Below are 72,089 nucleotides of genomic sequence, written 5' to 3'. Positions count from 1 at the left end.
AAATAAGAATCTAGTCGATGTAAAATTCGTCAAATAAAAAACTAGCCATAGTGACAATAAAGAGATGAAAAACTATCTGAAGAGAAAATGAACTTAAAAATAGTTGACTCGACGAGCTAAAAATTTAAAAATGGTTTAAGTGTATACGTACCCACTCCCCCCCCTTTTTTGGAGGGGGGATAGCTTAATCCGTCCAAGGACGAGCTGCCTATGTACCCTTTGCAGGGATCAAGCCGTCCCGTAGTTCATGTTGGTGGTGATGTATCTGATAGTATATCTTCAGGTGCATGGCGTTCCACGATATCGGAATCGCTTCGTCAGCCATCGTCGCGAGTTCATAAACTCCTTGACGAACCAATTTCATGATCTTGTAGGGGCCTTCCCAATTTGCTCCGAGCTTCTCTCGGCAGTGTTTTGGAATACCTTTCTAAGGACGATCTCCCGTTCTTCAAATCTTCAGCTTCAGATATTTTTTGTTGTAGTATCTCGCCGTTGCTTGTTGGTAGTTCTGAACCTGGATTAAGGCTTGGACGCGCCTTTCGTTGATTAGATAAGCTCATCCAACATCATCAGGTGATTCAAACCTTCTTGTCCTTGCAAAAGTTTTTGTCGAATTCTGGGGAAATCCACCTCGGGGGATCACATATTCTGTTCTGTAGACGAGGGCGAATGGAGTTTCTCCGGTAGCTCGGCATGGAGTTGTTTGATGCGACCAAATGACTCCTTCCAGTTCATCTGCCCATCGTCCTTTCTTAGCATCGAGTCTCTTTTTTAACCCGTCCAAGATTGTTTTGTTAGCTTCTTCTCTTGTCCGTTCCTTTGGGGATATCTTGGCGTGGATTTACTTAGGTGAATCTTCCACTTCTCGCAGAAAGCTTTAAAGTGAGTTGAGATGAATTGAGATCCGTTGTCTATTACTATCTCGTACGGTACCACGTGTCGATAAATGATATTTTTCCAGATGAAGTGTTCAACCTGGGCGTCATTTATGCTTGCGTAGGAGTCGACCTTGACCCATTTGGAGAAGTGGTCTGTAAGGACGAGCAGAAAACGATTCTGCTTTGACGAGTCTTTAAGGACAAATCTCACCCTCCCTATGCACTCATAGGATTCACCTAGAAGAGGAATCTATGTCATCCATTGAGCACCAAAGGCGTCTCAATCCTAACTTAAAAAAGGTAGTGAAGAAAGAGATTCTCAAACTCCTAGAAGCTGGGATAATTTATCCAATCTCAGACTCTAGATGGGTTTCACCAGTACATGCGGTGCCCAAGAAGGGGGAAATGACAGTGACAAAGAATGAGAGGGATGACCTTATTGCTACAAGGACTATAACTGGACACAGGATGTGTATAGATATAGAAAGCTCAATGCAGCCTCTAGGAAATACCATTTTCCTTTGTCCTTTATTGACCAAATGCTAGAGACGCTTGCAAACCATCCCTTCTTTTGTTTTCTAGATGGTTACTCTGGATTCTTTCAAATCCCCATAGATCCAAGAGACCAAGAGAAGACCACATTCACCTGTCCCTATGGGAAATTTGCTTATAGGCGCATGTCATTTAGGCTATGCAATGATCCTGCTACTTTCCAGCGTTGTATGATGTATATTTTTCAGATCTGATTGAGGAGAAAGTAGAAGTCTTCATGGATGACTTCTCAGTCTATGGACACTCTTTCTCCTCTTGTTTCTATAATCTGTCTTATGTCCTGGAAAAATGTGAGGAGCACAAGGTCTCAGAAGCTGGAATAGAAGTGGACAGAGCAAAGGTGGAAGTGATGGTGAATCTGCAAGCTCCAAATTCAGTCAAGGGGATAAGAAGCTTTCTTGGGTATGCAGGGTTCTACAAGAGGTTCATCAAAGACTTCTCAAGAATAGCTAGGCCTTTGACTAGGATGTTGTGCAAAGAGGTTGAATTTGTCTTTGATGCTCGGTGTGAAGAAGCTTTCAAGAAGATCAAGGAGGCATTGATCAGTGCACCAATTGTCCAGGCCCCTGATTGGAAATTGCCCTTTGAGGTGATGACAGATTCTTCAGACTATGCAGTTGGAGCTGTGCTTGGCCAGAGGAATGACAGAAAACTTCATGTGATCTACTATGCCAGTAGGACCCTTGATTCTGCTCAAGAAGAGTATGCAACCACAGAAAAGGAAATGCTGGCAATAGTTTTTGCATTTGATAAATTCAGAAACTACCTAGTGGGATCAAAAGTCATTGTGTACACTGATCTTGCAGCCCTCATATATCTCATGACTAAGAAGGACGCCAAGCCTAGACTCTTGAGGTGAGTTCCTCTCCTGCAAGAATTTGATATGGAAGTGCAGGACAAGAAGGGCATTGAAAATGGAGCTGCAGACTGAGAGTGGAATCAGATGTCCCCTTAGATGACTCACTTCCTGAAGAGCATCTAATGATTGTTAAAACCTACTTAGAGGTGGAATAGGCTAATGCTATAAGAGAGAGGACTTTACCGTGGTTTGCAGACATTGTTAACTATCTCTCTTGTGGTGTAGAGCCACCTGAACTAGATGCCTACAAGAGAAAGAGATTCTTCAAAGAGGTGCAAAGGAGTCATTGGGATGAACCGTATCTGTATGTGGTGAACAAAGACCACCTGTATAGGAGATGCTTAGCTGAGGAAGAGACGCAACAAGTGCTACAGGAATGTAATGGCTCAGCTTATGGAGGCCATTTAGGAGCTTTCAAGACAGTGGCCAAGGTGTTACAGTCAGGGTTCTGGTGGCCTACAATGTTCAGAGATGCTCAGGTGGTTGTATCAAGCTGTGATCAGTGCCAAAGACAAGGCAACATCTCCAAGAGAAGTGAAATGCCCCAATATCCCATTTTGGAAGTGGAACTTTTTGATTGCTGGGGTATTGACTTCATGGTTCCTTTTGTGAGCTCATATGGGAATCAGTACATACTTGTTGCTGTTGATTATGTGTCCAAATGGGTTGAGGCTGTTGCTTCCCCAACCAATGACTCTAGAGTGGTGGTAAAGCTCTTTAAAAGCACCATCTTCCCAAGGTTTGGGGTTCCTAGAGTGGTGATAAGTGATGGAGGTTCTCATTTTGTGAACAAGACTCTAGCGGGGCTGCTAAGAAAGCATGGTGTCTAGCACAAGATAGCTAGTCCATATCACCCTCAGACCAGTGGCCAAGTAGAGGTTTCAAACAGAGAGATAAATGCCATCTTAGAAAGGACAGTGAGCAACTCTAGGAAAGACTAGAGCAAAAAGTTGGATGATGCTCTCTGGGCCTATAGGACTGCTTACAAGACTCCCATTGGAACATCACTTTTCAATCTGTTGTATGGGAAGAGCTGTCATCTACCAGTGGAGCTTGAGTACAAGGCTCTTTGGGCTATTAAAATGTTGAACTTTGACATTAAGACAGCACAAGAGAAGAGGCTACTCCAGTTGCATGAACTTGAAGAGATCAGACTCAATGCCTTTGAGAGTGCAAGGATATACAAGGAGAAGACCAAGATCTTGTATGAACAGAAAATTCTCAAGAGGGAGTTTAAGGTGGGAGATCTGGTTCTTTTGTAACTCAAGTCTCAAGCTCTTTCCTGGTAAATTGAGGTCAAGATGGTCAGGACCATTCAGGGTTTTAGAGGTTAAAAGCTATGGAGCATTGGTCTTGGAGGGAAAAGATGGAAAGGGTTTTGTTGTGAATGGACAAAGGGTCAAGCATTGCCTTGTTTCTGAGAAGAGAGAAGAGGCTTCTACAGTTCCTCTTGATGACCCACCAACCTGTTAAACAGGTATTCAAAGTAAAACTTAGTGACATTAAACAAAGTGCTCTTGGGAGACACTCCAAGCTTATCCTTTGTAAATATGTTATAGATCTTTTCTTTTTATGGTTTTGGATGCTTTTGATGGGTTTGTTGAGTGTTTCCAGGTCATCGGTTTGATATTTAGGAGTTTGACCTCATGAAAAAGTTGCATGATGCAAGGAAATGAAAAGAGAAGCAAAAGGCTAAGGTTCGGATTTTGCCATGGTGGCCAGCAATGGTCAGAAATCAGGTGTGGCATGTTGATTAGATTGAGGCACGAGGGGAAGTCACCATTCAAAACCCGACTGTGGCAAGATTACGCAACCTTATGGGTTTTGCCACGGTCAGGAGACGCGGGTCGCAGGGCGGCCGTGTATTAAGTAGGTTTTCACCAAAGGGGAAAGAAGACTAAAAGTAGATTAAGTGTCTTCTACAAATTAGGTCTAAAAACCTTATAAAGGAGGCTTGGGCGAACCGGGTCAACCCGGAACAAACCGGGTACTGACCCGGCCTTGATGGGTAAGTGTAGGTTTGCCACGGTCTGGTGTGCTCTTGGAGTGACCGTGGCAATCCTGACCGTGTCAAAGTCTTTACTTGTGTTCTTGGTTCCTTTTGATGCCACGGTCTGATCAAGCTTCATCTGGAACTCGTGGCAAGTTACCGTGTCAAACGCCGAAGATGTGTAAAGGTTGCCACGGTCAAGCCCCCAGACCGTGGCATTCTGACCGTGCCAAAACCCGCATGCATGTGAAATCCTTCCCAGCCAAGTCTATGCTTGCCACGGCCAAGTCTCAGGCCGTGGCATTGAAATCGTGTCAAAAGCCGAAGCTGTGTAGAAGTTGTCTCCAGCCACTTGTTCATTTGCCACGGTCAAGTCCCAGACCGTGGCATTCAGCTCGTGCCAATCGCCGAAGGTTGCAAGAGGTTGCCACGGTCAAGCCTCAGACCGTGGCATTTAGGCCGTGTCAATCGCCGAAGGTTGCAAGAAGTTCCTCTCAGCCAAGTCTGTGTTTGCCACGGTCAAGTGTAGACCGTGGCATGAAGATCGTTTCATTTGCTGAGGGTGCACAAAAGTTGCCACGGCCAAGTGTGGACCGTGGCATTCCATCGCGGCATGCTTAACTTAGTCGCTCTGGGCTGTCTGGACCATCTCGCATTCCGGAGAGTGTAACTTCCTGGAGACTTGTCCGAATTCAGTGATTCCGGTTTCAGAAGACAGAGGACTCATTTATCTCCAACTTTGATGAAGGAAGTTTCAGTGCTTGGGAAGTTTAAGGTTTCCTGGAGGGCACATATTTGAAGTGCATTTACACGACCAGAGAAAGGCGTCTAGACATGTGTTCATTCCGGAGACCGTATCTTTCTGCTCAAAGCTCCGAATTGACTGATATTGGATGTTCTGGAAAGAAGACTCAAATGTCTCTGTTTCTCATGAAGGCCCCTGAAACTGAATCGGCCTGGAAGTGCACCGTCCTTCGCATCCTTCAGAAATGATCTGCTCGGTCCGGAATACCTGCGAGACAGGGGTTCCTTCCGACGAGCTTATCTCTCTGCTCACGCGTCCGAATTTCACGATTCTACTTGCTATGAGACCGTGCTCCAATTCTCTCCAACTTCTATGAAGCACCCGCCGTCTGAATCGGACCGGAAGGCTCCCCGGACAGGCGATTTCTGAGGCACGTTCACACCCGGAGATTTTGGCCGATACACTTCATTCGCGGTACTTGAAAATGGCCGGTAAAGCTTCCCGCGGTACATGAAAATGGCCGGTAAAACCTTCCTGGCCAGCGAGAATGGCCGATAATCTCCTAAGACCCAATTTTTCCACTTTTTCAAGCTTTGCTCACCATTCCACCTCCTGGATTCATCTTTTCAGCTCCATATTCACCTGATAGACACTCAAAACATGCAAAGACTCATTGGGACCTAATGCATCTCCTAAGTTCTAAAACAAACCCTAAGGACCTAAAATGCATGAAATAAAACATGATTTGGAATGATTTATGCAACCTAAATGATGCAAATTATGAACATATCAACTCCCCCACACTTGTCCTTTGCTTGTCCTCAAGCAAAAAGAGCAAATGAGAGAAAGAGGTTGTATGCAATGGGAGTTCACATTTTATTTTTGAGAGAAGTGATCACAATGAGAACTCAAGTTCATGCTCAATTATGCAATGCAAAGCCATACTCAGATATATGTCAACTCAGCAAGGAATCTCCACAAGTTCTTCTCTCTCTCAACTCTTTCACATTTATTAAGCTTTTATCAGGTGAACCTCATGATGCAATGTTTAAACAAGCTGGCTTGGCTAGGGAGAGGCTATGAGATTAAAATGATCTCATCAGTGCTCAAGTGGGTTAAATACAGCAAAGGGATCTCTCTATGAATGATCAAACTTTGGCAGAATGCTAAAGGTAAAAAGCAACCTATGCATACAAGGGCAAAGACTCATCACACCCCACCCTCAACTCAAAGCTTCCTCACTTGCTCAAAAATCCTCACTTTTCACTCTCATTTTCCTCTCACTAGGGGATTTACTTTTCACTGGTCATCTCAAGTCTTGGAACTCAAACTTTACACAGCTCTTTTTCTTTTACAACTTCTAGCCTCTTCTTTCTTTCTTAACAAAACATTTGAGCCTTTTGGCTTCTTTTCTCCCTTTTTTTTTTTTTTTTTTTTTTTTTTTACTTAGAGGCTAGACTCTTTCTTTTCAACAAACCAGAGCTCACTTTCTCAAAACACCAAGACTGATTTCTTTTTTCTTTCTTTCCCCTAGCTATTTTCACTCTCTCTTTCCCACTCATCTCACCTTTTTCCACTCACCACAAAGTCTTTTCCCCCACACTTATTCCTCGCCAAAAGTCTCAGTTCCTTGATGTTGGAACACAGCACTCAATGAGACCTGCCCTTGTCGCTCTAAACCTAACACTTTCTGCTAAGTTTGATCCTAGGTGGCCTTTCAATTCACACACAAACATTGGCTTAAAAGAAGGATGGGTTCAAGGTATGGGAACTGATCCATGATGTGGATTCAGCTACTTGAGCTAAGGAAAAGAGTGGTAAAAACAGTGGTTCTAGCTCAAGTATGTATATTGGTATCCACAAGCTTTTTTCAAACAATGCATCACAAGATATTTTTCAAGTCAAGTTCAAGGTTCCCACTTAATTAGAGTTGAGTTCAATTCAAACTTGCTTCTCAGATTCAAATCATTTCAGACTTTGCAAGCACAGAAAAAGATTCACAAGCATATTCAGTTCAAGTTCTCAAAGTGATGTACTCTCTAGAAAACCTATCATTACTCCCTGCAAGATGCAACCTACATGCAAATGCAATCTAGACTCAATCCTAAAAATGAGAATGCAACTACATGATCATTTTTTTGTGTAAATTTTTTCAGATTTTTCCATTTTTTTGGTTTTTATATGCACTTAGATGAATATGCAACTAGAATATGACTCAAGACTCAAAGTGTAAAATAAGAAAATAGAAAACATGATTAGTAAAGGATAAAACTCCTCCCCCACACTTAAATAACACAGTCCCTTGTGTTATAAAAGTATGAGAAAGAAGTGAAACCAAAGCAAACAGGCAAAATGCAAAAGAAAAAGAAAGTCTACATGCTATTTACAAGGTTTTGAGTGTTTACCTCAATCGCTGAGGTCTGATCCCAAGTAATGGGATGGATTGGAGGTTGAACATGATGGGGTGGAATATCTGGGTGGGCTGCTCTCAGGTGAGTCTGGTTGGAACGCTGTCGCCGGATTCACCCAATCTTCTTTTCCTGGTGGTAGCACAAGGTCATTGGCAGCTGAGCTTTCTCCCACTTCTTCTCTTGTATCTCGTTTGGGTGAGGTGGCTGGAGCTGTGAGCTTTTTAACCTTCTTCTTAAGCTGCCTAACACAGTCAACCAGCTTGTTGATCGTTTTGTCTTGCCATTTGCACCATTTCTGAAGGGTGTTAACTCTGGAATACAGCTTCCTTGTGTGATAGTCAGGCTCACCCCAAAAGTAAGGATCAAAGTGATACCTTCCTGCTCCCATCCTTCTTTCAAAATCTCTTGGCTCCTCAGTCTCAAAACCAGCGGTCCTAGTTATGTCCTCCTATTCAACTGGCTCTTTACCCTTAGAACTAATTGGCCTCTTACATTTGGGAATTGGAGGGTGAATGGCTGAGTTGTAGAGCTGATCTTTTAGGACAATAAAGGAGACATTGTGCCTTTCTGTGAGAGTGGTGATGGCTGGGTTTGGCAACAGAACATGAACTTTTTCATCTTGCAAGAGCTTGAAGGTGTACAAGAAGTGTTCACCATTGCTTTCTTTTAGAAACCCAACCTTGGTGAGGGTAACTTCATCAATCAACTCAGGTCTGACTGCAACATTATCAAAGACAAAACCTCTTGCTTTCAGAATCCTTGTCACTAGCCATCCATTGTGTAACTTAGTGAGCTTCTTTCTTTTACCCTCACTCCAAGCAATGTCCTTGTAAATCAGCATTTGGCGTGCCAAGAATGCACCACTAGAAGGGATGTAATGTGGAAGGCGAAACTCTCTCTTGCTCTTCAAGTGACTGATGAGAGGATGAAGACCCATGCCCAGTAGCTCCATGTCAGCTAGATGCACCACTCCATCATTGTTCTTGGTAAAGAACATTTGGCAAAGCACCTTGTGAGCATAGCGGATTGCTGGGTTTCTTATCCATGAACTCTTGCATCTTCCTCCTCTGAAGCTCCCAAAAGCAATTGTATCCCACAAGTCAGTGATCATGTGATCAGGGTATGTGAACTTCACTGTCTCTTCTTGTGCAGGTCTTGTAAAAGCAAAGATCTCATCAAGTTCTTTGAAGCTTACATGGTGTTGTGCACCATCTATTATGAACTCTATGTGCCCAAGACCATTGCCCTCTTTGATTCTTGCATCTCGTGGGCCATATCCACAAACTTGAAGGGATGCAAGAAACTCTTGTGTAACACCATCATGAGCCACATCTCTCATCTCAAAGAATCCACCAAACCCCATGTTGTTGAAAATGAGCTGAACCTCTTCAAGAATACCCATCTTCCTCAGCAGCTCCATATCAGGGAACTTGGTTTGCTGCACTTTTGCACCCCTGAACATGTCAAAGTAGTCATCAAAAGTTGGCTCTCTTTCCTCAGAACCTGACTTTGCTTTCTTAGCCCGCTTCAATGCTATTTAAGGGTCACTCTCTGTTCCTTCTTCATCCTCAGCCACAGCCACCTCTTTTCCTGCCCTGTGAACGACCTCAACCAATGCCAACTCGTTACCAGGAGTCTTTGAAGTGGAGCCCTTTGTTTTCTTTGGTGCAGCAACCTTCTTTGCTTTCTTTTCAGCTGGGTCCTTTGGCTTTCTCCGCCTTTTCTGTTTGTTGAAAACTTTGTGCCCAAAAGGCAGAATCTTATACTCTGAAGCTCCAGCTTTCTCTTTTCTGGCTTTGTCCACGGCTGCTTGTCTTTTTGTTCCTGCCATCCTGCATTTTCTCAAACCATTGTAAGCACCAAAGCAAGAGAACAACATAAGTTTTTCAAAAATTCACCAAGTTCATGAGCAGCACTAATCGATTTCTCTTTAAAAGAAGGTATTTCAAGCTGATTAAAAAATCATTAAACTCAAGGCAATGGCAAGAAGCAATGCACACAAAGAGTTCAGCTTGAAACACAATTTCTAAAAAAAATCGATTCACATGGTGATTTTCAAGAAAATTTCTCAAAAATTCCAAGAACAGGTCATTCTCAAGCAAGATTCATGAAATCCCTATCCATTCTACTTGCACAATACTCACAAAATGATTCCAAGGTATCAAGAGGCCCATTAAAATCGATTCCATTTGTTTTTCTCTGTTCATGAACAGTACTCTAAAGCATGGAAAAGGTGAGTTTTAACAGATTAAATACCTTGGAATCTTCAAGTTTCGAGTGTAAAACGGATGTGCAACAAGAAACTAGACAGGATTACGAGTTCAATGCAGTTGGAATCACTCAATTTGATGCAGCAACGAGAGAGATATGAAAGTTTAGAGTTCAAGAGTGGAGAAGAAAAAGCAAACTCGCGATGAAGAAGAAGGAGTGGTGGGGAACAGCTGGCCTGGCGCGTCTGTTGACCGGTCAACGTCCGTACGGTCAACTGGAATTCAAATTTTGGATCGCGCCTCTTTGACCGTGTCACATGCCCGTGTCTACAACTCGAGAATGCTGCCTCTTTGCCGCGGTCTTGACTTGGCCGTGTCTTCAGGCCGTGGCAAACCCCGAGCATTGTCCTTCTTCTTTTCTCTTGCCACGGTCTGATTGTTTCCCCGTGGCAAACTCCTCGTGGCCGTGCTCATTCCTCGGTCAAACTCTCCAAATCTTTGCCAGGTCAAGCCTTTAGCCCGTGTCTTGTGGACCGTGGCAAACACCGAACGACGGCCATCTTGTCTCTCTTCGCCACGGTCTTGGTTTCTCACCGTGGCAATCCTCTCGTGTCAAAGCCCGATCACTGCACATTGCATCTTCATTTTGGCACGGCCTTGGCTTCTTCCCATGGCGACCAAACCGCGGCATTGTCCGAATGTTGCCTGTTCCACTTTTGTTCTTGCCTCGGCCTTGTTCCATCTCGCGTCATTCCCACCGTGGCATTCTTCGAACCTTTGGGATTTCTGTGTACTTTGCCACGGTCTGGCTCCTTCCCATGGCAACCCCAACCGTGGCAAACTCCGAGCCTCATCCATTCTTCTTTTTCTTTTGCCACGGCCAGGCCTTTAGACCGTGATTATCTCCCCGTGGCAGCACAAAGAGACTTGCCACGCCTTGTTTTTGACCGTGGCCGGTCCCCATGTCAGAGGCCGAGCACAAGCTTGTCTCCATTCCTTCATCTCTTTTCATTCTGCATTCACTTTCCAAAGGTTCAGACTCACACCTAACACCTGTAAACACTCAACAGACCCATCAAAACATCCTAAAACATAAAAAGAAAAGAATCAAAAGATCAAAAGCATATTTACAAAGGGTAAGCTTGGGGTGTCTCCCAAGAGCACTTTGTTTAATGTCTCTAAGTTTGACTTTGGGAACCTGATTAACAGGCTGGTGGATCAAGAAGGGGAACTGATGTAGCTTCCTCCTTCCCTTGTGAAACTAAGTAATGCTTTATTCTTTGTCCATTCACCACAAATTCCTGACCATTCTTCCCTTCTAAGACAATGGCACCATAAGGCCTCACTTCAAGAACTTTGAAAGGTCCAGACCACCTAGACTTAAGCTTTCCTGGAAACAACTTAAGTCTGGAGTTGAAAAGCAAGACCAAATCACCATACTTGAACTCTCTCTTCAGAATCTTTTGATCATGCAGAAACTTGGTCTTCTCCTTATAGATCTTTGAGCTTTCAAAAGCCTCAAGCCTAATCTCCTCAAGTTCATGGAGTTGCATGATCCTTTTCTCCTGAGCTGTCTTGATATCAAAGTTCAACAACTTCACAGCCCACATAGCCTTGTATTCCAGCTCAACAGGAAGGTGGCAGCTCTTCCCATATAGTAGACTGAATGGTGATGTCCCAATTGGAGTTTTAAAGGCAGTCCTATAAGCCCACAATGCATCATCTAGCCTTTTGCTCCAATCTTTTCTGCTTGAGCTAACAGTCCTCTCAAGAATGGCCTTGATCTGTCTATTGGATACTTCAACCTGGCCACTAGTTTGAGGATGATATGGAGTAGCTATCTTGTGTTTAACTCCATGCTTTCTCAATAAACCTTCCAGAGTCTTGTTCACAAAATGGGATCCTCCATCAGAGATGACAACCCTTGGAACTCCAAACCTTGGGAAGATGATGCTCTTGAACAGCTTCACTACAACCTTGGAATCATTGGTAGGGGAAGCAATGGCCTCAACCCATTTGGACACATAGTCCACAGCAACAAGTATGTACTGATTTCCATAGGATGAAATGAAAGGTCCCATAAACTCAACCCCCCAGCAATCAAAGATCTCAACTTCTAGAATGGGGTTTTGAGGCATCTCACTTCTCTTAGATATGTTCCCATGCCTCTGACAGGCATCACATGCTGAAACCACCAACTGGGCATCTTTGAACATTGTAGGCCACCAAAACCCACTTTGAAGAACCTTTGCCACAGTTTTGAATGCCCCCATGTGACCTCCAAAAGCAGAACCATGACATCCTTGCAACACAGGTTGCATCTCCTCTTCAGCAAGACACCTTCTGTACAGCTGATCCTTGTTCAGAACATAGAGGTAGGGCTCATCCCAATGGTATCTCTGGACATCTCTGAAGAACTTTTTCCTCTTGTAAGCATCTAATTCAGGAGGCTCCACCCCACATGCAAGATAGTTCACTATGTCTGCAAACCAAGGCATCCTCCTTTCTTGAATGCTCTCTACTTCCTCAAACTCCAAGTAGGAATGGAGCACCATCAGAGACTCTTCAGGCAAAGCATCATCTATGGGGACTTTTTCTTCAATCCTCAGCCTTGAGAGATGGTCTGCAGCCCCATTCTCAATGCCCTTTTTATCAAGCACCTCCATATCAAACTCTTGGAGTAATAAAACCCATCTCAACAGCCTTGGCTTGGCATCTTTCTTGGTCATCAAGTACCTGAGGGCTGCATGATCAGTATACACAATGACCTTTGATCCCACCAGGTAGCTTCTGAACTTATCAAAGGCAAAAACTATTGCCAGCATTTCCTTTTCAGTTGTAGCATACTTCTCTTGGGCAGAGTCAAGTGTTCTACTGGCATAGTAGATCACATGCAGCTTCTTGTCTTTCTTTTGTCCAAGTACTGCTCCAACAGCAAAGTCAGAAGCATCTGTCATGACCTCAAAAGGAAGGGACCAGTCTGGTGCCTGAACTATTGGTGCACTAACCAATGCTTCCTTGATCAACTTAAAGGCTTCTTCACATTCAGCATCAAAGATGAAATCCACTTCCTTACACAACAGTCTTGTTAAGGGCCTGGCAATCCTTTAGAAGTCCTTAATGAATCTTCTATAAAACCCTGCATGACCAAGGAAGCTCCTTATCCCTTTAACTGAAGTGGGGGTTTGCAGGTTCACCATTACTTCCACCTTTGCCTTATCAACCTCAATACCCTTTTCATAGATCTTGTGCCCAAGAACTATTCCTTCTTGCACCATGAAATGACACTTCTCCCAGTTCAGCACCAAGTTGTGCTGCTCACATCTCTCCAACACCTGTGTCAAATTAGAGAGACAATCCGAGAAGGAGGAGCCATAGACACTAAAGTCATCCATGAACACCTCAACTTTCTCTTCAATAATGTCAGAGAAAATGTGCATCATACATCTTTGAAAAGTGGCTGGTGCATTACATAAACCGAAGGGCATTCTCCTATAAGCATAAGTGCCATAAGGGCAGGTGAATGTTGTTTTCTCTTGATCCCGGGGGTCTATGGGAATTTGGAAGAACCCTGAATACCCATCGAGAAAACAAAAATAAGGATGATTAGCTAACCTTTCAAGCATTTGATCAATGAATGGTAAAGGGAAATGATCTTTTCTAGAAGCAGAATTCAATTTCCTATAGTCAATGCACATGTGATGGCCAGTTATGGTTCTTTGAGCTATGAGTTCATCCTTATCGTTTTTCACCACTGTGATCCCACCTTTCTTGGGCACAACATGAACAGGAGACACCCATCTTGAGTCAGAGATTGGGTAAATTATCCCTGCCTCAAGAAGTTTTAGTATCTCCTTCTTAACCACTTCCCTAAGGTTGGGGTTAAGTCTTCGTTGATGCTCAATAGAGGACATAGATTGGTCCTCTAGGTGGATCCTATGGGTACAAATGTCAGGAGAGATCCCTCTAATATCAGCCAAAGAATACCCTATGGCTCTTCTGAACTTTCTTATTTCATTAAGCAATGCACTCTCTTGATCCTCTAATAGGCTATCATTGATTATGACAGGATATGTGGAGTTTAAGCCTAAGAAAGCATACCTGAGCCCTGTTGGTAGAGGTTTGAGCTCAACAAGGGGTGCATCAGCCTCATTCCAGTCCTGGTCCAAGCTGCTTTGGCTGGTGGCTGATTCCTTGATTGCAAAAACCTCAGAACCACCTTGTTCCAGCTCCAAAAACCTTGTTTCAGGACCCAGCTCTCTTGCATTGTCCAGATACAGCTTATACCCTTCACTTGCTTCAGCTAAGAGCCATTGTCTCCTTGTTCTTGAGTTAGAGCAGCTTGAAGAGGATCCTCAGTGTTCAGCTCCTCAAGCAACTCATCAGCCAACTGATCCATTGTCTCCACATAGAAACATTGACCTTCAATGGTGGGTTTCTTCATCATCTCATTCACATCAAACTTGAGCCTTTCAGACCCAAGTTGAAGCTCTATTAACCCACCTCTCACATCAATAATAGCTCCTGCAGTGGCTAGGAATGGCCTGCCCAAGATGAGAGGATCTACTGGTTCCTCATCCATTTCCAGCACAACAAAATCTGTTGGAACCTCAAAACCACCTATCTTGACAGGTATATCTTCCAACATACCAACAGGCAATCTAACTGATCTATCTGCAAGGATAAGAGAGATCCTTGCAGGCTTGAAGACTCTAAAGCCCAGCTTCTTTGCTATGGAGAATGGCATCAAGCTGACTGATGCTCCTAGATCACAAAGACATCCAGAGAATAGAAGAGGTCCAATGGCACAAGGGAGTGTGAAGCTCCCTGGATCAGTTAAATTCCTTGGAATGGACTTCTTCTGAATGATAGCACTGCATTCATGAGTTAGTACTACCATGCCTTGAAGCTCTTTTGTCTTGTTCAGAATTGCATCCTTCAAGAACTTCCCCATCTTTGGCATCATTAAGAATGCATCAATGAGAGGCATTGTGAGTGGTGTCTCTTTGAGTGCCTTCTCAAATACAGCTCTTGCCTTGTTCACTAGTTGCTTCTTAAATCTCCCTGGAAATGGGAGCTTGGGTTGGTATGGAGTTGGTGGCACATACTTCTTCTCTGGTTCTGGTTCCTTTGCTACCTTTTTCCCCTTTTCTGTCCTTGGTTTCTCAGCAACTTGATCATCCTTTAAGGCTGCCTCCCCCTCAGGTTGATCATTGTCCTCAATGATCACTTTGTTGTTCTCAATACCAGGTAACTCCTTGCCACTCCTCAGTGTAATGGCCTTGGCATATTCCTTGGGGTTGGGTTCTGGTTTTCCAGGTAGGTGACCTTGGTTCCTTGAGCTTGATGCCTGGTTTTGCTTCAGTTCCTTGATTTCCTGCTGCATAGTCTGTTGACCCTGAAGTAGTTGTTGCAGAATACCAACCATATCTGTACCCATCTGTGGCTGCTGTTGAACCATTGGTGGCTGAAACTGTTGTTGAACCGGCGCCTGCTGTTGGAACTGTGGTGGACCAAACCCTGGTGGTGCCTTTGGCTGCTGTGAAGTGTAACCAGTGCCCTGAAATGGTTGCTGTTGCTGACCAAAACTCTGATTCTGACCAAATTGATTCTTGGATTGGAATGACCCTTGAAAGTTGTTCTTGGGAACAAAGTTCTTTGGAGCTTGAGAATTGGGATAGACCTGGTCTTGTGGGTTAGCTACATTGATGTTCCTGTAAGAGAGGTTTGGATTGGCATTACCATACTGATATCTTTGGAACCTCTGATTCCCAATGTAGTTGAGCTCCCTTGGGTAAGACCTTCTTCACTTATGTTCTCAAAGATTTGAGAAAGTTCCTCATACTCTCCAACAAAATGCATTGGCTTCTGAGTGGTGAATTTCAGCTTGTCTAATTCACTCCTCAACTCCTTAACTTCTCTGGTGAGCCTCTGTTCTGAGCTTGAACCTTCAGACCTATTTGATCTGTCATAGTCTTCACCATAAGTATCATTGCTCAATGCTAAGTTCTCCACTAGCTCTAAAGCAGCATGTATCTCTTTACCCAGAAAGTTCCCATTGGAAGCAGTATCCAGCTGGTTTCTAATCTTGGGAAGAGCTCCCCTATACAGTGTGCTGAGAAGAGAAGCCTCACTAAACCCATGGTGTGGGCATTGGTTTGTGTAGCTCCTGAATCTCTCATATGCTTCACCAAAACTTTCATTGCTGTGCTGAGTGAAGCTAGAGATTTGGTTCCTCAGTTTTGCAGTTATTAAGGTGGAGAAGAACTTAGATAAGAAGGCTTGCTTGCATTGCTCCCAGGTTTGAATGGAGCCTCTTGGAAGATTCTTTTCCCATTGATGAGCTTTGTCACCAAGACTGAATGGGAATAGTCTTAGCTTGAAGCTGTCTTCTGAAACTCCATTAATCTTGGTCAGATCACAAACCTTATCAAACTGGTCCAAGTGTTCCAAGGGATCTTCCATTGCTAACCCATGGAACTTTGAGTTCTGGACCATATTCAGCAAAGATGCCTTCACTTCGAAGTTGTTGTTTTGCACAGGTGGTGCCTGAATACCAGCTCCATACTGATGAGCATTGGCCCTGTCATTCTCTCCAACATAGACTTGGGGTTGCTCATATCTTCTTTGCTGTGGTTGGAAAGGGTGGGGTTGGTGGTGCACTTGTTGTCTTTGTTGAACATTGGCCTGATGCCTTTGTTGATGAGCTTGAGCTTGTCCTTGGTGGACATAAGCTTGTTGATGGTGCACCTGTTCCTGATGAACATTACCCTGATGAAGCCCTTGACCAACTCCATTACCCTGAGCCTGTTGCTCCTGAACCGGTTGTTCTATATCTACCACGTGATCTCTTTGGTCGTCCATGTCAGCCTGATCAATCTGTCTACCACGTCTGTCCCTTCTCCTCCTTGGTACCAAAAGGTTGATGTTGTCGTTGAGAGGGAAAGGTGGACCACAGCTTCTTGATCTAGACCTGGTGTTCATACACCTGAAATCACAAACAGAACTTGAAAGGAATCAGTAAAAACAAGAAAGTAAGCACTTGATCTCAAGAACAGATCAGAGCTTAATGCTAATCAACCACAATTTGGCAACGGCGCCAATTGATAGATAGGACTTTTTAGGGTCTCAGGGCTATCAATCCCCTTGTCAATGTAGCACAACGAGGTTTATCAATCCAGATGTGGTGTTAGACACTAAACTATGTGATCAAGTTCTTAATTCAAGCAAACAAGAGTGATTTTGATTAACTAATGACAACTAACAACTTAAACAGGTTTAAAGTCAAATGACAATGACAAATGATGTGAATATGATATGATGGAGGCATGAGATTCTAGACATGATAGTTGATTAGGGTGCTAAACCAGAAATGCTAATGACAATGATGAGACATGATTCAAATGATTAAGAACTCTAATCTAGGTTAATCCTCTCATGAAGGTATTAACCCCTACACTAATCCATTTTCAAACCAAATTCCCATTTGTGAAATATGAATCAATATGCATTAATAAACAGTTCTCAATGATCATTCAAGCAAATAACAATACATCACCATGCAGAAAAATGCTTAAACCTCTAATACAACTCTTTCAGGAATTTCATCAAACACTTTTGGTGCATGAAATTCCCAGAATCTAGATCTCAAGTGATTATCAAGGATCTAGCATGGAGAACAGTTGTTTAGAGAAATGAATCAATGAATCCAGCCCTAAGCATTCCTAATCTAACACTTTAGCACCCTAACCTACACATCTAGAACCATTAAGGTAACTACTCACTAATCATGATCAACACACTAGATCCTTTGCAAGATGTGTTGTTAATCATGATTAGAAGTTTGATTTGATGATAAGAAATGATGAACAAGATGGAAAGAAACTGCAAATCGATTTTAAACTCTCTAAAACAAAGTGTATTAAGTAGGTTTTCACCAAAGGGGAAAGAAGACTAAAAGTAGATTAAGTGTCTTCTACAAATTAGGTCTAAAAACCTTATAAAGGAGGCTTGGGCGAACCGGGTCAACCCAGAACAAACCGGGTACTGACCCGGCCTTGATGGGTAAGTGTAGGTTTGCCACGGTCTGGTGTGCTCTGGGAGTGACCGTGGCAATCCTGACCGTGTCAAAGTCTTTACTTGTGTTCTTGGTTCCTTTTGATGCCACGGTCTGATCAAGCTTCATCTGGAACTCGTGGCAAGTTACCGTGTCAAACGCCGAAGATGTGTAAAGGTTGCCACGGTCAAGCCCCCAGACCGTGGCATTCTGACCGTGCCAAAACCCGCATGCATGTGAAATCCTTCCCAGCCAAGTCTATGCTTGCCACGGCCAAGTCTCAGGCCGTGGCATTGAAATCGTGTCAAAAGCCGAAGCTGTGTAGAAGTTGTCTCCAGCCACTTGTTCATTTGCCACGGTCAAGTCCCAGACCGTGGCATTCAGCTCGTGCCAATCGCCGAAGGTTGCAAGAGGTTGCCACGGTCAAGCCTCAGACCGTGGCATTTAGGCCGTGTCAATCGCCGAAGGTTGCAAGAAGTTCCTCTCAGCCAAGTGTGTGTTTGCCACGGTCAAGTGTAGACCGTGGCATGAAGATCGTGTCATTTGCCGAGGGTGCACAAAAGTTTCCACGGCCAAGTGTGGACCGTGGCATTCCATCGCGGCATGCTTAACTTAGTTGCTCTGGGCTGTCTGGAACATCTCGCATTCCGGAGAGTGTAACTTCCTGGAGACTTGTCCGAATTGAGTGATTCCGGTTTCCGAAGACAGAGGACTCATTTCTCTCCAACTTTGATGAAGGAAGTTTCAGTGCTTGGGAAGTGTAAGGTTTCCTGGAGGGCACATCTTTGAAGTGCATTTACACGACCAGAGAAAGGCGTCTAGACATGTGTTCATTCCGGAGACCGTATCTTTCTGCTCAAAGCTCCGAATTGACTGATCTCGGATGTTCTGGAAAGAAGACTCAAATTTCTCTGATTCTCATGAAGGCCCCGGAAACTGAATCGGCTTGGAAGTGCACCGTCCTTCGCATCCTTCAGAACTGATCTGCTCGGTCCGGAATACCTGCGAGACAGGGGTTCCTTCCGACGAGCTTATCTCTCTGCTCACAAGTCCGAATTTCACGATTCCACTTGCTATGAGACCGTGCTCCAATGCTCTCCAACTTCTATGAAGCACCCGCCGTCTGAATCGGACCGGAAAGCTCCCCGGACAGGCGATTTCTGAGGCACGTTCACACCCGGAGATTTTTGGCCGATACACTTCATTCGCGGTACATGAAAATGGCCGGTAAAGCTTCCCGCGGTACATGAAAATGGCCGGTAAAACCTTCCTGGCCAGCGAGAATGGCCGATAATCTCCTAAGACCCAATTTTTCCACTTTTTCAAGCTTTGCTCACCATTCCACCTCCTGGATTCATCTTTTCAGCTCCATATTCACCTGATAGACACTCAAAACATGCAAAGACTCATTGGGACCTAATGCATCTCCTAAGTTCTAAAACATACCCTAAGGATCTAAAATGCATGAAATAAAACATGATTTGGAATGATTTATGCAACCTAAATGATGCAAATTATGAACATATCAGTTTGAAAGAGGCTGGGTTACGGTGGGGAACTAGCTAAAGGTGAACAATCCATTCAGGATCAACAAAGAGTGGTAAAAGGATAAAGGAGTCCTGAATGTATGATTTGTTTCCCCGATCTAATGCTTTAATGAGAAAATTAAGTCAAAATTAAGTCCAGATAAAATGAGCTAGTATATTCTGTCAGAAAGAATCTCCATGAATAGAAGTCCTCTGGTGGGAGTTCATAGTGTAAGTACTCTAGCTACCGCCTAATCTAGGCCTAAATCACAGAAAGAGCAAAAAAAAACGAGGAAATAGCGTAGAAACACACTGGTCTAAATCATCATAGTATTGTTTATTTATGTTCCTGGTTTGAAAACGTTTTGAAAATTTTTTGAAAACTTTTTGAATAATTTTTTATGTCCAAAACAAACTCAAAACAAATCAAATTTTGTTAGTAACGGATGAACATCCTCCCCCAGACTTATTTCACACTGTCCTCAGTGTGATAAAATCTAAGAAATGATGGATAATGAAATAGAAATTTGAAGTGTTTAGATGTACTTACCTTGCCGGAGGAATGAGTCGCGGTTTGAAGGATGGCACCGCAGGTCAAAGTTTCAACGGGCCAGAGTGATAGCCGTTTTACGGTTTATGATTTCTGCTCATCTTTTATTCGTTCTTCTTTGTAAAAAGCTGAAATTAAATGAAACAAAAACAAAGCAACGAAATAGAAAATAAAGATCAAAGGGAAATAAGTAAAATACCAAGTGGGTTGCCTCCCACTAAGCGCTTCTTTTAAGTCGTTAGCTTGACTTGGTCGTCTTTTAGGCATTAGGCGCATCTGCTAATGAGATCGGATCTTCCTTTACTTCTTGAATGTCTGCAAGATATGGCTTAAGACGTTGTCCATTGACAGTGAAATCGCCTCCTTGACGGTTCCATAGAACCACAGCACCATATGGCAAAACTTCTTTGATCTTGAAAGGTCCAGACCATCGTGATTTAAGCTTTCCGGGAAACAATTTTAGACGTGAGTTATAAAGTAGAACCTGGTCATTAGGTGAGAACGTCTTATGAACTATTTTCCTGTCATAAAACTCCTTCGTTTTCTCCTTATAGATCTTAGAATTCTCATAGGCGTTATGGCGAATCTCGTCTAACTCATTTGGCTGAATCAAACGTTTTGCACCTGCTGTCTGGATGTCGTAATTCAGCTTTCTTATGGCCCATTCTGCCCTGAGCTCTAACTCCCATGAAGATGACAAGCCTTACCATAAACAAGTTGAAAAGGTGTAGTGTCCAATGGTGTTTTGAATGCAGTTCTATATGCCCAAGGAGCATCATTAAGCTTTGCTGACCAATCTTTTCTTGTTGGTCCTATTGTCTTTTCCAGAATTGTTTTGAGTTCTCTGTTTGATACCTCCACTTGGCCATTCTTCTGTGGGTGATAAGGTGTAGCTACCTTATGTTGCACTCCATTTTTCTTCAAGAGATTCTCAAACACTTTGTTGATGAAGTGAGAACCACCATCACTGATGACGAGTCGTGGAACACCAAATCTTGGAAATATGATCGACTTGAACATCTTCATTACTACTTTTGTGTCATTTGTGGGGCTGGCTATGGCTTCTACCCACTTAGACACGTAGTCAACAGCAACAAGGATGTACTTGTTTCCAAAAGACGAAGGAAAAGGACCCATAAAGTCGATTCCCCAAACATAAAAAACTTCGACTTCTTGAATGAAGTTTTGTGGCATCTCTTTTTTTTTGCTGATGTTCCCTTGTCTTTGGAAAGCATCACACTTAGATACGAATTTATGGGCGTCCTTGAACATGGTAGGCCACCAATAACCAGCTTGTAAAACCTTTGCTACAGTCTTATCAGTAGCAAAGTGTTCAGCATAGTTAGATCCGTGACAATGAAAAAGGATTTCTGGAACTTCTTCTTCGGAGATGCACCTGCGAAACAAGTTATCTGCACACTGCTTATAAAGATATGGTTCATCCCAAAAGTACCTTTTTATATCACGCAAGAAGTTCTTTTTGTTGTAGCTGAAGAATCGTGGCGGTTCGACGTCTGCTGCTAGGTAATTCGCGATATGCATAAACCAAGGAAGCTCGGAAGGTTTTGCTTTTGGAGGGGGGGCTGGACGTGTCTCTGGGGTGATTACTTTAGCATTACCATCTTTCTCCACGTCTCCAATAGGGTCTTGAGAGGTCGATGTCGAGCTTGCACCAGGTGAGGTAGCTTTGTCCTTAGATTTCTTTGATTTGCGCTTAGACTTCCTTGCTTTGTGTTTTGATTTTCTTAACTCGACAACTCCCTTAGGCTCGACTAACGGGGCTTGTATAGAAACGTGTTGGCACCTTCCCTTGTTATCTCCAGGGTCTAGAATCAACTTCTCTTCCTTGTAGATGGTTATACAGTAAGAGCTTCCACCACTACAGACTGCAGGATAGAAGATTCTCTTTTTAACTTTAGGAAAACAAACTCTTCGGTTGGGATAATCAACAACTGCCCCCACTGTTGCAAGGAATGAACTTCCAAATATTAACGCCCTGGGAGAGTCATTTTCCATCTCAAGAATGTGAAAATCAACAGGAACAAGACACCCTCCTACTTGCACCATCAAATCCGTTACGAAACCATATGGAATCGTGCTTGAATTGTCTCCAAACTTAACAGAACCGTGAGGAGGTTTGATATCACATATCCCCAGCTCGGTTGCAATTGCTTTAGACATCACATTCACATTCGCTCCTGTGTCACATAGAGAGTCAGAAAATTCCATACCTTCAATTATGCAGGGGAAGACAAACTTCACCGAATCGTTTATCTTATGAAGCTTCCTTTGGTGTGGAACTTTGCCTATTGCATTATACTCTTAAGGACATACTGGAGATTCAACTCCAGTGTCCTGATTGCTAGGAATAGGCGTGACTTCTCTCTCACCATCAGTGTTTATGACATTGCAACGCCACATTGGATTGTCTACGGTTTTTCCTGGAAGGTGACCATCTTGTCTCTTCACACTTTCTCCAATTTGTCCGATTTGTTTCTCGAGCATCTTGACATGAGTTGAGAGGTTAGTGAACTTCTGAAATGACTCCTCATTGTTCTTGTTGAGGTGATCATTCATGATGTCTAACTTAAGCTCAAGGTTGCGGATGTCTTGGGCGATTTCTTCATGTACCTCAGCGATTCGTGTCTCCATAGCTTCGGTGCTTTTTCAACCATCTATTGTTTGTGATAGCTGCACGTCCATGCTATCAACATGAGTGGAAAGAGCTTCAAATTTACCATTAAGGTCAGTGTATAAGCAGTCCACTCTTATATCCACATCGTCTGCTAATCTTTGCAGCTTCATAAGAAGTGGTTGCACCATAAGCTCGAGCTTGTCGTCTTGAGAGGTTGGGGGTGATTTTGGAGCAGATTGGAGATTTATATGGGTGTGATCTTGTGCTCCAAGTTGATGATTAATCTCAGCTGCATTAACTGTTTCGCAGACATTAACAGAACGCTGCTGGTTTTGGAGAAACAATTTCACCATGGCTTTAAGTTCTGCAATCTCCTTATGATCATGGGAAGTAGAACGTGATATTCTTCCTTGATCAGGACAATTGTTTCTGCTGCTTGCAGCAAGATTATTACTCAAGATGTAAGCTTCTTCTACAGTCATTGTCATGAAGTTTCCATCGTTTGCTACATTTAGAGGTGCCTTAGATGTGCATTCAAGACCATCGTAGAAAGTGTTCAAGATGCATGTCGCTGTAAAACCGTGGTGAGGACATTCTCTAATGTAGACTTTATAACGATCCCAAGTTTCATGAAAAGGTTCGCCTCCTTTTTGTTGGAACCTAAAAATCTTGTCTCTAAAGAAGTTTGATCTAGAGGTGGTGTAGAAATGGTTAAGGAAGGCGGCCTTGCATTCGTCCCATGATCCAAGTGAACCAGGAGACAAAGACTTAAACCATGCACGTGCCTTATCACAAAGAGAAAATGGAAACAACTTGCACTTTATGAAATCTGCAGGAACTCCGATCGATTGCTTAGTGCTGCAGATTTCTTCAAAATCTTCAAGATGATCCATAGGGTTCTCCGATGCATTGCCATGGAACGGGTTCTGCTTGACCAATTTTATGAGCTTCGGACTTATCTCATAGTCTACGTTGATGGGTTGTAGACTAATGGGAGAACGATTCTCATAGAAAGCATATGGATTGTTATAATCTCTTAGAGTTAAGCAAGGAGCGTTTTGAAAACTAGCGTGCTCTTCAACGTTTTGCTGGACGTGGTGGTTATCTCTAAGCCTATCTAAACCTTGCAAGTGTCTATTGTTATCGCCCATCTCTAATTTTTTTTGTGTGTGTGTGTGTTTTTTTTTAAATTAATTAATTATTTACTTTATGTATATATATAATATTTTTTTTGTTTTTTTTTGTTTTTGTTTTTAGTTTATATATATATAATTTTTTTTGATGTTAATATATAGATTTATATATATATATTTTATATAATAAGAAATATTTTTTTTAGTTATATATATAAATTTATATTTTTCGTTTTTATATTAATTTCTATATATGTATATATATTTTTATATAAAATAATAAATATATTTTTTTTTTTTCAAAAATGAACAAAAGAATGTACCTTAGACTCGATTCTGACCTGAAACTCGTAGGCAACGTTAAAGGTCCCCGGCAACGGCGCCAAAAACTTGATGTGCTCAGGTTTTAACCCTAGTTTTCTGTAAGCGCACAGATGTACGTTGTAGTACTTAGGGATCGATCCACTGAAGACCAAGTAACTGCAATACGAGTTTACTTGAGATGAGAACTGAGCTAAGATGAAAATATGGGTGTTTGTTTGGGGTTTGTGAACAGTGACGAAAATAGCAAATAATAAACTTAAAAACAAGAAAAAAATAAGATCAAATCAATACGAGAAGGTGTTGGGCGTTAGGAAATTCGCCGGAAATCATAGAATAGCTAAGAAGAGAATAAAACATAGAGTTTTCTATAGATGTGTTCCTGAAATCAAACTCAGACTAACATACTCACGTAGCATTAATCACAAATCAATTCACTCAGATTTACTAAACTCCCATTCAGTTCTCTAAGTTTCTAGATAAATTAGTTTGATAATTTTACAAAACGCTTTAGATCGACTCACGCCGTCTAAGAGAATTTGTTCATCTAAATAGGATTAATCGATTCAACAACACTTTCGATGAGTAAATCAACCTAATCGCAGTAGCTACATTATCGATCAAAGCCACATAAACGAAACACAGATTTAGACAAAGAACTCTAAAGATAAACCCTAATCTAATAAACCAGAAATCAATCCATGAATCCCTTTGAAAAATCCCTTAAAACCCAACAAGGGAATTACTCAATCATGGTGTATGAAAACATCACAAAAGTATTGTAGTTTGCTGGAAATTAAGTAAAAGAAAGTTAAAGAATGAAGAACGAGGATGAAGATGGAGATTGATGGTGACTCCTTCGGCGACTCCTTCTTCTCCCGAAGACGGCAACTCCGAGGTATGCAGCTTTTCTCTGCTCTCTCTCCACGGCTTGGTCATTATAATGACCTAAAACGAGTATATATAGCCTTCTAATTCGTTGGAAACGTCTAGGGTTTGAAGAATGAGTATTGGGCTGGACTTGGGCTTGAATTATGTCACTTTCGGACGTCAACGTTTTCTGGCCGCGGTCGCGGTGGTCCTGACCGCGGGAATCATGGTCTGGCCACGGTCGCGGCCTATGCTCTCCTTCGAGACTGCATTTTCTGTCTTTAGTGCATCGGGAATATCTGAAGATATAACCGTTGGATTGTCTCCAAACCAATTGCATTGGAAAGCTGGTTGTTTCTTCTATGTTGTTTCCAATTTTGGGGATGATCGGACGGTGAAAATGTCTCCATCGAGTACCATACTTCTGACGGTCTGCATTTATCCAAAATTGCTCATTTGTTCCAAATTGCACATCTTTAGTCCAAGTTTCCTGAAAAGTCTTTTAAAAGTCTAAAACATAGAAATCAATTAAAAACCATTGAAAACAGAGTTAAAACACCTGCATAAGATATTAAAACGATCCATAAAAATGGTCAAAATCAACAACCGACCCGAAATGAGCAGCAAACACAACACGTTCCTCAGCCTTGATAACTAAGAGTTTTCGAGGCTCTTTGTAGAGGTTATCAATCCCCTGTCTTGTAGTACAAGGGGTTATCAATCCAAACTTTTGTGTGAGGCACTAGTCTATGTTACTTGTGATCTTAAGTCAAGATGATCAAGCAAGAGTTTTTAGCTAATCTACTAGGCAAGCAAACAAACATGAAACTGAAATAAAGATGATATGTAAACTAGGTGAAGATGCAGATGATGATAAATAAACAAGCAAATGACAAGATGAGATGATATGAAATGATGGAAGCATGAGATTCTAGACATGATAGTTGGCTAGTGTGCTTTGATGCTAAATCAGGAATGCTAATGACAATGATGAGACATGATTCAAGTGATTTAGAACTCTAATCTAGAATAAGCCTCTCATGAAGGCATTAACCTCTACACTAATCCATTTTCAAACCAAATCATCATTTGTGAAATATGAATCTATGAGCATTAAGAAACAGTTCTAAAAGATCATTCAAGCAAATAACAAAACATTATCATGCAGCAAATGCTTAAACCTCTAATACATCTCTTTCAGGAATTTCATCAATCACTTATGGTGCATGAAATTCCCAGAATCTAGATCACAAGTGATGTGCAAGGATCTAGCCTAGAGAACAGCTGTTTAGAGAAATGAATCAATGAATCTAGCCCTAAGCACTCCTAATCTAACACCTTAGCACCCTAACCTACACATCTAGAACCTCATTAAGCTAAACTACTCACTAATCATACTTATCTCTCTTAAACCTTTGCAAGTTGAGAAGATTGGCATGTTTAATGATGAGAAATGGAGATGGAGAAGATAGATGATGATGGGTTTGCAGCTTTAAACACAGAAATCTCTCAATCTCTCTGATTAAAACTCACAAAGGGGTGGAAAATGAAGATGGAGATGATGGATAATGATAGATTTCAGCTTTAAACCCTAATTACTCTCTTGATTCAACCCAGAAAATGAAGATCTCTCTTACAAAGTTTAGGGTTTTCACAAAAGAGGCAAAGAAAACAAAGAGACTAAAGCTTAGTCTGGATAATGCCTAAAACATATATATAGGTAGGGTTTCTTGCTGGGCCAACCTCGGACAAACTAGGTTTTGGCCCAAAAAAGGTCCACAAAAACGTCATGAAGCGAGAATGTATCGAGGTGATTTTGGCCGGTGTAGGACGTCGATATTTCTTCGGCGATTTGAGGCTGGTTACACCGAGACACTACACCGGCTGAATTCACCTCGGTGCGGCGTCAGGGATATCAATACCGAGCAGAATTCAGTCGGTGCAGGACGTCGATATTTATTCGGCAATTTGGCTTCCAAAAGCCAGCCAAAAACGTCAAGGTTCCAAGGTAATACCGACCAGATTTTGGTCGATATTCCTTCTTGATATGGATGTAGACTGCTTGCGCCAAATCCATCTTAACTCCTTGCTCACTGATCCGAACCTTGATCTTCCACTACCAAGAACTAGATGACGTCCTTAGCTCCAAGTTTGGTGAAGGGTTCAACCCCGTATGACATTGGCAAAGCCCCCGTCTCGTCGGTTCTTTGAGGCACATCGCGTAAGACCTGATCGGGCCACGAGACAGGTGTTCCTTCCGATGGCGATATCTCCCAGTTCACGGCTCCAAATCGTCTGATTATAAGTGTTCCAGAAACTAGACTCATTCCTCTTGATTCTTGGTGAATACACCGGAGGTTGAATCGCATTGAAAGTCCTTCGGCCCACGCAATCAAAGTGAGGGTTTCGTCTGCACCAAACCATCTGTCCGAGCTGCTGTACACAGGTGAGGGTTCCTTCATGATCCCAGCTCCAAGTTGCTCCCAAAAGTCTCCAAATGACCTGAGAACACTCCAAAAATGCAGGAAACTCTAGGACCTAATGCAAATCTTAAACAAAGCTAGAACCAAAGCAAACTCTAATAAAACTATCTAAATGTATGCATGAGACTCAATATTTGGACAAAAATGCAGTCCTAATCATGACAAAATATGAGTATATCAAGCCTCCACCACCAGCTCAGAGGAAACCTCCACCGGTCTTTGTTGAAGAAAATGACCGAGCAAATGCACATCAGTATAGAGTCGGGATCCAAGCACCACCTGTGCCAAAACAACAACTTCGAAGTTAAAGCTTCCCTGCTTAATATGGTGCAGAACTCCAAGTTTCACTGTTTGCCCGGAGAGGATCCTTTAGAGCACCTAGACCAATTTGATCTAGTTTGCGACCTGACCAAGATAAACGGGGTATCAGAAGACAGCCCCAAGCTCCGCTTGTTCCCATTCAGTCTTGGTGATAAAGCCCATCAATGGGAAAAGAATCTCCCGAGGGGATCTATACAAACGTGGGAACAATGCAAGCTCGCCTTCTTGTTGATAGTAGGAATTTTTCAATCCAAATGAGGTATCAATCCAAATGGAGAGATTCTAGACACTAGAACTATGAGGATTTATCTTAATTCAAGTCTAATAAGCAGATGAGTTGGTAACAAGGTGATCTAAAAATATAAAGCAAACAAAGACAAGCAGTAATTAAGAACAAGCAACAAGATAAACAAAACAGAGACTCAAATTCAAAAATAAGATAAAGCTAAACCTCTAGATGTGATCATTGATCAGGGTGCTTTCAATGCTTAATTCATGATGCTAAGCAAACAATGCAACACTTGCAATTCTTTAGTCTAGACTTCCAATTCAGATTAATTCATTCCCATGACAGAAATCACTTTGCAAATTACTTAATCAAGACTAATTCCCATTAGTGAATAAGCAATTAACAAGCATAAGGTTCCAAGTCTAATATGACCAAACAGTCTCTTTGTGCATCAACATAAGAGCTAAGAAAGACTGAATCTTATACAGAAAGATAAAGTAAGCATCACATGATCTCAAATTCCAATCAACTTAGAACTCTAATCTAGATTAATCCTCTCATGAAGGCATTAACCTCTACACTAATCCATTTTCAAACAAAATCATCATTTGTGAAATATGAATTAATGAGCATTAAGAAACAGTGCTAATATGTCATTCATGCATTTAACAATCATTCCCATGATGAAAAAGGCATAAACCCTTAAGTTAGCTCATTCAGGCATTTCATCAAACACCTTGTGGGTGGAGAAATGCCTAAGTTCTAGACCAGAGTGATTATCAAAGATCTAGGATTAAGAGCAGCTAACTAAGGAAAGGAAATGAGAATCTAAACCTAAATATCACAAATCAAACATCTAAGCACCCTAATCTACACACCTAGAAGCTTAAAAGAAGACTACCCACTAATCATGCTTAACACACCTAATCTTTTGCAAGAGGTGATGTTAAACATGATTAGAAGCAAAGATAAGAAGAGAAAATGATAAGAAACAACTTTAGATTGATTAAATCCTTGAGATATCTCTTAACAAAATCTGGGTTTTTACAAAAGAGGCAAAGAGAAAAGAGAATAAAGCTTTTTTTTCTAATCATTAATGTCTCAAAACTATTTATACTAAGGGTTTTCTTAATGGTCCAACCTTTAACAACCAGGATATTGGCCCAAAAAGACTGAAAAACTCGGACTGGAACAAGGTCCTATTGACATGCCACAAGTCGATATTTAGGTCGATGCGTTTCAAAGAGTTTCTTAACAAGAATATCGACCAAACACTTGGTCGATAGTTTGGTCGATATTATTTCGGCGAGTCTGGCTGAGAACATATCGACATGCTCCACCTCGATATTCTGGTCGATATTATTTCGGCGTCCCAGGTAGAAAATATCGACCACCTCTCATCTGGATGCTTCTGGTCGATATGAATGCAAACCGTCTGAACCAAAACCTTCATTACTCCCAGCTCAGTTGTCCGAACCTCGTTCTGTCAACTCTGTGAGCCAGATGGCTGTGTCAGCTATAACTTTGATGAAGGGTCCAAGTCCAGCAGACGTCGGCAAGGGCTCCGTTTCACCGGTTCTTTGAGGCGCGTCGTTTTGGTCCTTTAGCGGCTGCGAGAGATGGGGTCCTTCTGATTGGCGTAACTTTCAGCTCCAACCTCAAAATTGAGTGATCGCAAGCGTTCTGGAAACTAGACGCAACCCTCTGGAATCTTGAAGAAGACACCGGAGGCTGAATCGCAATAAAAGTTCTCCTTATGAGGTCATGAAGTAGAGGGATTGTCGGCTTCTATCCACTTGTCCGGTTCTGATGCATTCACACGAGGGTCTATCCACGGCTTCTGTCCCAAATGCTCCCTTTTTTCTCCAAATGACCTGTAAACACTCCAAAATGCAAGAATCTATAGGATCTAATGCATTTCCTATCCTAAACCAACTATAATGACAAAAGCATTGAAAACTACCTAAATGTATGCATTAGACTCAATATTTGGACCAAAAATGCAATCCTAAATGATGCAAATTATGAATATATCAACTCCCCCACACTTGTCCTTTTCTTGCCCTCAAGCAAAAAGAACAAATGAGAGAGAGAGATTGAATGCATTGGGAGCTCATATTTCCTTTTGAGAGAAGTGACCACTAAGAGAATTCAAGTTCATGCTCAATATGCAATGCAAGACCATACTCAGATATAACAACACAACAAGAAATCTCCACAAGTTCTCTTATTCCTCAAGTATTTGACATTCATTAAGCTTTTAACCAAGTGAATCAAATGATGCAATGTCTAAACAAGCTGGTTTGGCTAGGGTGAGGTTATGAGACTAAAATGATCTCATCAGCGCCTGAGTGGGTTCAATGCAGCAAGGGATCTCTCTATGAATGACCAAACTTTGGCAGAATGCTAAAGGTAAAAGGCAACCTATGCATACGAGGGCAAGAACTCATCCCACCCCACACTCTACTCAAAGTTTCCTGACTTGCTTACTTTTCACACTCTTTCCTCTCTCACTAGGGGATTCACTTTTTCTTTCCATGCACAAGTCTTGGAGTTCAAACTTTCATAGCTCTTTTTCACTTTCTTTTGTAACCTCTAGCCTCTTTTTTCTTTCTTTTTAAAACATTTGAGCTCTTTGGCTCCTTTTCTTTTCTTTTCACTTAGAGGCTAGACTCTTTCATTTCAAAACACTAGAGCTCACTTTTTTTGACTCAAAACTCCATGACTGATTTCTTTTCTTTTTCTTTTTTTTTTTTTGAATAATATGTTAAATTATATTCAAAAAAGAAAGACTTTTTACATGGACTTTTAATGATAAAAGTTCGACTGTTTTAATGGCATAAAATTTCTAACTTATCTAAGGAGCTTTTGTGGCAAACCACACTCTTACACCATCTGCAAACTGATGTTTTCCTTGCAATCTGATTGTGCTGAGCCTGTTTCTCATAATGACATCCATTGTTTTCAGAAGTTGTTCATTCATACAGTGGTCCTCTCCATGTCTTCGCCGATTTCTCTCCCTCCAGATTGAATGTATTGCCATCTGAAATGCATACTTCACAATGAATGATCGTAAATCCTTTGTCCCCATCGTCATCAGGATGGCGAGAATACTTTATCAATTGCTCGTATAGTTGGTGCCCTGAATTCCCTTTAGCAGCTTCTCCCATATCAGGCTCGTAAAAGGACAGCTAAAGAATAGGTGCTCGCGAGTTTCTCTTGGTTCCGTGCAGAAAGAGCATCACAGATTTACATTAATGTTCCATCTCTCCATTCTTTCCCCTGTTTCTAGTTTGTTACGAGCTGCAAGCCAAGTCACAAAAGCATACTTTGGCGTTGTAAACTGGAACCAGATAGCTTTGTGAGCTTCCCATTCAGGATTTGGAGACCTCAAGTTCCCCAGAGTATCTTTGGTGAGGAATCGACTAGTGTAAAGACCGGTTTTGTTCTTCCAGAGTGCAACATCCTCCACATCCACCACTCTATTTCTCTGGGCTTCAACAAGCTCATCTTCGACCTGTCTCAGAAGTGGGTATCGGTGTCTTCTGGTTGTAGGTCTGTCTAATATACTGCCCAAAGTGACATTCAGAGATACGCCCAGGTCTATGCATCCTCGCGAGCCAAATATATCAAAGAGACAACCCATTGAGCTCCACTCGTCAAACCAGAATGAAATAGAGTATCCATTTTTCAACTTCCATTTATGCAGATTTTTTGCCACAGCTCTATATTTCAGTAGTTTCTTCCATATCCATGATCCCCTCACAGAATTCTCCATTACTAACCAGAAAGAGCCCATTCTTATTAAATGTTGCTTGACCCAGTCCACCCATAATGTACCGACTCAAGATATGCTTATTGGACTCTATGTATTAACGAGCGGTACTCGTCGAGGTATTTTTGCAAACATATATAATCCATGGAATCGAAAAAACTATCAAAATGAAATAATTTACGAAACAAACAATAAGTATATGAAAGAACCCTTTTTTTGCAATTCTTATGATGCAATTGGAGCTTATCGGCAGAAAATAATCAATTCAGATAGTCCTTTGTGGCTTCGGTGGCAATTAGATCAACGCGTTATTGCTTCAAGAGAAGTTCCTATCGAAGTTCACTATGAATCTTTTGGTAACTATCATGAGATTTATGCACACTATCCAATAGTAAGAAGTGTAAAAAAGAAACTTTTTGTATATATATTCGAACCACAGTTGGTCATATTTCTTTTTATCGAGAAATCGAGGAAGCTATACAAGGTTTTTCTCAAGCCTGTTCATATGATACCTAAAATAAAAAAAAGTAATTCTCGGACACCCGTGTGAATTCGATTGCTTGAACAAAAGCCTCCAAATAATTTTGAGAACACTGACCTTATTAGCCACCTCCAATGATTTTAGTCCATGTCCTCCTTCTCTCTTTGGAGTAGTAACCACCGACCAAGCAACTTTTGTTTTTCTCGAGTTTAAAGCTGGCCCTGACCATAAGAAGGCTGAACACAGCTTGTCTATCTCCTGTATACACGACTTTGGATGCCTAAATGCTGATATCCAGAAATTTGTGAGGCTAAAAACAACTGAGTTCAGAAGCTGAAGCCTGCCACCAAATGATAAGGTCTCGCAGACCAAGAGGTGATCTGAGACCTGATCTTTTTTATAAGCGGTAAGTAATCAGCTGATGTCATTCTCCTTGTTAGAAGCGGGAGCCCAAGGTATCGCACTGGGAGATTTCCTGACTCAAACGGAAACTGTTCAAGAATAGCTTCCTTTTCTACAGTCTCAATACCAGCCATGTAGATGGTTGATTTCTCCAAGCTAATATGCAAACCAGAGTGGGTACAAAATCATCAAAAACCTCCAAAACACCCTCCACCGATCTTTTATTCCCATCCACAAACACCATTAGATCATCAGCGAAACATAAGTGGGTAAGGTTTAGCTCTTGACAAGTAGGATGATAACCAAACTTTTCTTCCAAAGCTGCTTTGTCCAGTTTTTTTGACAGAACATTCATACATATAACAAAGAGGTATGGTGAGAGAGAGCACCCCTGCCTAAGTCCTCTTTTGCTTCCAAAATACCCAGCAAGTTCACCATTTACTTGTACTGAAAAGGAGGCAGTGGAGATACATAAATCGATCCAGTGAACATATTTTTCTGGGATGATCAAATCCTTGAGTGTGTTCAGCACAAACCTCCATTGAACTGAATCAAAAGCTTTGGATATGTCTATTTTCATAGCACACCTTGGAGTAATGGTTTCTTTATCATAATCCTTGACCAGCTCAGTGGCAAGGAGTAGATTTTCCATTAACAGACGATCTTTGACAAATGCTGATTGATTAGGGGCGATGAACTTCGGAAGCACAACTTTCAGCCTATTTGCAAGAATCTTTGATATGATCTTGTAGATTACATTACAACATGAGATTGGTCTGTAATCTTTCATAGTCTTAGCCTCCTTCTTCTTTGGTATCAATGCTAATATCGTCGAATTTGCACCCTTGGGAAGAAAACCAAGCTTAAAAAAGGATTGAACCGCTACCACCAAATCCTTTCCCACTATAGGCCAAGTTTCTTTGAAAATTCTTGGGTATAACCATCAGGGCCTGGTGATTTTTCCTTTGGCATTTTGAACAAGACAGTTTTAACATCTTCATCAGACACTTCCTGGAGAAGTAATTGGTGATCCTCATCACTGCACCGAAACTCAAGCAGCTCTCTCAGCTCCTCTACTGTCCACGGTTGAAACCCATTTGGCATCTGACTCATAAATTCATAGAAATGGCGCTCTGCTTCACTCTTAATACCCTCGGCATCAGAGACTATAGATCCATCCGGGCAATTAATTTCTCTGATATTGTTCCTTGTTTCTCTTATCTTTGCTGCCAAGTAAAAAACCTTATTGTTTTGATCCCCCACTTTTAACCAGAACAACTTGGCCTTCTGTCGCAAATACTTTTCCTCAATTTCTGCCAATCTACTCCACTTTTCATAGGCGCTGCGTTCAGCTTCTATAGCTCCTGTAGTTGGATGAAGCATCGTTTCCTGCTGGTATTCACAAAGGAGCTTGTAAGCTTCTTTTGTCCTTTTAGTGATATCAATAAGCATTTGTTTTCCCATACTCCTGATTTTTGGTTTAAGATCCTTCAGCTTTTTAGTGAATCGATGAAGCGCAGAAGTGGAGTGGTAAAGAGGAGGCGACGAGCTCCACTCCTCCTGAATCTGGTCCCTAAACCCTGGGAAAGAACTGATGGCGTTTGTAAACTTGAAAGGCCTTCTAACCTTTACCTCTGCTTCCTTTATATAGAGTCTGCATCTAGTGTGATCAGAGCATCCACCCGATTCAAAAACACAATATGATTGTGTAAATCGTGATATCCATGCTTGGTTTACTAACACTCTGTCAAGTTTTTTGCTTATCACTCCTTCCACTCGCTTATTACACCAAGTAAACTTGGGGCCATGGTAGCTCAAATCTATAAGTTCACAATAACTTACTAGATCTTGGAAATCCCTCATACCAGCAGGAATTGTTGGAGAAGTATCGAATAAAGAGTGCTCAGCCCCCTCAAGAATCTCATTAAAGTCTCCGCAAATCAGCCAACCTTTGCCTTGGAACATAGGAGAATCATGATGAATTTTTAAATCCTCCCATAACCTTTTCCTCTCTTCCACCGAATTTGAAGCATAGATAAAAGATATCAGCACTGGCTCCTCCATACCCTGTATCTGTATCGAACATGAGATCATTTGTTATGTTTTAAACAGAGGTGTCACGCAGACATTTTTGTTCCAAACGACCCATAGCCGGCCAAGCCTATGGTGCTCATAGCTAGTAATGCAGGACCAATCTCTAAACACTTCATCAACCACCTTTTTTGCCTTTGTTTCCTTAACCTTTGTTTCTATAAGACACCCAAAATCAAACCCTCGTTGCTTTATCCAATCCTTCACAACTGTATGCTTACTCCTTTTGTTCAATCCCCTCATATTCCAGAAGAAACCCAACATATTAATTTAATTTACGTGAGTGACCTTTGCCGTGAATGCCTCGAGTTTCCTTAGCATTCAACTGTACATCCTTTGTCATTGGTTTCTGGGCCTCTTTACTGGCAAGTCGGAGAGATTGCCTTGTCCCCGTCTCCAAAAGTTTTGGGATATCCGTGAGTTCTTTGCCCGAATCCAACTCAGTTGAAACAACCGCTACAGTCATGCTCTCTGTTTCATTCTGTTTCGAACTGATTTCCATTTCTCTCTCTTCCAAGTTCTCTTCTCTAATGTCCCCTGCTTCATCCTCCATACCACTAAGAGCCTCAAAACGAGAACTTAGAATACTCACCTCTCCATACTTGGAGTCTTTTGTCACCTTTGTAGGTGATTTTACCGGATTTGATGGTGTACTCCATTCTCCCTCTTTATCTTCCTCTCCCTTCTCCAGACTCTGTTCCACATTCTCATTAGTCCCCATCTGAACCTGTTCCAATCTCTCTATTTGTTCAGTTGATGTCGAGCTAGTGTTCTTCACCACTTTTTCAACCTAGATATGCCCTTTAGGAATATTTTTCTTTGGTGATCCACCCCCCACGCTAGGTTTATAAATGCATTTGTCTGTCTTGTGTCCCCATTTTCCGCATCCGTTACACTTTGATGGTAGCCAAGGATATTCATATTGAACCAGCACCTGTTCACCATTTTCCATATCAAAGGTATAGAATTTTGGGAGTTCCCTCGTCAAATCTGCCTCCACAAACACCTTAGCTTCTTCAAAGCTCTTACACAACTCTGTTTCAGGATGTAGACTCTTCGGTTCACCAATTGGGCTTGTCAAAAATGATAACCCTTTCCACGCAAACATAGAGCGGGGCACATTCTTGACCGTAACCCACAATGGAATAGATTGCAGCTCGGGCTGCACCTCTTCCGCAATAGGACTCCATTTTGAAACAACCATCGGCACATTGCACAAATTCCACATTCTCCTTTTTAGAACTCTGTTTCTGACCTCATCATCCTTAATTCTAAACTTCACTGTGGTTTTGTCTACAACAAAAACATCGATCTTCACAGATTTTTCCGAGAGGGGCCAGATCCTGTTTACAAGCACATGCATTTTTCCAATGTAAGGAGCTGTATCAAGAAACTTTCCAACCAGTAAAGTTTCCTATAGTGGCGGCGAGTTCTCCACAACTTCTTTTGGAACCTTGATAGTGGGCACTCCATTCACGTCATCAACTTTGTATTCATATCGATGCATTTTAGGATTTGTTTGCAACACCCCTGCCCACGATCCCGATTTCTTCTATTGCCCTGCAACACTTAATTCCTCTTTCTCAATCACGTGTTCGTTCAAAACCATATCTGCTTCCTTTGGTACGTCACTCTGTTTTCCATCACTTCCTCTCACTTCCCGATCCACAGGAGTTCCTCCCGGAGGTAGTTAGCCCTCTGTCAAAGCCACCGGAACTAATCTTTTCTTTTTCTATCCCCTAGTTCTAACCATTCTCCTTTTATTTCCACTCATCTCTCCTTTTTCCACTCACCAACAAGTATTCCCCCACACTTAGTTCTCGCCAAATCTCTCAGCTCCTTGATGATGGAACTTGACACTCAATGAGACTTTCCCTTGTCGCCCTAAACCTAACACTTTCTGCTAAGTTTGGTCCAAGGTGGCCTCTTAATCACACACAAACAATTGGCTTGAAAGAAGGATGGGTTCAGGGTGAGGAAAACTGATCTATTATGCAGATTCAGCTATTTGAGCTAAGGAAGAGGATGGTAAAAACAGGATTCTAGCTCAAATATGTATATTGGTATCCACAAGCTTATTCAAACAATACAGCAAATGATAGTTTCAAGTCAAGTTCAAGGTTTTCACTTATTAGAGTTGAGTTCAATTCAAACTTGCTTCTCTGATATATTCATAAATTACATCTTCTAGTGTACATATTTTAGTCCAAATCATGTCTTATCTCATGCATTTTAGGTCTTTAGGCATTGTTTTATAACTTAGGAGATTGCATTAGGTCCAAGAGAGTTTTTCATGGTTTGGAGTGTTAAACAGGTGCTTTTGGAGCCTATTTGGAGTGGAGGATGTGATTCAGATGAACAAATGGAGTTGAAATGATCAAAAATGGTGAAAAGGAGCAATTTTGGGTTTCTCGGCAAAATGCTGTACTGATGGCCGAAGATACTCGGCCAAAATCCCTCCCGCGGGTAGCTTTCTCGGCCAAAAACACGTACCGCGGTCAAGTCTCTCGGCCAAAAATCCCGGGTACAGATACATTTCCGAAATCGCGTCACCGGAAGCTCTTGCCGGGCGATTCAGCTTACAGAGTCTTCAGCAAAGTTGGAGATAATTGAGTCAAGAACCCACGACAGGTTGATTAAAGGCATTTGGAGCACTGAGCTGAAAGATACGGCACCGGAAGACAGACCTCTCTTGCATCCATTCCGGAGCAATCCGATACTCCTGAATGATCGCCTGTCCGGGGAACCTTCCGGTCCGATTCAGTTGTCGGGGGCTTCATCAAAGTTGGAGAAGATTGGATCATGGTTCCAGAGCAAGTGGAATCATGGAATTCGGACGCGTGAGAAGAAAGTTAAGCTCGTCGGAATAAACTCCTGTCTCGCTGCCATCTTGGACCGACCCGATGAACTCCGAAGAACGCGAAGGACGGCGCACTTCCAGGCCGATTCGGTTTACGAGGCCTTCATGAGAATCAGAGATATTTGAGTCTTCTTTCCAAAACGTCCAAGATCATTCAATTCGGATCTATGATAAAAAAAGTTAACGTTTCCAGAATGGACACATGTCTAGACGCCTCTCTCTGATCGTGTAAATGCACTGCGAAGATGAGCCCTCCAGGAAGCCTTCCACTTCCCAAGCGCCAAAGCTTTCTTCACCAAAGTTGGAGATATACGAGTCTTCTGTCCTCTGAAACATGAATCACACAATTCGGACCAGTATCCTGGAAGGTACGCCTCCCGGAATGCGAAGTGGTCCAAGCTGCTCTGAATGCTGGGAGATAGTCTTGCGACTTGGTTAACTCGCATGCCTGAACATGAATGCCTGGAAATTGATGCTTCGAGTTGAGAAGTGCGGGTAAGCTATCACTGGATAAGGTCTGAGGCTCCCGATCAAGAAAAATGCCAAGTCCACAATCATGCGACTTAGGCATGCGAGTTGGCCGCGCTTGAAACTAAGCCGCACGATCACTCGCAATCTACTCCGACTTGGGCATGCGGCTTGGGACTAAGGGATGACCAAGTCGCACATGTACATTCCCCAGAAACTGCCTTGGTCCTGCGAGTTGAAGAAGACGAAGATTAAGCCGCACAAAGACTCGCAAAACACACCTACTTAGGCGTGCGGCTAAAACCAAGCGATTTAAGTCTCACAAGACAAGTTCTTCACCTGTGCGACTTGGGCATGCGACCTGGGAGACACTGGACCAACCCGCACATTCCCCACTTTACCCACTATAGCCGGGTCAGGACCCGGTTTGTTCCGGGCTGACCCGGTTCATTAGCACTTAGTATATATAGCTTTTTGGAGAAAAACCCTAGACATCTTATCTTCTACTTAGTTTTCTCTCTAGTTTTCTTTCCTTTTTATTGTAAAAATGTTTTTGATTAAGAGAGATCTGAAGGGATTTGATCATTCCAAAGCTGTTTCTTATCATCTCATCATCTCATTTCTACTTCTAATCATGATTAACATCATCTCTTGCAAAAGATTAGATGTGTTCTTCATGATTAGTGAGTAGTCATCTTTTTAAACTTCTAGGTGTGTAGATTAGGGTTCTTAGATGTTTGATTTGTGATGTTTAGGGTTTAGATTCTCATTTCATTTCCTTAGTTAGCTGCTCCTAATGCCAGATTTCCTTGGGAAAGTGAAATCTGGGTTCATAGGCATTTCATGCACCAAAAGTGTTCGATGAAATGCCTGAAAGAGCTAACTTAAGGGTTTATGTTTTAAATGCCATGGGAATGTTTGTTTGAAGCATAAATGACATATTAGAACTGTTTCTTAATGCTCATTAGTTTATATTTCACAAATGAGAATTTGGTTTGAAAGTGGATTAGTGTAGAGATTAATGCCTTCATGAGAGGATTAGTCTAGATTAGAGTTCTAAGTTGAAATGTTTGAGATCATGTGATTGCTTTTTATGTCTTTCTGTATAAGATTCAGTCTTCTTGGTTGAGAGATTGTTTGGTCACCCTAATCAATGATCACATCTAGAGGTTTATCTTTCATCATTTGCTTTATCATCATTTTGTTTGCTTGCTTGTTTAGTAGTTCATTAATCATTTCTTGTTTGTTTCTTGTTTATGCTTTCTTGTTGCTGGTTTCACCAAACTCATCTTTTATTCAGCTTGACTTAAGAACTTGTCACATAAAATAGTGCCTAACTACCACACATATGGATTGACACCCGTTATACTAATTTGACAAGGGGATTGATAACCGTTATTTAGAGCCTTGAAAAACCTTAGTTATCAATTGGCGCCGTTGCCATATTGTGTGGGGATTGTTAGCATAAGTTTCTGATATAGTTTTTGAGATCAAGTTTATTTTTTTTTACTGATCACCCTTCAAGCTCTGTCTTTGTTTTCAGGTTTATGATCACAAGAAGCCAGGCCAGAAGACAAAGAGAAAGAGTTGTTCACTTGGAGAGGTTAGGAATGAATCAGCAAGTTGGGAATGAGCATCAGGCACAAGAAGCTGATCACGGTCAAAGAGCTGGTAATAGGATTGGAATTCAGGCTCAACAGGCTCAGGTCCATCAGGGACACGCTCATGGTAACCAGAACCAAGACCTACCTCAAGTTAACAAGCCACAGCCCCACCCAAACCCACCCATACGTCATCAGCCTCCACCAGTCTTTATTGGTGAGAATGACCGAGCTTATGCACACCAGTATGGAGCAGGAATCAGGCCACCTCCTGTCCAAAACAACAACTTTGAGGTGAAGGCCTCTTTGATCAATATGGTTCAGAATCAGAAGTTCCATGGCTTACCTATAGAGGATCCCTTGGAGCATCTAGATCAGTTTGACAGAGTTTGTGATCTCACTAAGATCAATGGGGTATCTGAAGACAGCTTCAAACTGAGATTGTTGATATGTTCATAATTTGCATCATTTAGGTTGCATAATTCATTCCAAATCATGTTTTATTTCATGCATTTTAGGTCCTTAGGGTTTGTTTTAGAACTTAGGAGATGCATTAGGTCCCAATGAGTCTTTGCATGTTTTGAGTGTTTATCAGGTGTATTTGGAGCTATTTGGAATTGGAAAGATGAATCCAGGAAATGGAATGGTGGTCAAGGCTTGAAAAATGTTGAAATTGGGTCTTTGGAGGTTATCGGCCATTCTCGCGCACCAGGAAGGTTTTTCTCGGCCAAAACGCGTACCGCGGGTGGATTTTATCGGCCATTCTCACGTACCGCGAGTGGATTGTATCGGCCAAAATCTCCGGGTGCAGACACGTTTCTGAAATCGCCTGTCCGGGGAACCTTCCGGTTCGATTCAGTTGGCGGGTGCTTCATCAAAGTTGGAGAAGATTGGATCACGGTTCCACAGCAAGTGAAATCATGGAATTCGGACGCGTGAGCAGAGAGTTAAGCTCGTCGGAAGAAACCCCTGTCTCGCTTCTGTTTTGGACCAAGCCGATGAACTCTGAAGAATGCAAAGGACGGTGCACTTCCAGGCCGATTCAGTTTCCGGGGTCTTCATGAGAATCAGAGACATTTGAGTTCTCTTTCCCGAACGTCCAAGATCATTCAATTCGGAGCTATGAGCAGGAAGATACGGTCTCCGGAAAGGACACATGTCTAGACGCCTCTCTCTGATCGTGTAAATGCACTGCGAAGATGAGCCCTCCAGGAAGCCTTCCACTTCCCAATCACCGAAGCTTCCTTCACCAAAGTTGGAGATATATGAGTCTGCTGTCCTCTGAAACCGGGATTACTCAATTCGAACAAGTATCTTATGAGTTACACTCTCCGGAATTCGAAGTGGTCTAAACAGCCCTGAATGACGCGAGCTAAGTGAAACATGCCGCGATGGAATGCCACGGTCCACACTTGGCCGTGGCACTTAATTGAAATCCTTCGGCGATTGACACAATCTTCATGCCACGGTCTACATTTGACCGTGGCAAAGAGACATTTGGCTGGGAAGGACTTTACAAGCATTCAGCAATTGACACGGTTTGAATGCCACGGTCTAGGATTTGACCGTGGCAACTTTTACACACCTTCGGCGATTGACACGGTCTGAATGCCATGGTCTAGGGCTTGACCGTGGCAACTTTTCACAAACTTTTTGATAGACAAGACTTTTTTAGGGTCTCAGGGCTATCAATCCCCTTGTCAATGTAGCACAAAGAGGTTTATCAATCCAGATGTGGTGTTAGACACTAAGCTATATGATCAAGTTCTTAATTCAAGCAAACAAGAGTGGGTTTTGATTAATCTAAAGACAACTATAAACATAAACAGGATTAAAGACTAATGACAATGACTAATGATATGATGTGAATATGATATGATGGAGGCATGAGATTCTAGACATGATAGTTGGTCAGGGTGCTTTGGTGTTAAACTAGAAATGCTAATGACAATGATGAGACATGATTCAAGTGATTAAGAATTCTAATCTAGGTTAATCCTCTCATGAAAGTATTAACCCCTATACCAATCCATTTTTAAACCAAATTCCCATTTGTGAAATATGAATCAATATGCATTAATAAACAGTTCTCAATGATCATTCAAGGATTTAACAAATCATTCCCATGATGAAAAATTACTTAAAACTCTAACACAACTCTTTCAGGAACTTCATCAAACACTTTTGGTGCATGAAATTTCCAGAATCTAGATCTCAAGTGATTATCAAGGATCTAGCATAGAGAACAGTTGTTTAGAGAAATGAACCAATGAATCTAGCCCGAAGCACTCCTAATCTAACACTTTAGCACCCTAACCTACACAACTAGAACCTCATTAAGGTGACTACTCACTAATCATGATCAACACACTAAACCCTTTGCAAGATGTGTTGTTAATCATGATTAGAAGTTGATTCTGATGATAAGAAATGATGAACCAGATGGAAAGAAACTGCAAAATCGATTTAAACTCTCTAAAACAAAGTGTATTCAGTGGTTTTTCACAAAAAGGGGGAAAAAGACTAAAAGTAGATTAAGTCCTCCTCTACAAATTAGGTCTAAAAACATTATAAAGGGGGCTTGGGCGAACCGGGTCAACCCGGAACAAACCGGGTACTGACCCGGCCTTGATGGGCAAAGAAAGGTTTGCCACGGTCTGGTGTGTCCTTGGTGTGACCGTGGCATTCCTGACCGTGTCAAAGACTTCATTTGTGTTCTTGGTTCATTTTGATGCCACGGTCTGATCAAGCTTCATCTGGAACTCGTGGCAAGCTACCGTGTCAAACGCCGAAGATGTGTAAAGGTTGCCACGGTCAAGCGTCCAGACCGTGGCATTCAGACCGTGCCAAGAGCCGAAGGTATGTAAAGGTTGCCACGGTCAAACCCCCAGACCGTGGCATTTAGGCCGTGTCAATCGCCGAAGGTTGCAAGATTCTTCTCAGCCAAGTGTATGCTTGCCACAGTCAGGTGTAGACCGTGGCATGAAGATCGTGTCATTGGCCGAGGGTGCACAAAAGTTGCCACGGCCAAGTGTGGACCATGGCATTCTATCGCGGCATGCTTAACTTGGTCGCTTTGGGCTGTCTGGACCATCTCGCATTCCGGAAACTGAATCGGCCTGGAAGTGCACCGTCCTGCGCATCCTTCAGAACTGATCTGCTCGGTCCGGAACAGCTGCGAGACAGGGGTTCCTTCCGACGAGCTTAACTCTCTGCTCACGCGTCCGAATCCCACGATTCCAATTGCTATGAAACCGTGATCAAGTCTTCTCCAACTTCTATGAAGCACCCGCCGTCTGAATCGGACCGGAAGGCTCCCCGGACAGGCGATTTCTGAGACTCGTTCACACCCGGAGATTTTGGCCGATACACTTCATTCGCGGTACATGGAAATGGCCGGTAAAGCTTCCCGCGGTACATGAAAATGGCCGGTAAAACCTTCCTGGCCAGCGAGAATGGCCGATAAAACCTTCCTGGCCAGCGAGAATGGCCGATAATCTCCCAAGACCCAATTTTTCCACTTTTTCAAGCTTTGCTCACCATTCCACCTCCTGGATTCATCTTTTCAGCTCCACATTCACCTGATAGACACTCAAAACATGCAATAGACTGATTGGGACCTAATGCATCTCCTAAGTTCTAAAACAAACCCTAAGGACCTAAAATGCATGAAATAAAACATGATTTGGAATGATTTATGCAACCTAAATGATGCAAATTATGAACATATCAACTCCCCCACACTTGTCCTTTGCTTGTCCTCAAGCAAAAAGAGCAAATGAGAGAAAGAGGTTGTATGCAACGGGAGTTCACATTTTCATTTTGAGAGAAGTGATCACAATGAGAACTCAAGTTCATGCTCAATTATGCAATGCAAAGTCATACTCAGATATATATCAACTCAGCAAGGAATCTCCACAAGTTCTTCTCTCTCTCAACTCTTTCACATTCATTAAGCTTTTATCAGGTGGATCTCATGATGCAAGGTTTAAACAAGCTGGCTTGGCTAGGGAGAGGCTATGAGATTAAAATGATCTCATCAGTGTTCAAGTGAGTTAAATGCAGCAAAGGGATCTCTCTATGAATGATCAAACTTTGGCAGAATGCTAAAGGTAAAAAGCAACCTATGCATACAAGGGCAAAGACTCATCACACCCCACCCTCTACTCAAAGCTTCCTCACTTGCTATTTTCACTCTCTCTTTTCCACTCATCTCACCTTTTTCCACTCACCAAAAGGTCTTTTCCCCCACACTTATTCCTCGCCAAAACTCTCAGTTCCTTGATGTTGGAACACAGCACTCAATGAGACCTGCCCTTGTCGCTCTAAACCTAACACTTTCTGCTAAGTTTGATCCAAGATGGCCTTTCAATTCACACACAAACATTGGCTTGAAAGAAGGATGGGTTCAAGGTATGGGAACTGATCCATGATGTGGATTCAGCTACTTGAGCTAAGGAAAAGAGTGGTAAAAACAGTGGTTCTAGCTCAAGTATGTATATTGGTATCCACAAGCTTTTTCAAACAATGCATCACAAGATATTTTCAAGTCAAGTTCAAGGTTCCCGTTTAATTAGAGTTGAGTTCAATTCAAACTTGGTTCTCAGATTCAAATCATTTCAGACTTTGCAAGCACAGAAAAAGATTCACAAGCATATTCAATTCAAGTTCTCAAAGTGATATACTCTCTAGAAAACCTATCATTACTCCCTGCAAGATGCAACCTATATGCAAATGTAATCTAGACTCAATCCTAAAAAATGAGAATGCAACTACATGATCATTTTTTTGGTTTTTATATGCACTTAGATGAGACTACATGAATATGCAACTAAAATGTGACTCAAGACTCAAAGTGTAAAATAAGAGAAGAGAAAACATGATTAGTAAAGGATGAAACTCCTCCCCCACACTTAAATAACACAGTCCCCTGTGTTATAAAAGCATGAGAAAGGAGTTTAAAACAAAGTAAACAAGTAGAATGCAAAAGAAAAAGAAAGATCTACATGCTATTTACAAGGTTTTGAGTGTTTACCTCAATCGCTGAGGTCTGATCCCAAGTAATGGGATGGATTGGAGGTTGAACATGATGGGGTGGAATATCTGGGTGGGCTGCTCTCAGGTGAGTCTGGTTGGAACGCTGTGGCCGGATTCACCCAATCTTCTTTTCCTGGTGGTAGCACAAGGTCATTGGCAGCTGAGCTTTCTCCCACCTCTTCTCTTGTATCTCGTTTGGGTGAGGTGGCTGGAGCTGTGAGCTTTTTAACCTTCTTCTTAAGCTGCCTAACACAGTCGACCAGCTTGTGGATCGTTTTGTCTTGCCATTTGCACCATTTCTGAAGGGTGTTAACTCTGGAATACAGCTTCCTTGTGTGATAGTCAGGCTCACCCCAAAAGTAAGGATCAAAGTGATACCTTCCTGCACCCATCCTTCTTTCAAAATCTCTTGGCCCCTCATTCTCACAACCAGCGGTCCTAGTTATGTCCTCCTCTTCAACTGGCTCTTTACCCTTAGAACTGATTGGCTTCTTACATTTGGGGATTGGAGGGTGAATGGCTGAGTTGTAGAGCTGATCTTTTAGGACAATAAAGGAGACATTGTGCCTTTCTGTGAGAGTGGTGATGGCTGGGTTTGGCAACAGAACATGAACTTTTTCATCTTGCAAGAGCTTGTACAAGAAGTGTACACCATTGCTTTCTTTTAGAAACCCAACCTTGGTGAGGGTAACTTCATCAATCAACCCAGGTCTGACTGCAACATTATCAAAGACAAAACCTCTTGCTTTCAGAATCCTTGTCACTAGCCATCCATTGTGCAACTTAGTGAGCTTCTTTCTTTTACCCTCACTCCAAGCAATGTCCTTGTAAATCAGCATTTGGCGTGCCAAGAATGCACCACTAGAAGGGATGTAATGTGGAAGGTGAAACTCTCTCTTGCTCTTCAAGTGACTGATGAGAGGATGAAGACCCATACCCAATAGCTCCATGTCGGCTAGATGCACCACTCCATCATTGTGCTTGGTAAAGAACATTTGGCAAAGCACCTTGTGAGCATAGCGGATTGCTGGGTTTCTTATCCATGAACTCTTGCATCTTCCTCCTCTGAAGCTCCCAAAAGCAATTGTATCCCACAAGTCAGTGATCATGTGATCAGGGTATGTGAACTTCACTGTCTCTTCTTGTGCAGGTCTTGTAAAAGCAAAGATCTCATCAAGTTCTTTGAAGCTTACATGGTGTTGTGCACCATCTATTGTGAATTCTATGTGCCCAAGACCATTGCCCTCTTTGATTCTTGCATCTCTTGGGCCATATCCACAAACTTGAAGGGATGCAAGAAATTCTTGTGTAACATCATCATGAGCCACATCTCTAATCTCAAAGAATCCACCAAACCCCATGTTGTTGAAAATGAGCTGAACTTCTTCAAGAATACCCATCTTCCTCAGCAGCTCCATATCAGGGAACTTGGTTTGCTGCACTTTTGCATCTCTGAACATGTCAAAGTAGTCATCAAAAGTTGGCTCTCTTTCCTCAGAACCTGGCTTTGCTTTCTTGGCCCGCTTCAATGCTGTTTCAGGGTCACTCTCTGTTCCTTCTTCATCCTCAGCCACAACCACCTCTTTTCCTGCTCCGTGAACGACTTCAACCAATGCCAGCTCTGTACCAGGAGTTTTTGAAGTGGAGGCCTTTGTTTTCTTTGGTGCAGCAATCTTCTTTGTTTTCTTCTCAGCTGAATCCTTTGGCTTTCTCCTCCTTTTCTGTTTCTCGAAAACTTTGTGCCCAAAAGGCAAAATCTGCTCCGCTGATTTCTCTTTTTTAGATTTCTCCATGGCTGCTTGTCTTTTTGTTCCTCCCATCCTGCATTTCCTCAAACCATTGTAAGCACCAAAGCAAGAGAACAACAAAAGTTTTTCAAAAATTCACCAAGTTCATGAGCAGCATCAATCGATTTTTCTTTAAAAGAAGGTATTGCAATCTGATTAAAAACTCATTAAACTCAAGGCAATGGCAAGAAGCAATGCACACAAATAGTTCAGCTTGAAACACAATTTCTTAAAAAAATCTATTCACATGGTGATTTTCAAGAAAATTTCTCAAAAATTCCAAGAACAGGTCATTCTCAAGCAAGATTCATGAAATCCCTATCCATTCTACTTGCACAACACTCACAAAATGATTCCAAGGTATCAAGAAACCCATTAAAATCGATTCCATTTGTTTTTCTCTGTTCATGAACAGTACTCTAAAGCATGGAAAAGGTGAGTTTTAACAGCTTAAATACCTTGGAATCTTCAAGTTTCGAGTGTAAAACGGATGTGCAACAAGAAACTAGACAGGAATACGAGTTCAATGCAGTTGGAATCACTCAATTTGATGCAGCAACGAGAGAGATATGAAAGTTTAGAGTTCAAGAATGGAGAAGAGAGAGCAAACTCGCGATGAAGAAGAAAGAGTGGTGGGGAACAGCTGGCCTGGCGCGTCTGTTGACCGGTCAACGTCCGTACGGTCAACTGGAATTCAAATTTTGGATCGCGCCTCTTTGACCGTGTCACATGCCCGTGTCTACCACTCGAGGATGCTGCCTCTTTGCCGCGGTCTCGACTTGGTCGTGTCTTCAGGCCGTGGCAAACCCCGAGCATTGTCCTTCTTCTTTCTTCCTGCCACGGTATGATTGTGTCCCCGTGGCAAACCCCTCGTGGCTGTGCTCACTCTTCAGTCAAACCCTCAAAAACTTTGCCACGGTCAGGCTTTTAGCCCGTGTCTTGTAGACCGTGGCAAACAACGAACCTTGGCCGCTTCACTTTTGCTTTGCCACGGCCTAGTCTTTATCCCGTGGCACTCCTCTCGTGGCAACCTAATCGTGGCATTGTCCGAATGTTGCCTGGTCCCCTTTTGTTCTTGCCTCGGCCTTGGTGTGTCTCGTGTCATTCCCACCGTGGCAATCACCGAACGTTTGTGATTTTTGTGTACTTTGCCACGGCCTGACTCCTTCCCGTGGCAACCCCAACCGTGGCATTGTCCGAGCCTAGTCCTTTCTTCTTTTCTCTTTTGCCACGGCCGCTTAGGTTCCATGTTACAAGGCCGTGGCATTCACCGAACACATGCCTCCTTTTTGCCACGGTCTGGCCTTGAGACCGTGATTATCTCCCCGTGGCAGCACAAAGAGACTTGCCATGCCTTGTTTTTGACCGTGGCCGGCCCCCATGTCAAAGGCCGAGCACAAGCTTGTCTCCATTCCTTCATCTCTTTTCATTTTGCATTCACTTTCCAAAGGTTTAGACTCACACCCAACACCTGTAACACTCAACAGACCCATCAAAACATCCTAAATCATAAAAAAAAGAAAAGAATCAGAAGATCAAAAGCATATTTACAAAGGATAAGCTTGGGGTGTCTCCCAAGAGCACTTTGTTTAATGTCTCTAAGTTTGACTTTGGGAACCTGATTAACAGGCTGGTGGATCAAGAAGGGGAACTGATGTAGCTTCCTCCTTCCCTTGTGAAACTAAGTAATGCTTGATTCTCTGTCCATTCACCACAAATTCCTGACCATTCTTCCCTTCCAAGACAATGGCACCATAAGGCCTCACTTCAAGAACTTTGAAAGGTCCAGACCACCTAGACTTAAGCTTTCCTGGAAACAACTTAAGTCTGGAGTTGAAAAGCAAGACCAAATCACCAGACTTGAACTCCCTTTTTAGAATCTTCTGGTCATGCAGGTCCTTGGTCTTCTCCTTTTAGATTTTTGAGCTTTCAAAAGCTTCAAGCCTGATCTCCTCAAGTTCATGAAGTTGCATGATCCTTTTCTCTTGAGCTGTCTTGATATCAAAGTTTAGAAACTTCACAGCCCACATAGCTTTGTACTCCAACTCAACAGGAAGGTGGCAGCTCTTCCCATATAGCAAACTGAATGGTGATGTTCCAATTGGAGTTTTAAAGGCATTCCTGTAAGCCCATAATGCATCATCTAGCCTTTTGCTCCAATCTTTTCTGCTTGAGCTAACAGTCCTCTCAAGAATGGCCTTGATCTGTCTATTGGATACTTCAACCTGGCCACTAGTTTGAGGATGATATGGAGTAGCTATCTTGTGTTTAACTCCATGCTTTCTCAATAAACCTTCCAGAGTCTTGTTCAAAAAATGGGATCCTCCATCAGAGATGACAACCCTTGGAACTCCAAACCTTGGGAAGATGATGTTCTTGAACAGCCTCACTACAACCTTGGAATCATTGGTAGGGGAAGCAATGGCCTCAACCCATTTGGACACATAGTCCACAGCAACAAGTATGTATTGATTTCCATAGGATGAAATGAAAGGTCCCATAAAGTCAATCCCCCAGCAATCAAAGATCTCAACCTCTAGAATGGGGTTTTGAGGCATCTCACTTCTCTTAGATATGTTCCCATGCCTCTGACAGGCATCACATGCTGAAACCACCAACTGGGCATCTTTGAACATTGTAGGCCACCAAAACCCACTTTGAAGAACCTTTGCCACAGTTTTGAATGCCCCCATGTGACCTCCAAAAGCAGAACCATGACATTCTTGCAACACAGGTTGCATCTCCTCTTCAGCAAGACACCTTCTGTAAAGCTGATCCTTGTTCAGAACATAGAGGTAGGGCTCATCCCAATAGTATCTCTGGACATCTCTGAAGAACTTTTTCCTCTTGTAAGCATCCAATTCAGGAGGCTCCACCCCACATGCAAGATAGTTCACTATGTCTGCAAACCAAGGCATCCTCCTTTCTTGAGTGCTCTCTACTTCCTCAAATTCCAAGTAGGAATGGAGCACCATCAGAGACTCTTCAGGCAAAGCATCATCTATGGGGACTTTTTCTTCAATCCTCAGCCTTGAGAGATGGTCTGCAGCACCATTCTCAATCCCCTTTTTATCAAGCACCTCCATATCAAACTCTTGGAGCAATAAAACCCATCTCAACAGCCTTGGCTTGGCATCTTTCTTGGTCATCAAGTACCTGAGGGCTGCATGATCAGTATACACAATGGCCTTTGATCCCACCAGGTAGCTTCTGAACTTATCAAAGGCAAAAACTATTGCCAGCATTTCCTTTTCAGTTGTAGTATACTTTTCTTGGACAGAGTCAAGTGTTCTACTGGCATAGTAGATCACATGCAGCTTCTTGTCTTTCTTTTGTCCAAGTACTGCTCCAACAGCAAAGTCAGAAGCATCTGTCATGACCTCAAAAGGTAGAGACCAGTCTGGTGCCTGAACTATTGGTGCACTAACCAATGCCTCCTTGATCAACTTGAAGGCTTCTTCACATTCAGCATCAAAAATGAAATCTACTTCCTTACACAACAGTCTTGTTAAAGGCCTGGCAATCCTTGAGAAGTCCTTTATGAATCTTCTATAAAACCCTGCATGGCCCAGGAAGCTCCTTATCCCTTTAACTGAAGTGGGGGTTTGCAGATTCACCATCACCTCCACCTTTGCCTTATCAACCTCAATACCCTTTTCAGAGACCTTGTGCCCAAGGACTATTCCTTCTTGAACCATGAAATGACACTTCTCCCAGTTCAGCACCAAGTTGTGCTGCTCACATCTCTCCAACACCTGTGTCAAATTAGAGAGACAATCCGAGAAGGAGGAGCCATAGACACTAAAGTCATCCATGAACACCTCAACTTTCTCTTCAATAATGTCAGAGAAAATGTGCATCATACATCTTTGAAAAGTGGCTGGTGCATTACATAAACCGAAGGGCATTCTCCTATAAGCATAAGTGCCATAAGGGCATGCGAATGTTTTTTTCTCTTGATCTCTTGGATCTATGGGAATTTGAAAAAATCCAGAGTACCCATCGAGAAAACAAAAATAAGGATGATTAGCTAACCTTTCAAACATTTGATCAATGAATGGTAAAGGGAAATGATCTTTTCTAGAAGCAGAATTCAATTCCCTATAGTCAATGCACATGCGATGGCCAGTTATAGTTCTCTGAGCTATGAGTTCATCCTTATCGTTTTTCACCACTGTGATCCCACCTTTCTTGGGCACAACGTGAACAGGAGACACCCATCTTGAGTCAGAGATTGGGTAAATTATCCCTGCCTCAAGAAGCTTTAGTATCTCCTTCTTAACCACTTCCCTAAGGTTGGGGTTAAGTCTACGTTGGTGCTCAATAGAGGACATGGCTTGGTCCTCCAGGTGGATCCTGTGGGTGCATATTTCAGGAGAGATTCCTCTAATATCTGCCAAGGAATACCCTATGGCTCTCCTGAATTTCCTTATTTCACTAAGTAATGCACGTTCCTCATGCTCCAGCAAGTTATCATTTATGATCACGGGAAAAGTAGAGTTTAGGCCTAGGAATGCATACCTGAGCCCTGTTGGTAGAGGCTTTAGCTCAACAGAGGGTGCATCCGCCTCATTCCAGTCCTGGTCCAGGTTGCTTTGGCTGGTGACTGGTTCCTTGATAGCAAAGACTTCAGAACCACTTTGTTCCAGCTCCAAGAACCTTGTTTCAGGACCCAGCTCTCTTGCATTGTCCAGATACAGCTTATACCCTTCACTTGCTTCAGCCAAGAGCCCATTATCTCCTTGTTCTTGAGTTAGAGTAGCTTGAAGAGGATCCTCAGTGTTCAGTTCCTCAAGCAACTCATCAGCCAACTGGTCCATTGTCTCCACATAGAAACATTGACCTTCAATGGTGGGTTTCTTCATCATCTCATTCACATCAAACTTGAGCCTTTCAGACCCAAGTTGAAGCTCTATTATCCCACCTCTCACATCAATAATAGCTCCTGTTGTGGCTAAGAATGGCCTGCCCAAGATGAGAGGATCTACTGGTTCCTCATCCATTTCCAGCAAAACAAAATCTGTTGGAACCTCAAAACCACCTATCTTGACAGGTAGATCTTCCAACATACCAACAGGCAATCTAACTGATCTATCTGCAAGGATAAGAGAAATCTTTGAAGGTTTGAAAACTCTAAAGCCCAGCTTCTGTGCTATGGAGAATGGCATCAAGCTGACTGATGCTCCTAAATCACAAAGACATCCAGAGAATAGAAGAGGTCCAATGGCACAAGGGAGTGTGAAGCTCCCTGGATCAGTTAACTTCCTTGGAATGGACTTCTTCTGAATGATAGCACTGCATTCATGACTTAGTACTACCATGCCTTGAAGCTCTTTTGTCTTGTTCAGAATTGCATCCTTCAAGAACTTCCCCATCTTTGGCATCATTAGGAATGCATCAATGAGAGGCATTGTGAGTGGTGTCTCTTTGAGTGCCTTCTCAAATACAGCTCTTGCCTTGTTCACTAGTTGCTTCTTAAATCTCCCTGGAAATGGGAGCTTGGGTTGGTATGGAGGTGGTGGCACATACTTCTTCTCTGGTTCTGGTTCCTTTGCTACCTCTTTACCTTTTTCTGTCCTTGGTTTCTCAGCAACTTGATCATCCTTTAAGGCTGCCTCCCCCTCAGGTTGATCATTATCCTCAATGATCACTTTCTTGTTCTCAATACCAGGTAATTCCTTGCCACTCCTCAGTGTAATTGCTTTGGCATATTCCTTGGGGTTGGGTTCTGGTTTTCCAGGTAGGTGACCTTGGTTCCTTGAGCTTGATGCCTGGTTTTGCTTCAGTTCCTTGATTTCCTGCTGCATAGTCTGTTGACCCTGAAGTAGTTGTTGCAGAATACCAACCATATCTGTACCCATCTGTGGCTGCTGTTGGACCATTGGTGGCTGAAACTGTTGTTGAACCGGCGCCTGCTGTTGGAACTGTGGTGGACCAAACCCTGGTGGTGCCTTTGGCTGCTGTGAAGTGTAACCAGTGCCCTGAAATGGCTGCTGTTGCTGACCAAAACTCTGATTCTGACCAAATTGATTCTTGGGTTGGAATGACCCTTGAAAGTTGTTCTTGGGAACAAAGTTCTTTGGAGCTTGAGAATTGGGATAGACCTGGTCTTGTGGGTTAGCTACATTGGTGTTCCTGTAAGAGAGGTTTGGATTGGCGTTACCATACTGATATCTTTGGAACCTCTGATTCCCAATGTAGTTGAGCTCCTCTTGGGTAAGACCTTCTTCACTTATGTTCTCAAAAATTTGAGAAGGTTCCTCATACTCTCCAACAAAATGCATTGGCTTATGAGTGGTGAATTTCAGCTTGTCCAATTCACTCCTCAACTCCTTAACTTCTCTGGTGAGCCTCTGTTCTGAGCTTGAACCTTCAGACCTATTTGATCTGTCATAGTCTTCACCATAAGTGTCATTGCTCAATGCTAAGTTCTCCACTAGCTCTAAAGCAGCATGTATCTCTTTACCCAGAAAGTTCCCATTGGAAGCAGTATCCAGCTGGTTTCTAATCTTGGGAAGAGCTCCCCTATACAGTGTGCTGAGAAGAGAAGCCTCACTAAACCCATGGTGTGGGCATTGGTTTGTGTAGCTCCTGAATCTCTCATATGCTTCACCAAAACTTTCATTGCTGTGCTGAGTGAAGCTAGAGATTTGGTTCCTCAGTTTTGCAGTTCTTGAGGTGGAGAAGAACTTAGATAAGAAGGCTTGCTTGCATTGCTCCCAGGCTTGAATGGAGCCTCTTGGAAGATTCTTCTCCCATTGATGAGCTTTATCACCAAGACTGAATGGGAATAGTCTTAGCTTGAAGCTGTCTTCTGAAACTCCGTTTATCTTGGTCAGATCACACACCTTATCAAACTGGTCCAAGTGTTCCAAGGGATCTTCCATTGCTAACCCATGGAACTTTGAGTTCTGGACCATATTCAGCAATGATGCTTTCACTTCAAAGTTGTTGTTTTGCACAGGTGGTGCCTGAATACCAGCTCCATACTGATGAGCATTGGCCCTGTCATTCTCTCCAACATAGACTTGGGGTTGCTCATATCTTCTTTGCTGTGGTTGGAAAGGGTGGGGTTGGTGGTGCACCTGGTGTCTTTGCTGAACATTGGCCTGATGCCTCTGTTGATGAGCTTGAGCTTGTCCATGGTGGACATAAGCTTGTTGATGGTGCACCTGTTCCTGCTGAACATTACCCTGGTGAAGCCCTTGACCAACTCCAATACCAGCTCCATGACCTTGAGCCTGTTGCTCCTGAACTGGTTGTTCTATATCTACTACGTGATCTCCTTTTTCTGCCATCTCAGTCTGATCAATTTGTCTACCACGTCTGTCTCTTCTCCTCCGTGGTACCAAAAGGTTGATGTTGTCGTTTAGAGGAAAAGGAGGACCACAGCTTCTTGATCTAGACCTGGTGTTCATACACCTGAAATCACAAACAGAACTTGAAAGGAATCAGTAAAAACAAGAAAGTAAGCACTTGATCTCAAGAACAGATCAGAGCTTAATGCTAATCAAACCACAATTTGGCAACGGCGCCAATTGATAGACAAGACTTTTTTAGGGTCTCAGGGCTATCAATCCCCTTGTCAATGTAGCACAAAGAGGTTTATCAATCCAGATGTGGTGTTAGACACTAAGCTATATGATCAAGTTCTTAATTCAAGCAAACAAGAGTGGGTTTTGATTAATCTAAAGACAACTATAAACATAAACAGGATTAAAGACTAATGACAATGACAAATGATATGATGTGAATATGATATGATGGAGGCATGAGATTCTAGACATGATAGTTGGTCAGGGTGCTTTGGTGTTAAACTAGAAATGCTAATGACAATGATGAGACATGATTTAAGTGATTAAGAACTCTAATCTAGGTTAATCCTCTCATGAAAGTATTAACCCCTATACCAATCCATTTTCAAACCAAATTCCCATTTGTGAAATATGAATCAATATGCATTAATAAACAGTTCTCAATGATCATTCAAGCATTTAACAAATCATTCCCATGATGAAAAATTACTTAAACCTCTAACACAACTCTTTCAGGAATTTCATCAAACACTTTTGGTGCATGAAATTTCCAGAATCTAGATTTCAAGTGATTATCAAGGATCTAGCATAGAGAACAGTTGTTTAGAGAAATGAACCAATGAATCTAGCCCTAAGCACTCCTAATCTAACACTTTAGCACCCTAACCTACACATCTAGAACCTCATTAAGGTGACTACTCACTAATCATGATCAACACACTAAACCCTTTGCAAGATGTGTTGTTAATCATGATTAGAAGTTGATTCTGATGATAAGAAATGATGAACCAGATGGAAAGAAACTGCAATATCGATTTAAACTCTCTAAAACAAAGTGTATTCAGTGGTTTTTCACAAAAAGGGGGAAAAAGACTAAAAGTAGATTAAGTCCTCCTCTACAAATTAGGTCTAAAAACATTATAAAGGGGGCTTGGGCGAACCGGGTCAACCCGGAACAAACCGGGTACTGACCCGGCCTTGATGGGCAAAGAAAGGTTTGCCACGGTCTGGTGTGTCCTTGGTGTGACCGTGGCATTCCTGACCGTGTCAAAGACTTCATTTGTGTTCTTGGTTCATTTTGATGCCACGGTCTGATCAAGCTTCATCTGGAACTCGTGGCAAGCTACCGTGTCAAACGCCGAAGATGTGTAAAGGTTGCCACGGTCAAGCCTCCAGACCGTGGCATTCAAACCGTGCCAAGAGCCGAAGGTATGTAAAGGTTGCCACGGTCAAACCCCCAGACCGTGGCATTTAGGCCGTGTCAATCGCCGAAGGTTGCAAGATTCTTCTCAGCCAAGTGTATGCTTGCCACGGTCAGGTGTAGACCGTGGCATGAAGATCGTGTCATTGGCCGAGGGTGCACAAAAGTTACCACGGCCAAGTGTGGACCATGGCATTCTATCGCGGCATGCTTAACTTGGTCGCTTTGGGCTGTCTGGACCATCTCGCACTCCGGAGAGTGTAACTTCCTGGAGATTTGTCCGAATTGAGTGATTCTGGTTGCGGAAGACAGAGGACTCATTTATCTACAACTTTGGTGAAGGACATTTCGATGCTTGGGAAGTTTAAGTCTTCCTGGAGGGCACATCTTTGCAGTGCATTTACACGACCAGAGAGAGGCGTCTAGACATGTGTCCATTCCGGAGACCGTATCTTTCTGCTCAAAGCTCCGAATTGACTGATCTTGGATGTTCTGGAAAGAGGACTCAAATGTCTCTGATTCTCATTAAGGCCCCGGAAACTGAATCGGCCTGGAAGTGCACCGTCCTGCGCATCCTTCAGAACTGATCTGCTCGGTCCGGAACAGCTGCGAGACAGGGGTTCCTTCCGACGAGCTTAACTCTCTGCTCACGCGTTCGAATCCCACGATTCCAATTGCTATGAAACCGTGATCAAGTCTTCTCCAACTTCTATGAAGCACCCGCCGTCTGAATCGGACCGGAAGGCTCCCCGGACAGGCGATTTCTGAGACTCGTTCACACCCGGAGATTTTGGCCGATACACTTCATTCGCGGTACATGGAAATGGCCGGTAAAGCTTCCCTCGGTACATGAAAATGGCCGGTAAAACCTTCTTGGCCAGCGAGAATGGCCGATAAAACCTTCCTGGCCAGCGAGAATGGCCGATAATCTCCCAAGACCCAATTTTTCCACTTTTTCAAGCTTTGCTCACCATTCCACCTCCTGGATTCATCTTTTCAGCTCCACATTCACCTGATAGACACTCAAAACATGCAATAGACTGATTGGGACCTAATGCATCTCCTAAGTTCTAAAACAAACCCTAAGGACCTAAAATGCATGAAATAAAACATGATTTGGAATGATTTATGCAACCTAAATGATGCAAATTATGAACATATCACTTTTGGCGTTTGACACGACCACTTGCCACGGGTTTTGGACGAGACTTGCTAGACCGTGCCACCAAGATTCAACCAAGAACACGCGAACAAGACTTTGACACGGTCAAGTTGCCACGGCCTGACCAAGAACATGCTGGACCGTGGCAAACCCATCTTTTACCCACCAAGGCCGGGTCAGTACCCGGTTTGTTCCGGGTTGACCCGGTTCGACCAAGACATCTATAAATAGTTTTTAGACCTAATTTGGAGAGAACCTTTTATCCATTTTTAGTCTCTTTTCCCTTTTTGTGAAAGACCACTTGTTACACTTTGCTTTTGAGCTTAATATCTATTTGAAGAGTCTTTTTCATCTTGTTTTATCATTTCTTATCATCAAATCACACTTCTAATCATGATTAATAACACATCTTGCAAAGGATCTAGTTTGTTGATCATGATTAGTGAGTAATCTCATATTAAGGTCTTAGATATGTAGATTAGGGTGCTTAAGTGGTAGATTAGTGAGCTTAGGGGTTAGATCATGCATATTCCATTCTCTACAACCTTTTCTCTATGTTAGATCCATACAAATCATATGTGGTCTAGATTCTGGGCATTTCATGCACCAAAAGTGTTTGATGAAATGCCTGAACCAAGGTTGTTAGAGGTTTAAGTGTTATTCATCATGGGAATGATTGTCTATATGCTTAAATGACAGATTAAACTGATTCTTAATGCTTGTTAACTCATGTTTCACTGATGATGATTGGGTTAGAAACTGTTTTAGCATAGGAGTTAATACCTTCATGAGAGGATTAACTTAATTAAAGATGTTTATGTTGAATGGTTTGCTTGATCATATGATTCATTAGCTCATTAGTTTATCACTGAAGGCACCCTAATCCACTATCATGTCTAAGACCTTTCTCATCATCATACATACATTCTCATCACTTGTCATTTGTTTAGTTCTTTGTTTGATCACTTCTTTAGTCATTAATCTTGTTTTAAGTTTGTAGTTCTCATTAGTTAATCAAAACCACACTTGTTTGCTTGAACTAAGAATCTGATCACATAGCTTAGTGTCTAACACCACATTCTTGGATTGATAAACCCCTTGTACTACAAGACAGGGAATTGATAACCTCTACAAAGAGCCTTGAAAACTCTTAGCTATCAATTGGTTTGCTTGATCATATGATTCATTAGCTCATTAGTTTATCACTGAAGGCACCCTAATCCACTATCATGTCTAAGACCTTTCTCATCATCATACATACATTCTCATCACTTGTCATTTGTTTAGTTCTTTGTTTGATCACTTCTTTAGTCATTAATCTTGTTTTAAGTTTGTAGTTCTCATTAGTTAATCAAAACCACACTTGTTTGCTTGAATTAAGAATCTGATCACATAGCTTAGTGTCTAACACCACATTCTTGGATTGATAAACCCCTTGTACTACAAGACAGGGGGATTGATAACCTCTACAAAGAGCCTTGAAAACTCTTAGTTATCAATTGGTGCCGTTGCCAAATTGTGGTTTGTTTAGCATTAAGCTCTGATCTGTTCTTGAGATCAAGTGCTTATTTTCTTGTTTTTACTGATTACTTTCAAGTTCTGTTTGTGATTTCAGGTGTATGGACACCAGGTCTAGATCAAGAAGCTGTGGTCCACCTTTCCCTCTCAACGACAACATCAATCTTTTGGTACCAAGAAGGAGAAGGGACAGACGTGGAAGACAGGTTGATCAGGCTGATATGGAAGAACAAAGAGAGCACGTGGTAGATATAGAACCACCGGTTCAGGAGCAACAGGCTCAGGGTAATGGAGCTGGTAATGGAGTTGGTCAAGGGTTAAATCAGGGTAATGTTCATCAGGAACAGGTGCATCACCAACAAGCTTATGTCCACCAGGGACAAGCTCCAGCTCATCAGCAGAGGCATCAGGCCAATGCACAACAAAGACAACAGGTGCACCACCAACATCAACCTTTTCAACACCAGCAAAGAAGATATGAGCAACCACAAGTCTATGTTGGAGAGAATGAAAGGGCCAATGCTCATCAGTATGGAGCTGGAATTCAGGCACCACCTGTGCAAAACAACAACTTTGAAGTGAAGGCATCCTTATTGAATATGGTCCAGAACTCAAAGTTCCATGGATTAGCAATGGAAGATCCCTTGGAACACTGGGATCAATTTGATAAAGTGTGTGACCTGACAAAGATTAATGAGTTTCAGAAGACAGCTTCAAGCTAAGACTATTCCCATTCAGTCTTGGTGACAAAGCTCACCAATGGGAGAAGAATCTTCCAAGAGGCTCCATTCAAACCTGGGAGCAATGCAAGCAAGCCTTCCTGTCTAAGTTTTTCTCCACCTCCAGAACTGCTAAACTAAGGAATCAAATCTCTAGTTTCACTCAGCACAGCAATGAGAGTTTTGGTGAAGCATATGAGAGATTCAGGAGCTACACAAACCAATGCCCACACCATGGGTTTAGTGAGGCTTCTCTTCTCAGCACACTTTATAGAGGAGCTCTTCCCAAGGTTAGAAACCAGCTGGATACTGTTTCCAATGGGAACTTTCTGGGTAAGGAGATTCATGCTGCTTTAGAGCTAGTGGAGAACTTAGCACTGAGCAATGACACTTATGGTGAAGATGATAACACCGGATTTTTACCATTTTTATGGATCGTTTTAATATCTTATGCAGGTGTTTTAACTCTGTTTTCAATGGTTTTTAAGTGATATCTATGTTTTAGAGTTTTAAAAGACTTTTCAGGAAACTTGGACTAAAGATGTGCAATTTGGAACAAATGAGCAATTTTGGATAAATGCAGACCGTTAGAAGTATGGTACTCGATGGAGACCTTCTCACCGTCTGATCATCCCCAAAATATGAGACAACATAGAGGACACAACCAGATTTCTAATGAAATTGGTTTGGAGACAATCCAACGGTTAGATCTTCAGATATTCCCGATGCACTCAAGACTGAAAATGCAGTCTCGAAGGAGAGCATAGGCCGCGACCGCGGCCAGACCATGATTCCCCGCGGTCAGGACCACCGCGACCGCGGCCAGACAACGTTGACGTCCGAAAGTGACCTAATTCAAGCCCAAGTCCAGCCCAATACTCATTCTTCAAACCCTAGACGTTTCCAACGAATTAGAAGGCTATATATACTCGTTTGAGGTCATTCTAATGACCAAGCCGTGGAGAGAGAGCAGAGAAGAGCTGCATACCTCGGAGTTGCCGTCTTCGGGAGAAGAAGGAGTCGCCGAAGGAGCCACCATCGATCTCCATCTTCACCCTCGTTCATCGTTCTTTACCTTTCTCTTATTTAATTTCCAGCAAACTACAATACTTCTGTGATGTTTTTATACACTATGATTGAGTAATTCCCTTGTTGGGTTATAAGGGATTTTTCAAAGGGATTCATGGATTGATTTCTGGTTTGTTATATTAGGGTTTATCTTTAGAGTTCTTCGTCTAAATCTGCGTTTCGTTTATGTGGCTTTGATCGATAATCTAGCTACTGCGATTAGGTTGATTTACTCACCGAAAGTGTTGTTGAATCGATTAACCCTATATAGATGAACAAATTCTCTTAGACGGCGTGAGTCGATCTAAAGCGTTTTGTGAAATTATCAAACTAATTTATCTAGAAAACTTAGAGAACTGAATGGGAGTTTAGTAAATCTGAGTGAATTGATTTGTGATTAATACTACGTGAGTAGGTTAGTCTGAGTTTGATTTCAGGAACACATCTATAGAAAACTCTATATTTAATTCTCTTGTTAGCTAGTCTATGATTTCCCGGCGAATTCCCTAACGCCCAACACCTTCTCATATTGATTTAATCTTACTGTTTACTAGTTTTTAAGTTTATTATTTGCTATTTTCGTCACTGTTCACAACCCCCAAACAAACATCCATATTTTCATCTTAGCTCAGTCCTCATCTCAAGTAAACTCGTATTGTAGTTACTTGGTCTTCAGTGGATCGACCCCTAAGTACTACAACGTACATCTATGCGCTTGCAGAAAACTAGGGTTAAAACCTGAGCACATCAAGTTTTTGGCGCCGTTGCCGGGAACCTTTAACGTTGCCTACGAGTTTCAGATTAGAATCGAGTCTAAGGTACGTTCTCTTGTTCATTTTGAAAAAAAAAAAAAAATTCTAGTTATTATTTTATATAAAAAATATATATACATATAGAAATTAATATAAAAACGAAAAAGTATAAATATATATATATATAACTAAAAAAATATTTATTATTATATAAAATATATATATATCTATATATATAAATCTATATATTAACATTAAAAAAAAATTTTAAAAAATTATATATATATAAATATAAACTAAAAAACAAAATAAAATAAAAAACTAAAAACTAAAAACGAAAAAAAATATAAATATATATATGTACATAAATTAAATAATTAATTAATTAAAAAAAACACACACACATACATACACAAAAATTAGACTATGAGAATCCAATGTGGCATTGCAATGTATAGAAACGTCATGAATGAACACTTTATAAAAACACTCCGTATGCTTTCTATGAGAACCGTTTTCCCATTATTCTACAACCCATCAACGTAGACTATGAGATAAGTCCGAAGCTCATAAAATTGGTCAAGCAGAACCGGTTCCATGGCGATGCATCGGAGAATCCTATGGACCATCTCGAAGATTTTGAAGAAATCTGCAGTACTAAGCAATCGACCGGAGTTCCTGCAGATTTCATAAAGTGCAAGTTGTTTCCATTTTCTCTTTGTGATAAGGCACGTGCATGGTTTAAGTCTTTGTCTCCTGGTTCACTCGGATCATGGGACGAATGCAAGGCCACCTTCCTTAACAATTTCTACAACACCTCTAGATCAAACTTCTTTAGAGACAATATTTTTAGGTTCCAACAAAAAGGAGGCGAACCTTTTCATGAAGCTTGGGATCGTTATAAAGGCTACATTAGAGAATGTCCTCACCACGGTTTTACATAGACATGCGTCTTGAATACCTTCTACGAAGGTCTTGAATGGACATCTAAGGCGCCTCTAAATGTAGCAAGCGATGGAAACTTCATGACAAGGACTGTAGAAGAAGCTTACATCTTGATTAGTAATCTTGCTGCAAGCAGCAGAAACAATTGTCCTGATCAAGGAAGAATATCACGTTCTACTTCCCATGATCATAAGGAGATTGAAGAACTTAAAGCCATGGTGAAATTGTTTCTCCAAAACCAGCAGCGTTCTTTTAATGTCTGCGAAGCAGTTAATGCAGCTGAGATTAATCATCAACTTGGAGCACAAGATCACACCCATATGAATCTCCAATCTGCTCCAAAATCACCCCCAACCTCTCAAGACGACAAGCTCAAGCTTATGGTGCAACCACTTCTTATGAAGCTGCAAAGATTAGCAGACGATGTGGATATAAGAGTGGACTGCTTATACACTAACCTTAATGGTAAATTTGAAGCTCTTTCCACTCATGTTGATAGCATGGACGTGCAGCTATCACAAACAATAGATGGTTCATAAAGCACCGAAGCTATGGAGACACGAATCGCTGAGGTACATGAAGAAATCGCCCAAGACATCCGCAACCTTGAGCTTAAGTTAGACATCATGAATGATCACCTTAACAAGAACAATGAGGAGTCATTTCAGAAGTTCACTAACCTCTCAACTCATGTCAAGATGCTCTAGAAACAAATCGGACAAATTGGAGAAAGTGTGAAGAGACAAGATGGTCACCTTCCAGGAAAAACCGTAGACAATCCAATGTGGCGTTGCAATGTCATAAACACTGATGGTGAGAGAGAATTCACGCCTATTCCTAGCAATCAGGACACTGAAGTTGAATCTCCAGCATGTCCTGAAGAGTATGATGCAATAGGCAAAGTTCCACACCAAAGGAAGCTTCATAAGATAAACGATTCGGTGAAGTTTGTCTTCCCCTGCATAATTGAAGGTATGGAATTTTCTGACTCTCTATGTGACACAGGAGCGAATGTGAATGTGATGTCTAAAGAAATTGCAACCGAGATGGGGATATGTGATATCAAACCTCCTCACGGTAAGTTTGGAGACAATTCAAGCACGATTCCATATGGTTTCGTAACGGATTTGATGGTGCAAGTAGGAGGGTGTCTTGTTCCTGTTGATTTTCACATTCTTGAGATGGAAAATGACTCTCCCAGGGCGTTAATATTTGGAAGTTCATTCCTTGCAATAGTGGGGGCAGTTTTTGATTATCCCAACCGAAGAGTTTGTTTTTCTAAAGTCAAAAAGAGAATCTTCTATCCTGCAGTCTGTAGTGGTAGAAGCTCTTACTGTATAACCATCTACAAGGAAGAGAAGTTGATTCTAGACCCTGGAGATAACAAGGGAAGGTGCCAACACGTTTCTATACAAGCCCCGTTAGTCGAGCCTAAGGGAGTTGTCGAGTTGAGAAAATCAAAGCACAAAGCAAGGAAGTCTAAGCGCAAATCCAATAAATCTAAGGGCAAAGCTACCTCACCTGGTGCAAGCTCGACATCGACCTCTCAAGACCCTATTGGAGACGTGGAGAAAGATGGTAATGCTAAAGTAATCACCCCAGAGACACGTCCAGCCCCGCCTCCAAAAGCAAAACCTTCCGAGCTTCATTGGTTTATGCATATCGCGAATTACCTAGCAGCAGACGTCGAACCGCCACGATTCTTCGGCTACAACAAAAAGAAGTTCTTGCGTGATATAAAAAGGTACTTTTGGGATGAACCATATCTTTATAAGCAGTGTGCAGATAACTTGTTTCGCAGGTGCATCTCCGAAGAAGAAGTTCCAGAAATCCTTTTTCATTGTCACAGATCTAACTATGCTGAACACTTTGCTACTGATAAGACTGTAGCGAAGGTTTTACAAACTGATTATTGGTGGCCTACCATGTTCAAGGACGCCCATAAATTCGTATCTAAGTGTGATGGTTGTCAAAGACAAGGGAACATCAGCAAACGAAAAGAGATGCCACAAAACTTCATTCAAGAAGTCGAAGTTTTTGATGTTTGGGGAATCGACTTTATGGGTCCTTTTCCTTCGTCTTTTGGAAACAAGTACATCCTTGTTGCTGTTGACTACGTGTCTAAGTGGGTAGAAGCCATAGCCAGCCCCACAAATGACACAAAAGTAGTAATGAAGATGTTCAAGTCGACCATATTTCCAAGATTTGGTGTTCCGCGACTCGTCATCAGTGATGGTGGTTCTCACTTCATCAACAAAGTGTTTGAGAATCTATTGAAGAAAAATGGAGTGAAACATAAGGTAGCTACACCTTATCACCCACAGACAAGTGGCCAAGTGGAGGTATCAAACAGAGAACTCAAAAGAATTTTGGAAAAGACAATAGGACCGACAAGAAAAGATTGGTCAGCAAAGCTCGATGATGCTCTTTGGGCATATAGAACTGCGTTCAAAACCCCATTGGGTACTACACCTTTTCAACTTGTTTATGGTAAGGCTTGTCATCTTCCATGGGAGTTAGAGCTCAGAGCAGAATGGGCAAAAAGAAAGCTGAATTACGATATCCAGACGGCAAATGAGTTAGACGAGATTCGCCATAACGCCTATGAGAATTCTAAGATCTATAAGGAGAAGACGAAGGAGTTTTATGACAGGAAAATAGTTCATAAGACGTTCTCACCTAATGACCAGGTTCTACTTTATAACTCACGTCTAAAATTGTTTCCCGGAAAGCTTAAATCTCGATGGTCTGGACCTTTCAAGATCAAAGAAGTTTTACCCTATGGTGCTGTGGTTCTATGGAACCGTCAAGGAGGCGATTTCACTGTCAATGGACAACGTCTTAATCCATATCTTGTAGATATTCAAGAAGAAACAGAGGATCCAATCTCCTTAGCAGATGCGCATAATGCCTAAAAGACGACCAAGTCAAGCTAACGACTTAAAACAAGCACTTAGTGGGAGGCAACCCACTTGGTATTTTACTTATTTCCCTTTGATCTTTATTTTCTATTTTGTTGCATTTTTTTGTTTCATTTAATTTCAGGTTTTTACAAAGAAGAACGAATAAAAGACGAGAAGAAATCATAAACCGAAAACCGGCCATCACTCCGGCCCCGGTGAAACTTCGACCGACGGTGCAACCGCGACTCATTCTTCCGACAAGGTAAGTACATCTAAACACTTCAAATTTCTACTTCCTTATCCATCCTTTCTTATATTTCATCACACTGAGGACAGTGTGAAATAAGTCTGGGGGAGGATGTTCATCCGTTACTAACGAAATTTGATTTGTTTTGAGTTTGTTTTGGACATAAAAACTATTCAAAAAGTTTTCGAAAATTTTTTCAAAAATTTTTCAAAACGTTTTCAAACCAGGAACATAAATAAACAATACTATGATGATTTAGACCAGTGTGCTTCTACGCTATTTTCTCGTTTTTTGCTCTTTCTGTGATTTAGGCCTAGATTAGGCGGTAGCTAGAGTACTTACACTACGAACTCCCACCAGAGGACTTCTATTCATGGAGATTCTTTCTGACAGGATATACTAGCTCATTTTATTTGAACTTAATCTTGACTTAACTTTCTCATTAAAGCATTAGATCAGGGAAACGAATCATACATTCAGGACTCCTTTACCCTTTTACTACTCTTTGTTGATCCTGAATGGCTAGTTCACATTTAGCTAGTTCCCCACCGTAACCCAGCCTCTTTCAAACCACATGCACTCTTGTTTTTCATTTTCCTATATGCAGATATGTGCAAAAACGTCGGAGAGAAAGAGGATCAACGCGGTTTTCAGTCACTAAAGACAGAGACCTGCGATTTCATTGGAATGGTTCAATGATAACACCGGATTTTGACCATTTTTATGGATTATTTTAATATCTTTTACAGGTGTTTTTACTCCATTTTCAAAGGTTTTCAAAGGATTTCTATGTTTCCGGATTTTAAAAGACTTTTCAGGTAATTTTGGATAAAGAAGCATAAAATGGAACAAAAAGACTCTTTTGGATAAATGCAGACCGTCAGAACTCTCATGGAGAGACGAAGACCTTCTCACCGTCTGATCACCCTAAAAATTGGACAACTTATAGAAGAATCAACCAGCTTTCAAATGCACTTGGTTTGGAGACATTCCAACGGTTGGATCTCAAGATATTCCATTAGCCCCGAAGCCACGCGGAGTCGGCCAGCAGCTCACGCGACCACGGCCAACAAGCTATTTGTCGCGGCCAGAAGCTTCCCGACCGCGGCCAACAAGCCAATTGCCGCGGTAACAACACTCCCGACCGCGGCATTCAAGCTCCGACTTAAAGCCGACTTATCTGAAGCCCAAAGTCATTCCCAGCCTCAATTCCGGAACCCTAGAGACCATGGAGTATTGGGGACTATAAATACATGTCATTTAGGTCGTTTTTAGGAGAGCTTTTTGATACTTTACAGAAACCCTTTTCCTTTAGCCGTTTTTATGAGATTTTTGTAGAAGATTGTTCAAGTCCGAGTTCTTCAATAGAGAAGCTTTCTTTATCTATTTTCTTTACTGTTTTTCATTACTTTTATTAAAACCAATGATGATGTCGAACTCAGCCATGTCTGAGTAGATCCCGAGTTGGGCTTAGGGTTCCCGAAAGGGGCTCTCATAATCGATTAAGACATCTAGGTTTATAGATCTGGGATTTCGACCTGTTCTCCGTTTATTCTTGTTCTTATTGCACGTATGCTTGATTGATCACCTAGTATCTGATCTAGATAGTTAGTGTTGCGAAAGTTTTCATTAAGTATCAGCCTAGAATGAAACAGGCGATTTTTCCGTAGGAGTGGAAACCTACCTGCGGCGAGATCGTGAGTATTGACGAGTCTTATGCAGCTCTTGCGTTCTCTCCCTTCCAGGGCCAGAGTGGAAACCTACTGGTCAGGGTTGCGAGAAACAGTTGGTTATGATCACGACAGTGACGTAGTCATACCGCCGTACTCTAGCTCTAGAACCCATATATTGTTATCCGTCAATCCCAATCTATCTACCTTAATGTTAAAACCGATTATGATCCCTTAGAGTTCCCAAAAGCTCAGCGTTTTTAGCCATAGTTTACAATTTCCATCGATTTTTACTTGCTCTTTTAGACCTGCATTTTAATTTCCTTAGTTCGTTATTTACTTGCTTTATTTACCTTTCATGCGATATTTTACTTGCCTTATCTTTGTTTAGTTCGATATTTTACTTGTTCTACTGCCTTTCATTCGATTTCTTTACTTGCCTTTTAGGATAGATTTATTTGCTTTATTTACCTTTAGTTTAATTCAAGAAAAACAACCAACCTTTAAAACCAATTTAGTCTAGACATAAAGTTAAAAACCGTAGAAGAATACCAGGCACACAAATCTCTGTGGATTCGATCCCTAAATACTACAACAGATTAGCTGTGCACTTGCGGCTTTCTTTTGTTTTGTTAAGGGTAAAACTTGTTCCCTCACGTAGTTGACACACACACACCCCATCAAGTTTTTGGCGCCGTTGCCGGGGATTTGTTTCGCTGCCTTTTGCTATTTTTCTTGTTTTAACTTCGGTTCTAGACACCTGATCTCTAGTTCTTTCTTAAAGTTTTTCTGAACTATCTTTCCCTTCTTTTGTCTTTCTCTGAATTGCATGAATACCAGGCGTAGACCTGCAGGAGACATTCCAACTCTAGATGAGATAGACAGACACGAAAGAGAACTTCGAAGACTTAGACGAACGCAAGGAATGGCCAACGACGACCAGCCTGGAGATCCTATTAATCGAAATTTAAATATGGACCAAGAAGGGTCCGAACATGGAGAAAACGAAGAGAATGATCACATAGAAGGTGATCATGCTCGACAAGATGGAGAGGAGGATGAGGTTCTTCCAAGAAACCACCAGAACCGAGAGAGAGAAGGACGTGAAGACCTTGATCCACCCATCAATGTAGCCGATGGTGAAAACCCAGCAATGCAGCCGAATGAACGCATTCACCGCCCCATTCCGCCAGCAAATCAACACCGAAGACAAGCCAGGAACCATCGCATAGCTGATTTTGATGCACCTACTCAAAATTTTCAGAATCGATCTGCGATTCAAGTACCATTTCCAAACCGGAATGAGTTTGAAGTCAAGCCTCAAATCATCTCATTGGTGAAGCAAAACCAATTTCATGGAGTTCCTTCTGAGCACCCAATGGACCATATCGAGCTTTTTGAAGAAATTTGCAGCATGATGAGAACAAACCAAGTTCCACCTGACTATTTAAAGTGTAAGTTGTTCCCTTTTTCATTAGCAGATAAAGCTCACCGTTGGTTGAAGTCTTTGCCTGGAGGATCGATTACTAATTGGGTAGAATGTAGAACTGCTTTCTTGAACCACTTCTACACTAAGTCAAGGTCGAACAATTTGAGAACGAAGATCTCAACCTTTCAACAAGGGCCAACTGAATCTTTCTATGAAGCTTGGGAACGTTTTAAGGAGTATGAACGTGATTGCCCTCATCATGGATTTCATGGATCAAGCTTGCTGAGCACATTTTATCGAGGTTTGCAACCAAAATACAAACTTTCACTTGATACAGCTAGCAATGGAGATTTTGGGCAAAAGACGATAACTCAAGGAAGAGCCCTCATCGAAAATTTGGCTCAAGCCAATAGCAATGATTGTCCTGAATATGATCGATCGATGAAGCAAGCCGGAACAGACAACAAGGAGATAACCGAGTTGAAGAACATGGTGAGCCAGCTTCTGAGAAGCAACAATCGCCCAATCCATGCTTGTGAAACCAACAATGGCGCAGAAGAGGAAGGACCTAGTGATATCGATCACATTAATCAAGCATTTCAAGAAGAAGATGTGAACTACGTAGGAGCACTGGTGCCATACCAAAATCGCTCCAACAACAACTTCAACAACAACTTCCGGAATGAAAATTACAAAAATCTCTCTTACCACAATGATAACTAAGAGTTTTCAGGCTCTTAGAAGGGTTATCAATCCCCTTGTCAAAGTAGTATAAGGGGTGTCAAACCAAGCTTGTAAACGAGACACTAGCCTATGTCATTTGTTCACTTAAGTCAAGACAAGATGATAAAAGTTTGGTGACGATGATTATCAGGCAAATGAGCAATAAAGTTAAATAAAAACAGAGATTTAAACTAATCAAGATGCAAATAAAGTTAAATAAAAGTCGTTTCCAGCTTCAGTTCTTACGTATGCATGCCTCGATCTAACCATGCCAAGGTTTTGGCACGAGGTCTAGTCCAGAATACTTCCAAGATATGAGCCTCGACTTGAGTGACGCCAAGGTAAAGATACCGAGGCTTGTGAAAATACTTAGCGCGTATCGCAACTCTTTTAGGCTTGTATCGACCATGTCACCTTCCGGAAGCAGTAACTTTCAGCACACGACTCCAATTGCTCTGGGACCAGTTCCACAGTCAAGATGACTCAATAAGCTCGAACTTTGGTCAAGAAACCATCGGAGCTTGGGGAGTGGAAGGCTTCCTGGATTTAACATCTTTGTGCTGCATTGAAATCACCGGAAAATAGACTTCAAGACCGATGTGAACTCCGGAAACCCTATCTTCCAAACCTTTGCTCCGAATTGAGCGATTCTAAATGCTCTGAGAAGATCTTCCATGGTTCTCGAACTTTGGTGAAGACCGGGTAAGCTGATTCAGTCTGGAGGGGCTCCGTCCGCCATGATCTTTGAAGTTCACCGTTCAGTTCTCGGGTACGCGCAATGCTGGTGAATGCTTCGGAAGCCATATCTTTCTCTCCACTGGTCCGAATTGGATGATTCCAACTGTTATGGAATCTTTGCTTGATTATATCCAACTTTGGTGAAGACCCCGACAACTGATTCGGATCGGAAGGTTCCCCGGATTGCTGATCTCTGAATTGCGCGGGCAAGGACAACTTTTGGTCGTAAAAACCTTCCCGCGGTAAGAAAAATGGCCGAGGGCTGTGTACCGCGGTAAGCTTTTTGGTCGTAAAAATTCTTGCCTCGGTCAAAAACTTGTCCTGTGGTATTTTTGCACTCGATACTCGATTCTGGCCGATCGGTAAGGTTTTGGCCGGTAATGAGCGTCCGGTAAACATTTTGGCCGAGGTTTCCGACCAGCCGGTACGAGATTTGGCCGAGAAACTCCTCCAAGCGGTTTTCACCATTTTTGACCCTTTTCTTCACCGTTTTCTTTTCTGTTCCTCTTCTTAGGCTCCAATTGGTCTCCAAAGCTCCTGATAAAGACTTCAAAACATGCAAAACTCTTTGGGACCTAATGCAAGCCCTAAGTCCTATTTTAACGCCTAAAGACTCAATTTACATGAGAAAACACATGATGAGGACTCTATAATGCAATCTAAATGATGTAAAATATAGACATATCAACTCCCCCACACTTGTCCTTTGCTTGTGCTCAAGCAAAAAGAACAAATGAGAGAGAGAGGTTGTAATGCAGATGGAGCTCATATTTCCTTTCTAGAGAGAAGTGACCACAAGAGAACTCGGATTCATGCTCAAATATGCAATGCAAAGCTATACCCGGATATTTTCAAACTAAAACACGGAATCTCCACAAGTCATTATCACATTCAACTCTTTCACATTCATTAAGTTCGTAACTGGTGAATCAAATGATGCAATGTTCAAATAGGCTGGCTTGGCTAGGGTGAGGTCATGAGATAAAAATAATCTCATCAATATTCCGGTGGATGCAATGCAACAGGGGATCTCTCAATGAACAACTAAACTTCGGCAGAATGCTAATAGTAAAAGCAACCTATGCATACAAGGGCAAGACTCATTACACCCCACACTCCACTCAAAGCGTTTCTCACTTGCTCACCCTCTCAGAATCCTCACTCTTCACAATCGTTTTCTTTTCACTAGGGGACTCGCCGTTTTCTTTCATCTTCAAGTCTTGGTTTTCACTTATTCACACAGCTCTTTTCTTTCATTTTCATTTCAGAACACTTGAGCCTTTGGCTTCTTTTTCATTTCAGAGCTTATCTTTTCACATCCAAGACTTAATTCATTTTCATTCATTCCCCTAGCTATTTCCACTCTCACTTTTCCACTCAGCTCACCTTTTTCCACTCACCAACAAGTCTTTTCCCCCACACTTATTTCTCACCAATACTCTTGGTTCCTTGATGTTGGAACATATCACTCAATGAGCCTAGCCCTTGTCGCTCTAAACCTAACACTTTCTGCCAAGTTCAGTCCAAGGTGGCCTTGAAATTCACACACAAACATTGGCTCGAAAGAAAGATGGGTTCGAGGTGAGGGAACTGATCCATGATGCGGATTCAGCTACTTGAGCTAAGGAAGGAGGGTGGTAAAAACAACGATTCTAGCTCAAGTATGTATATCGGTATCCACAAGCCCATTCAAGCAATGCATCAAAAGATATTTACAATTCAAGTTCAGGGTTATCACTTAGCTAGAGTTGAGTGTAATTCAGACTTGCTTCTCAGATTCAAATCGTTTCAAGTTTTACAAGCACAGAATGAGTTTCACAAGCATATTTAGTTCAAGTTCTCAAGTGATTTACTCTCTAGGAAAAAATCTATCATTGCTCCTTGCACTGATGCAATCCTACATGATGCAACTAGACTCGATCTTAAAATGCGAGATGCAACTAGAATGATGTAATTTATCACATGTATTAAGCTAAATGAGACTCAAGAATGCAAAAGTCAAATAAGAACAAAGAAAACAAGATCAGAAAACACAAAGCTCCTCCCCCACACTTAGATAACACAGTCCCTTGTGTTATAAAAGCGTGTGAGAGAAGTGAAAAGACAAACTGAACGAATGCAAGATGATATATACAAGATGCATATGTACAAGGTTTGAAGTCGATACCTTAGTCGGAGAGGTCGGATCCCAAGTAGTGCGAGGGATTCGATGTTGAGCAGGATGGAGTGGGCTGACGTGGTGGGCTGCTTTCTGAGGGTTCAGGCAGGAAAGCCGTGGCTGGATCGATCCAGTCTTCTTTGCCTGGTGGAAACTCCGGGTTCCTCGCGTTTGAGCTTTCTCCAACTCCTTATTCTGTAATCGGTGCGGTTAAGGTCGCTGAGTTCTTATCCGGTGAGGATGGCCTCGTGAGCTGCTTTACCTTCTTCTTCAAATGCCTCACACAATCCACCAATGCGTGGATGGTTTTGTCTTGCCACTTACACCACTTTTGGAGGGTGTTCACTCGAGAATACAGCTTCTTGGTGTGGTATTCAGGCTCACCCCACACTTGCGGATCAAAGTGATAGTGGCCTGCTCCGATCCTTCTCTCATAGTGTCTCTGCTCCTCGTTATCACAATCTTCCGGGCCATTAGTGTTCTCGGGTTTGCTGGGTGCTGCCTTGGTGCATTTGCGTGTTGGTGGGTCGAGAGCTGGGTTATACAACTGGTCTTTGAGAACGTAGAATGAGACGTTACACTGCTTGTCGAGCATGGTGAGGCTTCGGTTAGGCAGTAGAACCTGCGTGCCGTCTCTATGCAGTAGGGTGAAGTTGTAAACCCATTTGTCCCCTGACTTGCCTCCGAAGAAACCACTTTTGCTTAGGTATAACTCATCAATGAGATTCGGCTTCTTTGGTGAATCAGGGAATATAAACCCTTGAGCCCTCAGGATCTTGGTGACTATCCAACCGTTCTGAAGTCTTCTTGCTCCTCGCTTCTTGCGGTCGCACCATACATTGTGCCGATAAGTGAGCATTTGAATGGCAAAGAATGCTCCCAATGATGGTACATGCAGAGGCCCTTGGAACTCTTTCTTGTTCTTTATTTGAGTGATGAACGGCTTCAGTCCGAGTCCCAATAGTTCAAGCTCGGCCGTGTGAATAACACCAGGGTTAAAGGTCGAGAAGAATGTTGATGCTAGGACGCGGTTTATGTATCTGATCGCAG

At 42.1% G+C, this 72,089-nt stretch overlaps 1 protein-coding gene and 6 non-coding genes across 7 annotated transcripts; 4 read left to right on the top strand and 3 right to left on the bottom strand.

Annotated features, from left to right (window-relative positions):
• The first annotated feature begins 15,781 nt into the window (after window positions 1-15,781).
• Window positions 15,782-15,888, top strand: LOC112081694. Its single transcript, XR_002896616.1, has one exon. It is a non-coding gene; the product is annotated as a small nucleolar RNA R71 (small nucleolar RNA).
• Window positions 15,889-22,988: 7,100 nt separating this feature from the next.
• Window positions 22,989-23,099, top strand: LOC112081733. The gene has a single exon (XR_002896655.1). It is a non-coding gene; the product is annotated as a small nucleolar RNA R71 (small nucleolar RNA).
• Window positions 23,100-52,829: 29,730 nt separating this feature from the next.
• Window positions 52,830-52,936, top strand: LOC112081693. The gene has a single exon (XR_002896615.1). It is a non-coding gene; the product is annotated as a small nucleolar RNA R71 (small nucleolar RNA).
• Window positions 52,937-58,540: 5,604 nt separating this feature from the next.
• LOC112081681 lies at window positions 58,541-58,647 on the bottom strand. Its single transcript, XR_002896603.1, has one exon. It is a non-coding gene; the product is annotated as a small nucleolar RNA R71 (small nucleolar RNA).
• A 2,405-nt stretch (window positions 58,648-61,052) lies between these two features.
• LOC112081730 lies at window positions 61,053-61,163 on the bottom strand. Its single transcript, XR_002896652.1, has one exon. It is a non-coding gene; the product is annotated as a small nucleolar RNA R71 (small nucleolar RNA).
• A 790-nt stretch (window positions 61,164-61,953) lies between these two features.
• Window positions 61,954-64,086, top strand: LOC112090245. The gene has a single exon (XM_024161098.1). It carries the CDS (start codon window positions 61,954-61,956, stop codon window positions 64,084-64,086), a length of 2,133 nt encoding a protein of 710 aa, XP_024016866.1.
• Window positions 64,087-67,579: 3,493 nt separating this feature from the next.
• Window positions 67,580-67,686, bottom strand: LOC112081719. The gene has a single exon (XR_002896641.1). It is a non-coding gene; the product is annotated as a small nucleolar RNA R71 (small nucleolar RNA).
• Window positions 67,687-72,089: the final 4,403 nt, after the last annotated feature.

Source organism: Eutrema salsugineum, unplaced genomic scaffold (assembly GCF_000478725.1).
Source record: "Eutrema salsugineum unplaced genomic scaffold, Eutsalg1_0 scaffold_10, whole genome shotgun sequence".
Taxonomy (NCBI): domain Eukaryota; kingdom Viridiplantae; phylum Streptophyta; class Magnoliopsida; order Brassicales; family Brassicaceae; genus Eutrema; species Eutrema salsugineum.
The sequence above is the reverse complement of the archived record's forward strand: the minus strand, read 5'-3'. Positions and strand labels throughout refer to the sequence as shown.

Bases quoted from the DNA above. Each gene is read 5' to 3' on its own strand.
- LOC112090245 (XM_024161098.1), top strand. From the start codon at position 61,954: ATGTGGCGTTGCAATGTCATAAACACTGATGGTGAGAGAGAATTCACG.